Genomic DNA, 54,590 nt, shown 5'->3' with positions numbered 1-54,590 from the left:
ATCTGGGACCGACATGGAGGAAAGGAGCCCTCTAGTCTCTCTCAATAATTCTTATCGACATCGTCATTGTCTCATATTGAAAAACGAAACTCTAACGCTACATTCTGAATCTAAATATGTTAAATATTTCATCTTCAAATTAATTTCAACTTAAGCACATGCTAAGGACCTCTTGTGTAATCAAGAAATAGCGGATGTACATCCCACTTCTATCTGTCTGTGGTGTCAAACCGTTATTGTGCTACCAATGCCATCGTTCAACCTATGTCTACAGTCTCAGGTCTTCTGTTCTACCTTCTAGATGTAAGTCTTTTATTCACAAGGTCTTGCTACACAAGGAAACTATTTCCGTGGAGTGATAGCTCCTTGGTAACTCTTACCTGCAAATATTGAGATGGTATATTCCTCAGAGCTGAAAACACCCAAAACAGACTTGTGTCCAAACTGGCTGCATAGGGTATACGTTCTTGTCGCATTCAAACCGCTCTGGCTACTACTGACATGTTAAGACTGAAGATCATAGTGTCGAAACAGTGCAATGAGTATAAGATTTGTTCCATGATTATCTGGTTGATCATTAACTGCAGTTAGCTGGGTTTTTTTTTCTTTCATCGCATGTACTGCAAACGGAGCATTGCGAACGACGGCATGTGATATCTTTCGTCGATCTTAATCACTTTAATCAGTGGAATTGTCAATATCCTGTTAGAAAACTCATCTCTTATCAAATCACCAGCTCTGATTACGATAGCCATTGATATAATGTATTTATTACAATCTTGCACAAAAAGTGCGAGTGTGACAGTATGTGCGGACAGGACATTAGAAATTTTGTCACATTTTACTCGTGCTATCCTCAAGAGTATAGTGTCCTATCCGGGCAAGAAACAAACATACAAACAGAGAAAACAGAATGCCTAGAGCAGCACATTATTCATAACATACTTCACAAGATAATAATAATCATCACAACTACCATCATCATCATCATAATCACATGAAAGTTTCTTATTATTATCGTTATCATCGTTGCTATCATTGTCGTCACAACTGTCATTATCATAACCAGTATAAGAGCAATATTATATAAGAATTACACTTCAATATACCTTATACAAATCTTGCAAGAATGAATGTAGAAAATCACATAGGAAGTGAAAAAGGAGTGTAATAGTGGGAGTGATCTACATCAGTTACTCTCAACTCAAACATATCAGCCATAATGCAAAACCATTCGCACGCATTCACACCGTGTATAATCACTAATTATATCAGTGAGAACTGCGCATCGAGTTCTTGTTCACAGCAATGACAAGAGCTGAGGTATACTCTGATACATTAGCAATGACGTAACATCAGAGTACAACATCACCACATCCAAAGCTCACCTAATATAGGGAACGACTTAGTCAATATGGAAATGTTTGTTTTGTTACGTGAGTTTAAGTCCAAAAGGCGACACGCCTGTGAAAGCTATGCACAGGACGAAACAGCCCTTATTAATCGTATTATCGCGTTCGCCTTTATACGGCGGATCTCACGTTATGTTTATTAGCATTATCATCATTATGATCAATAATGTAATTACGGTTTTATAACAATAATAATATTAATATTAATAATAACAATAATAATAATAATAATAATAATAATAATAATAATAATTATTATTATTATTATTATTATTATTATTATTATTATTTATTTATTCATTTATCTATTTATTTATTCATTCTTTATTATCATTATCTTGATCATCATCATGACCATAATCAATTCTCTCAACTGTCGGAAATCCTATGTGAAGGAGGTATGACTTTAATAATGTAGGGTTGGAATACCTTTAATAGTTCTCTTATACATGTACTCCCGTTCCTGGCTATAGCAAACCAATACAACACTCTCAAAACGTACACACACGAGCTCATGCACGTTTACTGACAATTCTTGTATTAGTTGCTGGGTAAAAAATGCATTCTAAAATGTTTATGCTGTCTTCTATACACTCTAACCTTGGTTTCAGTTCATCGTGGTTATGAGGCATATTATTGCATTGCTGAGAAAAGACAAGATAGGCAGACAAATTTTATAGTGAAAGGAGTCGTTTTATTGAAACGCTGAAACAGTAACTGCACCTGGCCTACGGGGGGGGGGGGGGGGGGGTTGAAGGTCTCCTCACAGCTGTAAATATTCACATTGAATGGTTTACAAACAAAACAAAACAAAACAAAACATGCATCAGATTTAAAGCATTATGTGTTCGGCAACCAAGTACCCCTATTGGTATCATCTGTATCCTAAAACGTGGATGCTGCTCACACTTCTAAAAGAGCACCGTAAGGGCAGACTATTACGGTCATGCAACTCAATAAAAAGTTGCACATGTTTTGTGAATCTACGCTGAAACAAAAATAGGGCCTCGTTATTTCAAGTAAAACATGTCCAGCCTCAAAATGGGTAGATTTGTAGTAGAGTTCTCAATCATCAACCACAACCGCCCAGTTGTCATCACGCCGGAAGCCGAATGCCTAGGTTTGGGGTAATATTCTCGATTATTTTAGATTTTTACAACAAAGTGACAAAGATTATTATGGTACCTACAGCGAATGAGAAACCCTCTCTACCATGGATTCATTACAACCTGCGCAATGATGCACAATTCAAAGGTTTAAAAAACATCAAAAAACTTGCAGTCGCTTGTCCTTTGTTAGCGTTATGAAGAGCTAAACAGAACCAATACACCACGGACATACCTTGCTGGTTATAGACAGCATCGTGGTTCATGACGTTACAATACGCTGTTCATGTCAACTACACTATAGCCTAGTAGAGACTGTATACACACACAAACACAAGCTCTGACCTAAATTGTTATTGGTGTTGTGAATCAAAGATCAGTGCAAAAATATAACTATTACAAAAGTAATTACGATAATCATTTTCGATAAAATTTATATCAATATTGTTACATGACGTATTCCTTTGAATAGGCACTTAACATGTGTGTGTTCTTGGACGATTATGCTGCAAAAGACGGTATTGTTTGTATATTACTATACATGTTGCTTACTTTATGATATAGAATATACACATGACATAATAAACTAAGTGACACAGTAATCGAAGTACCTTCCTAAAATCAAGTTCGTAAGTTACAATAAAGAGTAGTACCGACCCCGAACCAAAGTGATCCAACTTAGCATAGATTGTACACCCTGCAGTAAGCAATAAAGACAGCTATACGATTATATAGTATTTACAATAATGATTACATGTTTGGCATATAATATACATTTAGCGTATTATATGTGGAGGCTAGGAAGCTTTTTTTTTTCTTTGGTTTTTACTTCGACCTTCGCTACAACTCGAGAACCAATGTTTATATTTGCAGCTGAGGTTCTAACAGAAGGCTATAGGTGCATCAATGTAGAGTATTGGTACATGTATCACGAATTAATCTTGGGCTTAAACTTTTGCTTCAATGCTTTTACTTGTTCGGCTTTCGTAATTCTACGATTAGAGACTATCAACAGAAAGACGATAGCAAAGTGCAAAAATGCAGGGAAATATCGACACACGTACAGGCAAAAATGCCAAACATGAGCGATTGGTTGCTACTCGAGCAACTTACTCAATACGTTGTATGTTTTTGTTTTCTTACTTTACGTACAAATCCTGTTTTCTATACCGAGGAACGCTTGGCACAGGGTAATATCGTACGGAGAGGACTCTCATGTTTTAGCAATGAGGTATAGATAGCGTTATGTGCTTCCTTGATTTTAACCAGAATTCTTTGGTCCCGGTCTGTATTCTTATTCTATTTCACCCTTCCTCCTTTTGAAGTCAGTAGGGTTCATTAATATACAAGCACAGCAATCGAGGAAAAATATCAAGGGGACCAATACTGATGAATACAAGTTATGTACACTCTAAAGCAGGTTCATCTTCTATAGCGCTACTCCAAACACAAATGCATATGCTTAGCAAAATCAATGTATACTGCATCTACTTCTATATGTCCCTTCAGAAATTCATCTATGTGATACTGTTTCTTTGGATTTTTGGTTATGTACTAGTAGATAATGACATGATATTGACTGGCCTTGAGGGGAATACGACATGTATTGCCTGAAGTAGAATCGTATTGACCGAGTCAAAGACAAGGGCAATACAACTCTAATGAGGGCAATAATGTCGTATCTCCCGAAAGAAGCCAGTCCATATCATCATGAACAAAATCAGACATCCGGAGCAATTTATTTACAATGTAATCATATGTTAATATTATCATCTATGTTAGATCATTGTCTAGAGAAGACATCAACAGCTGTAAAAAAGTTATGAGAATTTTCAAGTAGGCGCTACGTTGTGACTAGCACTTGTAGCAAGAGTTCGCAAACGTAGCAAGCGATTTATTTCTGCGAGAATAATTGTGCAACACAAATTTACTCCAATTTATTGCCCGCTAATTTACACACAAAAGATCATTGACTTTCATCAGCGGGCAATAACATTTTCTTTTAATTTTTACCCGGAGAGTTTGTTTGCTGGTCAAAGTGGGGTAATAATGTAAACATTATATTGTCCCGATATCTGATATGATCAATAATACTGATTCTCTGCAATGGTATATACCCTGACGATTGTACCAGTTCTTTATACAAACTACATGTATACACCATCATTACATTATCAATATAACACTTTTGAAGAAAATCTCCATACATGTATATACATATATTCATGAACGCTATATAAGTGGTATCGTTTATTCCTCATACAATACTACGACATAGGTGCGTAAAATTATATGATCGGCTTCATGGTCCCGCCCTAAAACGTAGGGATCCACCATCAGAGTTAGTCTACGTACTTTTTGATCTCTTTATCATACAATCTGACACTGAAATTAGTTAAAGCCTCATAGTATCTGAAAGAACACGTTGATGTGCAATCAGCCTTTTTACATTCAGCAGGTAGAAATGATTATTTTAGACATAAATGAATGTGTATATTTACAAATGATAGATACAGAAGTGAAAATAAGACAATATTGTTAGCATGCATGAAAGACGTGAATAAGTGGTTCTTCACCTTGAAAACTAGTTGCACTTGCTCATTGCTATGTCTTTAGAAAAGCTTCAAAATAAGAAATTTGATACCCTTAAAATGATTGCAATGTAACCGTGTATGCACAAGTTTGAAATATTCTGTTGTTGTCGTTGTTGTTTACGAGTGAAAAATGTTATCCAAATATGATTTCTTCTGTACCATTAGGTAGTACAAAGTTGTTTCAAGGAAGTCTCGAAATCTGTACAAAGAGAATGCTAGATTGTCGAGTAACCATGAGATTGTGTGCAATAATCAGAATTCGCGGTGAAGCGTGTGTACGTTATGCAGCTCTCTTGTCTGTTCCCATGGTGTCCCAACGGATGACGTCAGAGCTACGTTGTCGATTGAAAAGCCGCGATGGTTGTTGTTGTGGTCTTATTTATATTTGTCACTCGAAGAAGATGATAGTGTTCCGGATGCAAAGAGGCCAGACGAATCTAGTTGTCGTTGTTCTTTTCCTGCTCGTAGATCATGAATTCCTGGACATTGAGAAATAGAAGAAATGTTTCCGCAAGTTATTGAAAAAGGGAACTGCAACAAGAGCAATTGGAGCATCTCTAGTATACACAATAACGGATACCCTCAAATTAGCAAGAACTTCGCAGAAGAGTAAAATGTTGAATATCTATTCTGGATATAAAGCCACACTGCATGTTGGAAAAGAAATTTAAAGAGAAGAAAAGGGGAAGAAGAGAAACATCCGTATAATTGGTGCAGCTCTCAGTGCCTTTCTTTGCCCGTTGAACGGGAAAGGGACATTGTATTAGTTAGTGGTAAATCTACCCGCTATAAACAGCCTTTCACCACTGATAATTTCTAATGAATCTTCTTACAATAAGAATCGTGGTGATTACGTCTACTTACAATTAGAATCGTTGTGACTAGGGTCCCGTTTTATCAAAAGATATAATTGATTTTAAATTTCCTTAGCACACAGGCTGCCATACTTATGATACAAATCAACTATATATTATCAATTATAACTCTTCATAAAACATGGTCTAGGTCTACTTACAATTAGAATGATAGTAACTAATATTGTCTACTATAACGAGAATGAAGGCGACTTGTTTGTACTCACAATGAGAATCATGGTGCCAATCAGACTCGCTTTGGCTCGGACATCCAGATCTTGAGGGACTGTACGGACAAAGAGAGATGATACCAACATATTATGACATCACAATTGGTATGGTGACACGTGGTATCTCCATCTATATTACATACAAAGTGTTTACTCTGTATGAAAAGACATTAACAATCTCCCGATCATGAAATTCAACCTTGAGGACAAATATTTTCTTCTGCTTGATGGACTCTCAACTTTGTAATGAATGAAATAAATGGCAATTAAATAGAATTGAAATACTGTCAAAAAAGTTGCCTTCGTGCAGGGGTTTCGCTCAGAGCAAGCATTTATTACAATATACAAACAATCTTTTCAACAGCCATCAAATCATTCGTGACGGAAAAGATATTGTTCGAATGAAACTCCTAACAGTGCAGCACGTGTAACGGTGGTATGAACTGAACGCACATGGTGTTCAAGTTGGTTTACACTAAGATACTAAAAGTGGCAACCGGGAGAATTGCAGCGTACATTCTTCAGTCAGTAAACTGGTTAAAAAGACACACAAAAAGATCAGTGAATAAAAAAAGGAAATCTTTCTACACTGTTTTAAAACTATGCTAAAACCAAGATTGTAGTTGATTTTGATTTAGAGACTCTTAAGGGCGTACGTTTTACTATATACGGAAACAATAGTTCAGTGGATTTTCTCCGTACGTGTTGACCATGATACTGTCAAAGAATTGGCGGCAGGGCAGAAGGGGGGGGGGGGGTGAGGAGGACAAGGAGGTCAGGGTGATGGAGAAGGTAGAGGAATGTGGAGGAGGAATACGAGAAAGAAGTAAGGCAGGAAGATGATAATGAGGAAGATGAAGGAAGAGAGAGCAGTAAGAGGAAAGTGGGGACGGGGAGAGAATTCCCTCCTGGAATCTCAAGGATTGGTATACTCACAAGTGATGCCGAAGTTATCAGCCCTCGTGATGCATTCACGGAAGAATCCTCCCCACTGCTTGGAGATCTTCCCAACATCGGTACTCAGATCAGGACTCTTCACCTGTAAAATACACACAGAGGAGGTTTGGTAACCTACAATGTTAAGTGGTACCTTTCCAAGAGCTCACACAGTAATCAATCTTGAAAGCACGCACGAAGAAACAACAAACAAACAAACAAATACACACACACATACACACACACACACGCGCGCGCGCGCAATTAAAAAAAATCCACAATTCTCTTCCTACCTACCGACAGTTGATAAAATCTTGAAAATCTACCTACCGGCAGTTGATAAAATCTTGAAAATTTGTATCTATACTGTGCATCAAGCACATTGCTGACCGTAATCATGGTAATTTGTTGTGAGAGGCCCAGTCGGAACACCAACCCGACCATCAAACGAAAACAACCTGCAGTTTATGCTATATCACAACACTAATTACATTGTACAGCAACAGTTGCTTGCTAAGCTTTAGGGGCCAAGCTGTACAAGGCGAGTACTCGGGTATATGCATACTTACCACGAAGTCGATGTCATCTTGGCAGCAGATGGTCTGACACAACCAGCATGGTCCCCGGATCTTGAGGATACACTGACGGTTAGCGTCCATCACATCCAGGTTAGGCTTCCAACAGTATTTACTGGTGGGACGAGATTTGATCCGATTCGATTTAGTTCATGTCATTGAGTTCAATGCCATTTGATTCTATTCGATTTAATTCAATTTGGTTTAAGTAATTCATCTGAAATCAACGTGTGCACAGATTCGTCTTTACGCAATACTTAATTCTTAACCCTAAAAAGGCCGGGGGGGGGGGGGGTTGAATCAACCCCCCCCCCCCTCGACATTTTTCGCGACTACTCCGCCGCGCGAAATTTTTTGACCGCGCCGTTCGCTGACTTTTTACTTTCAAGTCTCGCGCATCTTTTGACACCATTTTCGCGAAAATCGCGCATACCGTTACGACGCTGCATGACATTTTATACATGCCTGTCAGGCCAAAAATGGCTCAAAAACGTGATTTTGTGTATAAAGTCTATGCAAATGGAGTTTTCTCTTCTTATTCATAAAGATATGATTATTTTCACTTTCATAGGCTGAAACTGATTAATTTTAGCATAATTATGCTTGAAATAGGTTCTGTCATAAATTTTGAGGAAAAAAATGATAAAACAAAAGGTCAAAAAACAAATAAATACATAAGAAATTCATAAAACAATAAAATATATAAGAAATTGAATTTGATACCACTTTTTTTTTCAAGTACATTGTTAGGAATGCTACAAAGAATGTTTTCACCAAAAATTAGGATTCTAGGAGCTTTAATTTCTGATTTAGAGCAAAATATATGATTTTATGCATATATTAGCATAATTAATTATTATGACAAAAGTTTCCATTTCTTTTTGTATGGCGTGGTAGAATACGCCACAGGCAATGCACGTGCCAAATTTCATGGCTATTGCGCGATCGATGGCCGAGATCTCAGAGGGGGGGGGGGGGGGGGGGTGGGGGGGGTTGAATCAACCCCTCCCCGGCCACAGAACACCCAAAAAAGCCCGGCCTGGTTAGGGTTAAGGCAATCTAAATGTAGTGATCGCGTGCGTTAGAAATTGTTAAGTAGCTCCGTGTTTTGTTTCAGACGAATAGTAGAATCCCAAGAAAAATTTCTCACCCTTGCAATATGTTTAATCATTCAAAACAACAACAACAACAACAACAACAAAATAAAAATCGAACGCCGACTAAATCAAAAGAAGACGAAGCTACAATAACTTATTGGAGACAATCTACTCCAAAAGGGTCCTAGCAAAATCAGTCGTTGGTAGGAAAGCAATATGAGAGAACTCCTAATTTGAATTTATCTAACATGTTTATTCACAATCTGAAGTTTGGAGCCAATTTTGTAGAAACAGTAAGGTTCTACCGTCACCTGCGTCTATTGAAATAGCTAGTATTACGTTATGACATGTCTTAATCAAGAGGTTATGTTTGTCAAGACTACTTACAGACATGTTGATCGGCCTATTGCAGGGGCGGATCCAGGAATTCCGTAAAGAGGGGGCGCGTTTACAAAATTAAAGGGGGGGGCGCACGCACCCCTCCCCATTTTTTTCTTTTTATTTCTTTTGTTTCAACAAAAAATAAAGGGAGGCGTGCGCCTGTTGCGGTCCTCCCTGGATCCGCCCCTGTATTGCAATTTTTTATGGAGAGTTGTCCTGAACCATTAAAGGGATCATTATCATAGAGGTGGAAACATGCGCCCTCTTACGTCTGTTTGGCATAGCCGACGATCTGTCCTGGTGGTGCCTCAATCTGAATCTCGTAGCCACATTCTCCCTTGTCGGCACACCAGCAGCAGCCAGCACAACAGACGAACGGACGCACGATACGCATCACTTCCTGTTTAAGACAATGTACCAGGACCAAACCATAGTCATCTGTCCAACCTTACATGACGTCATGGATGACGTGATAGAATTCACTCATAACTGTGATACACAGCTTTAAGATTGACGAGAAGTGGATGTATGAGAAAAGTTTGAATGCAAAAACCTACTCAGTATAAGCCCCATTTTCATTCCTTTTTGAAGTGAGGTCATCAACACAGAAAATTTTAGTGGAATAATCATATGGTGATCTTTCCAGATCTTATCAGATCTTGAGGTGAGTCGTAGCAATCACATTGATCGTAGAGACATTTTGGACGATTCAAAACTTTTCAACGATCAACGTGATTGCCCCAACTGACCTCAAGATCTAAATTAATTGAGATGTGATAAGCTCTGATAAGATTACAAGAGTAAGACAATTTATAATTTCAATCGTGATGCAAATTGTGAAAGACATGAATGAAAATTCCACGATCAGCTACCAATGCCAATCATGGCGTGCGTAGCGGATCGCACGACAGAGGGAACCAAGCATTTAGCTTTCAGGTGATATTTGATCAACCCACCTGATTCATGTTGTCAACCACGTGGAGAGTGAAGCCGCGATGTTCTCTACACCAAACCCGATGACAGCATTCCGACTCTAAGATTTCAATCAGCATCGATTAAAAGCATTACAATCATGAAGATGTTTATGATGATGATGATCGTAACTATTACAATTACCAACGATCGCACTGATAAAAAACATACTAAATACAATATACATGATTTCAAAAACAAAATGTGAAAAGAGAAGGAAAAGAAGCAGAATTTTGTTTCGTACTTCATGTTTAAATACCCAGTTACAGGCCCTTCCACGAACTTCATCACTTCTTCACCCACATTCATGTTTTCGCATGAACCGAGCAGCTGTAGAATTTAGTAGAATCAAATTCGGTCACTGCAATGAAATATATGACGTATTTGAACAATTGCTCGTGCATTTCTGCGGTAATACAGTTCACGAAAAGCACGATTACTGCATAAGTGGATCATAAAAATGGAGATATACTGAGTGTTTTGAAATCCATTTAAAATGCACTCTGCCAAGATACCATCGATGGTCTCAAACAGCAAACAAACACAAAATAATAGTAAAACATAAAATTATGAAGCCCTTGTCTGGCTTTTAAGGTCAACCCATGTAACAGCAAACCGCTCATAAAGTTACATCCGTGGTTAAAAACTGTGAACAGCAACAATAATATCAAAATCCTTCTATCCCAAGGCGATCAAAAAAAGCTCTTCCAGTTTTTTATCCAAATAAAAGATCCCATCACGAACTGTTTTGATGAACTGAGAAGTCTCATCTCGTTTCATAACGCACCTCACCGTCTACTATGGAAGCGGCTTAATCTGAGCAATTCTACTGAGGGTGTTAACAGTAATTGTGTATTTATGGAAATTAAAAGCAGAAGACATTCTACCAAGTATTGGAATGTTATCTTAACTCAAAAACAGGATAGTGTTCTCAAAGTATTTCGATGTGAATGGTGACAATATTTTTAAAGTTGCAGTTCCCGTAGCAAAAGCCGGCAAAAGTCGCTGTAAATCAGCGGCTACCATGGCTATGTAATTGGTACGAGCCGAGATTGTAAACAGTGAGTGCCTGAGGAACCCAGACGGCATGAGGGCTGACTTCAGCCACAGAGCATTATAGCAGACGAGCGGTCTAAATAATGTATGACTCTGTTTATACCACAACCGCCATGGAAGAAAATCAATGGCCAGGTGTTCGGTATCAAAGGAATGAATTGATCTTTCTGTCGTGGACTATTTCCGAAAGGGGCTCTCTTTGTCACCCACACAACTCTATATTCAAATGTGACCCGATTAATAGTACCGCTCAAGGATCTAAAAGCTCTCCTTGCGTGGAAAATCCCGAAAGAATATTTCGCTGTTTAGCAGATTTTGTGTCGATCTCTGTCTCTCTATTACAAAGAGCACACTGATCAACGCCAGCCTTTAGTAGGTCGTTTAATTGCGCTAACTGTGACGAATTGATTATCACAACGTTTCTTTTCCTTTTGTATACTATATACACCCTGCAAATGAATGGTCTTAAATCAAGTGCATAGGCCTATAGGTTTGGCCTGATTGATAGTGTGATTAATATTTGTCGATTGATATGGGTACCTAATTGTTCTGAGGAAGACAAAAGACAACGACATGCAGAGGTTTCGGTGAATACAAACTTACCCTCGTAAGCAAAGTAGATCTGTTGGCCAAGGGAGTTCTTGATTTCGTATTTATTTTTCATTTCAATGTTGGTAAGAACTGAAAGAAAGAAAACATGATTTAAAAAAAAATAAAGACACATGTAAAATGTATAATTTCATAGGATTTTGTCAACTCTTCTAAAACAACTTGTAATCACACTAGAGCCATGTGTATGATTCTTTTAACATGCTTTACTTTTTCTTTCTTTTTTTTTTTGGGGGGGGGATAATATACCACAACGGCATCATTACAGAGGATGCTAATTATCTGGCAACTTAAAGAGTTGAACAACCCAACACAACGCGCACCGCTACAGTTACATAATAAAATAAATATTATTCAACATGTAAAAATACATCAGACTCTACATATTTACATGAAAATCTGATAAGCTGTTTACCTTTCCTCAACCACCCCCCCCCCCCTTCACTGCAGACTTATCAATACAAAGTAGCACATCCATATTCCTTCTAAACTATTGACAGATTGGATCCAAAACATTGCAACTGACAGAGTCTGGAAATTTAAAGCATCTCCGTTGCCGTCTGGTGCGTATGATTTTCAGGTTACACAAGTTTGATTCTAGAATTCTTCCGTCATGAGAAAGTTGCACTCCTTTTCTAATGTTGTATTACTACGTGATCATCCATTAATATTACATCTTATGAAGTTTACACAATATGCGAAAAAATATGAGCAGATACAGTGAGAAAGTCAGAAAAAAAGAAGCTCATAGTCACCACGGTCACTTTACAATTTCTATGTGATACTATGTTGCATGAACTAATATGTATTTTTACATTTGCAATATTCATCATTTGTAAATGAACATACTGAAAAAGGAACGAATGAATGATTTTCTTTTTTTTAATGAAATCTGTGTGGCAAGAAAGCTCTAAGTCTTTCGGACAATAAACCAACTACAAGTCTCTAAAATCGCACTCCAGTCTTCGTACCCTCAAGGATCTCAATCTGCTGGTGTACCAGGACCTGGTCGATCTGGGCTAGGTACTCCAGTCCTGGGGGTACTCCAGGAACATTCAGCTGGGGCATTGGCATCCAGTTACCGGGCAGCTGGCCGGGCATCGCTGCGCCCATCTGCATGGACTTCGGCTGGTTCTGAATGGGTAGCAAAGAATATCCGAGACGACATAACTTGCTGGTGAATATACTTGATATTTCTCACTTGTGAAAAAAAGACAAAATAAAACAAAACAAAAGCAACCTCCTGTCGCTCGCAATAAAGATAACACAATATAGAGTCTAACCTATGTGGAAAATTACACACTATCGCTTGGTAGTGCATGAAAACAAGAATCTTGAACAATTATTAACACTTACAAATTACAGCATGGAAAACGGAGTTGAAAACTACTTGGTATAGATAAAGAAGATCGATCCCAGGAGAACAAGTTATCGATGACCCGGGTACGCTCAGGCCTACTGGGTAAGGAACTGGCTCTTTGGGGATTGCGACCATAAATAGTTTTGGTGTTAAAGCCTATCCGTAAAGGGCTTACACGAGTGATCAACTCTCTTTTTTGTCCTTGTGTGCATAACACTCAACGGGTGCTTATTGACAATATTCTCGACCTTTCTTCAGGGCGGAACGTGAAATTCGTTTCAAAAGAGCACAAGTTTTTGTCAGTAAAACTCCAAATGAAGACCCGGGGACCGTTTCATGAAACTTTTTGTCAGTGATTTACACTGACAACTGTTAAAAGCTACTGAAATCCTTGCGTCTGATTGGCTGATGATAGCAAATTTGTCGGTGAAAACCTCCGACGAACTTGTTGATGAAACGCCCCCCTGACGTCGATGATTAAGTGGCGTGCCGATTAAAGTGCTAGACGTCTCAGTAGATGTGGATAACCGAACACCTAGTTCCCGATGGCTATGGCCATGCTTCGACGTTCTACCAACATTCGAATGGGGGTACGTCATCAGTAGGTAGAAGAAGGCTGATAAGCACACTCGACCAACAAGGGGCTGAGCAAAAAGCCAAAAGGAACTAAGAAGCGTTGCAAAATTGCTTCATATAATGACACCATCCACACGCCGGGTTACTTACTGAGACATTCATGGTACTTGATTTCTCCTCTTGACTTCAAGAAAATCTGTTCCTGGTCAGCTTCGGATGCTTGTCCTCAGCTAAGGTTGCAGTAGATGCCGCCTAAATCATAATGCACAAAGAAGGGAAGTGAGAGCGATAGTAGCAGATGGAGCTTGACGTGAATAAAAATAAAACTACGGACATACGGTCCAATGAGGCATGGTTTCCAAAATGATGAGCAAACCGCACCTTGTTTATTCAGACCTGGTGGGTAGAAATGCTAAATATCAAGTTGTCATCTTATGATCATTACCTTTCTCACTAGCTGTGATAGTGAGCACCTACCAGTGGTCAGACCCACCCGTATGAACGATAGCAATTTCTACGCCTCCGTCCAGCGCAGCTAGCTAGCTAGCGTGGAACTCCATGCACATAATCCTCGGTACACTGTACTATACTGCATAAACACAGTTACATACACTTCGATGATCTAGCGCAGCACGCGCATAGATGCGCGCTGCGCACATTGTGACAACACAATACTAGTACAAATGTAGTTGTACTTGATGCTGACGTAATTCTTTACATCACAATAGTTACGCGCACTAAGCACACATACATGCCATGTACTACACTACGACTTTGTACTTAGTACTCTGTTTGGGGGTACAGTGCACTTCCGTTATAACGAAATGCTCGGGACCGGCAGTTTCTTTCGTTATAACGAAATTTCGTTATAACCGAACAAATGCAATATATAACAAAAACAAGAAAACCACGCATATATCATATTCAAGTTTGTTGAATACTCATCTTACACTGTGCAGCTATGTGAAACAGGATGACACACTGTACCTTTTAAATTTCGTTTGAATATTACATTAAAGAGAGCATAAAACTGACGGAAACTGCGTGACACACGGATCGAACACACCGTGATGTGAAGCGTTCGCCTATGCTTGTTCCGCTACGTATTTTCAAAAGCGATCCGCATTTCGTTATAACGGAGCACATTTCTTTTGTTTTTCTTTGTCCGTGGGGCTCGGAAAAGACTTCGTTAAAACGAAAATTTCGCTATAACCGTGTTCGTTATAAGCGAATTTTGTACCATAGACAATAATGGCGATAATTTTGGGACCAGAAGTTTTACTTCGTTATAACGAAATTTCGTTATAACCGTGTTCGTTGTAATGGGAGTGCACTGTACCTACAAACAACAGCAGGGCCTATACCAGTACAAGAATACTTTTAGCACACAATAGAATATCCTTGAGAGCTTATAAGTCAATGCTATTGTTGGTGCTCTAGCTGTCGATTACTGAGTATTCAAGCGGAATAGTCCTTTCAGGTATTAGTGACTTCAAACTCTCACAAATTCGCGAGTAGGAACTACTCTTATTCACTTAATTGGCGACGTGTAAGAATGCGGCTATGCTGTTGGAGGATTGTCGTCCATCAGTTGAGTAAATGATTAATCCAAAAGAGATCTTACAGGGGTGTAGGACCCTATAAAAAATTGTAAATCCATGCACATGAGTCGCTAGTCGAAGCGATATCACAGTCATGTGAGCTGCATCGTAGCGTACACTTGCTAGTTATTACCAAAGAACAAAACAAAACGAAAGGGTACGGAGTATTACGTAACCCACAGAACCTGACCTCTAACGTCACGCTACTCACAAACGAGAATAAGGGGAGACATACAAACAGTATGAGACATTTGTTTCCTCCCTTTTCCCCCCGAGAGGTATCTGCAAACAAGCAATGTTTAAAGAGGTGCAAATGTAGGAACTGATAGCAAACATCTACAGCAGACAGGCGAGGTCAAGTGATCGAATTATACCTTCCTGCCCCCCCCCCCAATACACACACTAGCAAACACTCAAAAGAGGGAAATACGTGTAGGCCTGTAGATTATACGAAGTATACCATCTACTATACGAAGTGACTGACATCTATCTCAACTAATTTAAAAATGCATACAATTGATTAAACATCGCGGAATATCATTAAATTCATGTCTACTAACGAAGATCTTCTTTATACTTCCGCTTGAATAAGATTCTGAATGTGATAAATGCTTGAGACATAGATTCTGAACACAGCAAAATGTATTCTCTAGCGATATTTTATGCGTAAACTCGGTCCGACAGAACTTTTATCGTACGTGCACCTATTCTCAGATCCAACTCCTTTATTAGCCATTAATAATTGTTCTCAAATTGAAATTTCACATACTCTGGATGATAATCACATCTTCTCAAGATCTGCACGGGCTGTACCTCTGTCGCTTCCCTGTATTCATACCACATTATCTCTTCAAGTGTGTGACTGTGAGTGTAGCAAAGCGACACTTTTGGTCATGTAAATTTGATAAGGAACCCTCATTTTTATACATGTTTTACAATATGGTATGTTATCTATATTCTACATTAATGTTGTTTCACAAGAACGGAACATAGGGTGATTGCATAGTGTGGTATATGAGTAAAACACAAAATGTCGAGTAACAGCCTTTTCGACAATAATTATTTACTAATCTCTCGATGCAATTTCATCGCGTTCAGGTAACTTTCGAGTGTTCAACTAAAGACTTAACATTATTGTGAAAAAAATAAAATACATAGGCCCTATACTTCTCGTTGAACCTTTTGTTGTATATCAAATTATCCTTGCATTCGAATATCATATCAAAGAAAAATTAAAAACTAAACCGATGTTGTCTTATAAAAGCATATTTGAATTCGCGCTATAGCCAATAATAATGCCTACACTGGTTGTGACGATCTCGCCGTTTATGTCCAAAGATTGAACACATCACACAACCCGATACGTCGAGAAAAGAGTAAAAATAAATTTTCAATTGATTGTGTGGTCTTCGATTGCATAATAAATCATTTTAGGGCCTTTCTCTTTTCCTGCGTCACGCTTTTTATCTCTGAAGTGTCCTTCGCACGACAGCATTCATCAGCAGAACTGGCAGACAGCGCATCATTACGAATTCAACATAATCCACAGAATATAATATAAGCCTATTATACCTCAAGTAAATTGATGTAATCAATCACATTCTATATAAACGCGCCTTAACATGGAAACCGGACCCAGCATGCAGAGCAATATGCAGTATACCGTCCGTCTTGATATAAGGAGAATGGCTTAATCATCGCCACGATCGATATTCACACTGACCACACTCAAATTAATTATAGGCAGCGCACTTGCAGGGTGACTGGACGGAGCTGTCGACATTATCATACGAATTTCTCTGCATTTAAAGGTCATTCAGTCATTTTTGAAATGAAGAGCGAGCCTTTCATGAAAGCAAAGTGGCTAGAACAAGATGGATGCATGCAGTAGCTTCAACATCGCGATATCGGCTAACCGATTATATTAATGTCCATGCACATTGGTTGTACAATATATTTCGATGAGAAAGTATAATGCGTTAAACGATTTCGCACTGAAGAAAGACGCATTCTATAGACTACTAGTATACAGAAAACGTATAACTAAACTGCTAATATGACATTTGCAATTATTAACTCGTGCATATCAATAATAACCACACCTAATATAGGCCTACTGTATAGAATACATGCCAAATCTACTCGTCAACGATAGGCACCGTCCACTACTATGTACACTTGTACGTCTTTTCACTTCTTTCCCTGATCGACCCCGACAACATTAGGCCTATAGATACATCACTGCTTGTCACCGCTGCTATTGTATGGGTGAGTGTATGCGAAGCTTGGCAGCTAACAAAAGAAACGACGTATTTTATGTTTACCCCTCTAGTCATTGACAGTAATATAAAGAATTGCATTTTTGGATCTTTTGTATAGTGATTCAACATGACCTTTTGACATGCGAAGCATAGACTTGCTGCCAGGAGTTTGAGTCACATTAATTGTATGTGTGTTATTTTTATATGTTCACTTGTTTATTCATTAATTCTTTTTATCTACTTTTTTTTTGGGGGGGGGGAGGGGGGGGGGGTCACACCTGCTAGCACTTGAAATTTGTTAAGGCATTACGGGAAAACCAGGCAAATGTATCATGCTATCATCGAATTGAAATTGTTAATCTTCGTAAATTTTCATTATCGTCTTTCCCATTTTTTCCCAGCTGGTGCAACCAGGCTATAACATAATTATGCAAATGTATTCATTTTGCCGTTTGTTGGATGCTTTTTTTAATTTGCAAATTATCATTTCGATGTATCTCAAGATCTATATATAGTAATTCAGAACAAAGCGGGAAGATGAATATTGTCAACTATAGTGCTAAGAGAGAAAACAAATCTGAAATCATATCAAGTTGGATCATAAAATAGGATGAAATCGTTTTCTGTGACAAGGTTGATGATTAAGGCCTATCCCACCTCATGATTGCATGTAGGTCTAATAATAAGCATATTTCCCGTATATAAGAGCTCAACACTCAGCTTCATGTCGTGCAACCATCGAAGCACACTATACAGGCCCGTAACTGGAGGGTTCAGAATTAGAAAAAAGGTGGATCTTTCAGTTCAAGTTTATATGTTTCACATTGGGGATGCATATATTTCTGGTGCCACTTCTGGGCTTAATCAGCTGACAAGCAAAAGAGAAGAAAAAAAAAGAAGTCCCCCGTGCATTTTTTATTCGTTTCTCGTGCCACTAGCCTGGTTTCATCTGCTGACACAGTGGATCTTTTCAATTTCTCTCAGTCACAACGTTTTGTTTTGGTTTCTTTAACAAAAATTATGCGGGGTGCACCTTCCTTTCTATTTCTTGTTGTTGTTGTTGCTGCTGCTAGCAAACGGGTGCCGGGGAGGGGTGGTCCGCGGAACCTCTAAGTTTTGGGCCTGCATTCCATTCTAAAGAGGCTTTGATACCTCTACGTTCATATGACAAAAAGAGATTCTAAACAGAAAACAGAATTTCATTGTACCTTGATAGTTGGCAGTCAAATAATACTTGTTTGTTTTAAAGGCATAATAATCATAGGTGACATTTGAGACTATACACGCACTTAAGTTATAGCAAATGTCAGACATTCGAAAACGCGCTATATATAGGAGGTAAAATATGAATAACAAAGTGCAATAGTCTAGTTGCTATAGGGGGAAGTAAGGAAGTAAGCAAACAAACACGGTTAAAGAGATCATAAATACTTGTATCTATACCGTTTTATGATGGAATCGACCGTATATCTACCCATAAAAACCATGCTAGAAATGTTTGCCTAAATAGAAAAAGGTCATGCCATTTATTAGATAATGAGTGCTACGTGATTCTCAATATGGTATCACGTATTCCACCTTGTACCCTGACTTACATCTGTAAGTGGTATAAATATCTACATACTCATGAAAGAAAGAAATATGAGAAAATTATGTCTTGATCGATGAATAAAATATGACAACTTACTGTAGAGCAGAAGAAACATTCCATACATGTTTTTAGGACAGAGCTGCTTTGCTAGATAATTCTGCGACAAACAATGATGGACAAACTTGGTTGTCCACTGTACTCGCGAATCATGGTTACATGAAGTTAGAAAGAAGGAAAAAGAATTAATTAGTCATGAATAGAAGCAACTGCAATGGGACTTAATACATGTATCATCATTAGTCACATATCGTGGCATTAATGCAACTTAAAATCAGACGGGTGACATTTTTGTAAGACTTTATAGTTTAATTTTTAGACAAAAGTACACATTGCACCTTCCGAGAGTACATAGCGAATTTACAATTCATCAAGATTCAAATAATATTGCTTTCGAGCAAATTAATGGAAAACAGCATCCCCCACTCGCGCTAACGAAGATTCTATCGGAAATTCAGACGCAACAGAGTTGCGTAACTTAAACGAACTAATCTTTCTCTGTATACATCAACTTCCTGCTAAATCCGCTGAGGTCAGCCATTGGAAAATTAAGCCATCATTAGTTTGAGCAGGGAGGTCACCTCCCTGGTGTGAGGTTATACCCCTCGCAAATAATTGATAAATAATATTATATACATCTAACAAACAAATAAATCCTATAAGTAAAATTAATCAAATAGATAAATGAATGAATGAATGAGTGAGTGAATGAATGAATGAATGAGTGAATGAATGAATAAATAAATAAATAAATGAATAAATGAAGGAAGGAAGGAAGGAATCCATGAACTGATTAACTGATCAATGATTGCCAAAATACAAAAGGTAAACTATTCCATACAGGGCGAGAATATAAAATTATAAGGGGGAGTGGAATTTATTTCAACTTGGAATATACATTATCACCATCACTTTGCAGTAGCATGTGTACACATGCAGTTGGAATTCATGTGTTTGCTGAATAAAGCGAGCTGCTAAATGAATTCACTCATATTTCAATGGATATGATGCCTAAAGCAAGTGTGAAAAGGAGATGACAATCCAGGTATAACCTTCAATCCTGCAATATGCCCCCCCCCCCATTATACTCACACCTTTTATCAGGGAAATCGTTTCTGAAAAACGCCGCGTGATAAGTATAACATACGTTCATAACAGGCTAAATATAATCCCATTACATAGATCACACAACATAAATCACACGCCTGTATAATATAGTTGCTAAGCAATCGTGATGCTCATTCCATCGCAAACAGGACAGAAAAACTTAAAGCTCACTTTGCTTTTGCAGAAATTGATATCTGCATTGGATCAACGATGAAGTAATTTTTGGATTAGCCATGATGAAAGCGGTTCAATTTTCTGCAAACTACAAGCAGGCTTTATGCCAAAAATAATTGTGTTTTGGCTTCAGGGTTTTGATCATATTATAGTGCTGCGTTGGAGCTCATTATGGTTTGACGGCTGGTAGATTTAATTCCGAACGGCCCAGAAAATAATGTAAGGCATGTGATCTAAACCCGTTTATTAAATATGAAATTTACAGGCCATAATTTATGCAGGGAGGTGCTTTCTGTTTTTATCGCGGGTTCCACCATGCCCGTGTCAAAGTATCGATTCTGCATGCTTTTCAAGTGCCATTGTCGATATAAACACTATGACAGAATGTCATCAATATACTCTCCTGCCTCATCATTTTGTGACGAATTCTCGATTCTGATTGGGTAAAATTGGGTGCATAATATTCTATTTGTACACAACTGCCTTTGCGTGTTTGATATAGCCCGCCCCATATTACCAAAATTGACCCGTAGTACCAAAATTGCCCCATGTACTAAACCACCCTCATCTGGTTCATATTAGCTGTACGTATATAATTATTATGTCTGTATGTAGGTCTGACACCTGTAGATAAAAAAATTGAATACATTAAAACAGATCAGATAAATGCCATTCTTACCAGATGTGTGTGTTTTATTCTTAAAGTGAAAATGTCATCAAGTAGAGAAAAAATTAAATCTTTCCACCCATAGTCGCATACATTGCACATGTTCTTCGTCACACACAAACAACGCACAAAAACAAACGCACTTGCCCACTTCGCTATACGTAGTGCAATAGGCGAAAGGCGCGGCACCATGAACTTCTTTTCATGCCGACGTGTTGCCTTCACATCCAAAAATAGAACTGGATGTTTCATGGCATTCCTTTACCACGACAAGCAACCATCTATCCCTTCTATCATTACGTCTTCGTTTAATATGGGAATTCGCTCATCTATATAGCTATTACTTTTGATACAACTGCATTGTATATCATTAGCCATCCACTAGTCTTGTGCTATAATCCATCTATCTATCCATATCTGTATGTTCAGCATGTCAAAATTGATCGCACCGTTATCTGTACTTATGTAATATTTCCTGGAAATAAATGTCATTGAACTGAACTGAACTTCAACTCGTGAACTGAACATTCAGTTATATCCGTCCATCTAACATCCGACCTCTTGTACCATATATCCACACTTCTATGTACATCCCTGGGATCATGTTATTTCAACAAGACACTTTAGTGACTTATAAGTCATATAGTCATTATAGCGCTTGAAGAGAAATCCTGATCACCATCCTCCAAGAGAGTTATGTCGTTGGATAGTCATTTTATGAGGCCTCCATCCATTTCAAGCTTAATCGCTTATGATGGTGGTCTCCTGCATTCAATTATCTCTGTTGTTTACTGAAAAATACTGTATATTCTATTTTATGTTTCTGTGTATCTACGTTGCTCAATGCAATCACCTATGTGAATCTATTTATGTACTGTTATCGATTTATTTCACTGCACTTGTTATTCTTTGTCTTTGTACTTTTTGAAGTTTGCATTCAAATTGCATCTGATTGAATGCAGAAATAAAAGCAAACAAACAAACAAACAAACAAGAGAAATCCAATGAAACAGTCTTATTCCTATATGAATGATTTGCAACATTTTTCAAAAGGTTTATCACGCCGAAGTACAGGCGATTCAGATGTGAAGGTGTCGACCTTAAAATAATGTATGATATCTGCAGTGTTATCCGCAAGAGAGACGGTATAGCCATAGGTCAACATTAGTTCTTGTTTTATATAAATTGCACGCACAAAGAAGAGAAAAAGAGAACACATCTGAGGAACGGCTTATAAGACAGTGGAAGAAAAACATCTGCTACTTGAAAAGGAATTTCAGGCTTAGAGTTGTGAAAGTTGGGCAGTCCACAGTAAATTCATCCTAATCTACTTATCACTTATGCTATTATCACTTACGGTCCAGATGCATAGATCACATCACTATGGTTCCATGCACATTCATTGAACATAATATACTAGTAAGTTGTATTGGCTTGTAATAATATATTGGCATTACCATCACCATTACGTAATCGTTACGACACTCAACTGCAGCTGCATATGAGCGATGAATTAATGCGGGGCCATGCAAGGAATACGCTCATTCGATTGATGCATAAGTTATGCGATGGCCGAAAAAATCAAGGTGTGGCATTCGCACCTCAATTCCCATAATTTTTTATACCAGGTGCATGTGAAAACGGAAATATCACACGGGCATATCCAGCGCCTGCTGATACCACTGATCGAACTACTCATTGACATGATTGAAGAGATACTTCAGCTTCCCAGACAGACTTTAGAGTAGAAAAATATGATATCATTTCGTCGTGGAAAGTGATTCTAAAGAACCTCACTTGGACAGGATATGTGCGATTACATAATTAATGTTGCTAATTCTGTTCGCACCTCATTCCACCCCAAGGCCAAGCTGTTGGTATTAAATAAAAGACTACACTGTAACATCATCACATCGCGGTGCTCTACATTACTATTTTTTTTTAGGTGAGCATTTGCTTGTTTGCTTGTTGCAATAATCCCAAACTGCAGCTCCGTAGAACAATCCTTGTTGTGTGTCAACTAGGGTGCAGAGGTGCCATAATCATAACCCACATATTTACAATAAATATAGCTATATGGAATTAGAACTGATTGAAACAACGGTAAAAATGATAATGATGAAAGTGATATCATATCAGTAACAATTATGATTAGCATGATAACAGTAACGATATGAATATTAGAATCATGACATAGCAACAATAATAACTATACTAATATTAATGATAATAGTAACAATAATAATAATAACAATAATAACAATGATAATAATAATATATTACCATTATCATTATTTTTTTTAAGTTACAATGACAATGAAAAAAAAAAAACTTCCTAATAATGAAAACAACTAGGGCCATGTTAAAGTATGAACTCCTTGGGAAGGCTTCTACTTGACCAGGTCCAGAAAATGACACCTCCCAACTCCGAACTATGGTCGCCGTAATATGACCGTCACATGATCATTGATGATAGTGAACTCGGGCAAAGAAAAGAGGCAAGTGATAAGTCAGTGCTACGCAGTTGTGCATACAATACAAAGGAACTGTAATTGTTTACCCGAGGATGAGCAGTCAGTATACGAAATATGCAAAGTTATATGAGCAAGCGATCGCACTGCTTTCACACGACATCTGTTATGTCCTCTTCTAAGCTTCCCCAGCCAGAAGCGACAAGTACTTAGTACAAGCAGAGAGGTGAAATTCTCTCTTCCACCTGTACAAGCTGCGATGGGCACAGGAATTTAGACCGCGCGAGATTCCCGGTGACCGACAAGAAACCTCTCGCTCGCTCGGCTGAATGCTGCACACATTGCTCGCTCTCCTAATATATTCACAATTACACAAGTTTTCCTCTTTCAAAATGACACCTATTAATGGTCTTACCCTTATTTCACATTATGCAGTGCGTAAAATGAAAAATGTGGCCCGAGACTTACAGTTACTTTCCAGTGATATATTCCTTGGGTCTTATGTATCCGTCCTCTTGTAGTTGTACTCGAACGACCTCAATATGAAAGGCTGGAGCCAATGTTTACAATACGAAGCCAGTGAAAATATGCCTGGTTGCCAGCACAGTACCAGTGTGTGCTCGCTCCTATTGCTTTCACACACAATCGAACACGCCCTAACGATTTTACACTCAATACTGTACACACTCTTCTCCCTCAGATCCCCAATACTATGTATTACAGTAGTCTCCGCATAGTGAGGCATATCATTTCTTACGCAACAGTGGTGTTCGGTAGACAGGCAGAGATGAACGTGTATTTCGTGTATCCGATTTACTATAGAGAGTTTGAACTATGTGGTGTAATAAGGCACTGCCCACGATGTGCATGTTATGCATTTCTACTTTAGTAGTGACAAACGGTGAATCGACCACACAATGTACATTACAATTTATAAGCGCTCTCTCACCCCCTCATCAAAGTTTCTTCTAAATTCACACCGTTAGATTTTCTGTTGGTTTAATCAGTGTGAATTAAAGCAGATCAGGTAATTGTCTCAGAAATGCATCGCCGATTACTGAAAGCACCAGGCAATCATAACATGCATGGAGGTATAGTTCAGCTTGTACGAATAGGTGTGGACTTATTTTCCTTTATATAGTTTGGAATCCAAATAAGCTTGTTGCTTGCTTTCCTGCTGAAATTAGTTTCTGTTTTGTTAATCATGTAAAAAGTTTTCTATTCATCCGTTCAGTGCAAGATCCAGAATTCCCGGTGTTTACATAGTCCACAGCCAGAATAAACCGTGTTTCTTTCGAGTACGTTAACAGAAGGTTTTAAAACATAATAAACAAACGAAGCCAGAAATCCCAGCCCTAGTTTCGAGGAAGTGACATCGGATCAAAAATAAACACACACACACAAATCTTGAGGCGTTCACTGACAATGAACACGGATGTCATATCACAACATTCGAAATTCGTCATTGATGACATAGTGATAGACATTTTATCTTGCATTAGAGATTCGAGGCTCAAGAATAGAAATTGCTATATAAACGATATGAAATTATAATATTTATAGGCCCTATTGTTCCTCATGATGAGATTAGGTTATTACCTGTTTTCCGGCCATAATACACCACTTCAACCAGCTAAGTCTCATTTTTACTAATGGTGGAGGGGGAGACCTTAGTGTACAACTTCCTGTGAAAGGATATACACAGAAAGCGAAATCAACACTGAAATCCATCTCTAATATTACGTCAGTCCTCAAAAGAAACGGCAAGAAATCTTTTGTTTCTTTGACTGAGTAGTTCATACGTTTGTACCAATAAAGGTACAATTAAAATGAACGTATTATGGACATGGGAAATTTGCTGCACTAATCACTTCAGGTTTCAAGCATCAGTACTTAATATAGTCGAACGCACTTTTATTTAAATCTATATCTTCCTAATTACACTGATCTTGGATCACCTTAAAGGGGATGGCTAGTAACTGATCAGTGGGAATCAGTGGAAATGCTGGGGATGATTGTTACAATTCTTGTGGGATTCATTTAAGAGTACATTATGTATCTATTCTTGTGGGAAAATTATTTGCTTCAGAACAGTCTCATTAGTAATGTGCAGTTTAATGCCCCGTCACTGTACAGGCATGCTATCCTGGAAACATTAAACTGCACATTACTTGAACATGAGACCATTCTGAAGCAAATAATTTTCACACAACAATATATATATAATGTACTCTTAAATAAATCCCACAAGGATTGGAATAATCATCCCCCAGCATTTCCACTGATTCCCACTGAACAGTTACTATAAATAGCCATCCCCTTTAAAGGCATAATTTACCATTTGCAGAAGAAAACTAAAACCCAGCATTAGTGCTTTAAAATAGTTCTAAAATGTGAGTTAGGGATAAAAACAACCACTGTGAAAATTTTGATTTGTATAATCTATGTTAAGTATTGTTAGATACACAAAATGTGAACAATAGTTATAATAAAAAATATTTCCAGACTAAACCGTATACAGTTACGGTTTAATGAGAAATATACTGATATCTCCTAATATTTTAGGCTTTATTGCAAAAATGTTATATGATAGGATGTTTTGTGGTACAACAAACCTACATAACGGTCATATGCATTAAATGTCATATCTTGAAAAAATGTTAAGTCACTGTTCCCAAAGGTAAACAGGACCTTCAAGAATCATTCCTCCCATGCGAGAAAGAGTTTTAAATAGATGTACCTTTAACAGCATCAGAAGTGAAATATCGAGAGTAAGTGGTAAAGGGCAGTGTGTTGGCTTCTCAAAATTCCACGTATCTTGATAAAGAATATCAATTCGACAAGAAACACGAGAGAGAGAGAGAGAGAGAGAGAGAGAGGTTAAATGTAATTACATGCACTACATCAAGATTAGATATAATGTATCAGGGTCTGCAAAGTAAAGACTATCTGTTACTATGAGACGAGCCGTAGCTTTCCCTTATTTTGTTGACATTGTACATGACAGCAGAGTAGACAATACTACCTTTGGTGATCCAAGGAAAGAGGTTTTCATTTAACAATGGATACTTATTACGTAATAATGTCAACCTTTGCTTAGCTTGCAAGAAGCCAGTGCCAGTTTGAGCAGCACAGTCAGGATGCCTCTTGAAATCGTATTCACTAAATGACCAAAGAGTTATTTTTGACTACCATTGTACTAATGTTTTAAGACGAGAATTCCTACGAATTCATGTTACCATAAAAGTGTGGCCACTCCAAACCCATTTGGCCGGGCCCATTTTGGCTAAGCCAGGTTACAGTATAGCGCTCTTAGTCAATCCGCACTGACCTTATGAGAACCACAAACTTGACAAAACATAGAATAATCTCTCGGAAAAGCGGTTACAACCAAGCAAAAAAGAGATAATTTAATTGAAAGTGCTGTATGAATTAAAATCTATGTTTAATTTGGTTTAAAGTAATACACATTGACATGTACATTCTGATAATATTGTTTATGTACCTGGTTCGTTTATACATAGAACTAATATGTTTATAGTATTGTTGTCATGAATCTCCCGCCATTTTTTCAGTGTACTCATTTGCAAATCAATTTCAAGAGAAGGTCAACATGCCCTTATCTACACATGCTCAGATTGTATGTGAAATGGTTTGTAATATATAATGTGTATGGGTTCCACTCACGCAATAATAAGCGTGAACAATATAAAAGCGTCTACTCACATACTGCATACTCGATGAGACAAGGGGATAAAAACATGTTCATCGTAGGGCAGGTATAAGATTAAAGTCTTCCAATGATTTTAATTCGTGACAGCACATCACCAAATTTCAAGAAGCTGATCGTTGAAAATCACATGCTTTTTAATACTTATTAAGTTATGTTATGTTATTTTTCTTGTATGAAGTATAGTTTTGGGCAGTTGTTACCTTTTATTTAACGGAAAACATCTCAGGGTATATTTCATTTGTCACTAATGTTATGATAAACCGATTATACGCCCAATATTCATGTTCGTATGTGAATAACTCTTCTTTTTTTACAGAACTTTCGAATGAATGCTCAGTGTTTGTCAAGGGGCATTCATGATGTTTCTCAAAACCAGTCTCGAATATTTTCCTACTAAAGTATGCAAAACGTTGAATCATCTTTATTCATAGCTCAATCATATTATTTTCCCCAAGTTAATGGTGTGTGGGGCACAGATGCTGGGGCAAAGTAATATAAGACTCTTGACTTTCGAGCGAAGGTCCCAGTTAGAGTCCTGCTAAGTACTTACGTCATTGGATAAGATGTTATTGCTCACGATGTTTTCTTGACCCTGAAGAGGTTATACTATACCCTGGGTAAATAAAGACAATCACTATCATCATTTATTGATTCTATGGGATTCAGATCAATTTCATTGCATACTTATCAGCTAGGTTACATTCAATATAATAATATACGTACAAAATAGGTTAATCATTTTACTTTGAAACTCTGTCTTGTCCTTTAAAATCTCATATTATATATACGTAATTATGCCTTTTTTCCCCGAACAAAATCTCATATCAAACAGTACTGCCTCACCCCATCATACCCAGCTAACACAAGGACGTTTTCTGAACGTTCTTGAAACGTTCCAAGTTCATTATTTGGACGTTTTGTCAACACGTTATCAGAACGTCTTTTTGTGCAAGGTTTTCGACGTATTTAAAACGTTTCAAATGGACGTAATAAAAGCTTTTTTTTAACGTTTAGAAAACCAATAAAAAAACCTTTCGGAATTTTTAAGGACCTGCAGAACACCTTTTGAACGTTATAGAAGTCAGCAAAACCTTTTAAGAATATTCAGAACGTTCTGTGGACGTTCTGCGGACGTCCACAAAACCTTTGAAAAGCGTCTCTAGAAAGTTCAAAAAACGTTTTAAGAACGTCTAAAAAGTCTTATGACCCGTTCGAGAACGTTTAGAGAACTTTTCATATCCGTCTAGAACGTCCAGAAAACCTTTTCAGAATGTCTAATATTTATTTATATAGGGTATTAAAAAAAAAGATATGTAGTTATGAGATTGTAGACATACAATCTGAGATTAATGTATCCTAATCCTACATATTCCTATCCTAACCTGTTCCTAATGTCCTATAATACACCCTCTTCCCAATGGATGAATGTTGTTGTTGTTGTTTTAGATTGTGGAGCTCTCTGCCGGGTGGGCAATTTGCTCCAAAAAATATAATTATTCAGATATGCCTAAAATTTAATTATAAAAACCTAAAATACTTTAAATTATTTACAAAAAACCAAATTACATTTATTTTTATATTTACAATGCTATACAATGGATGAATCTCTATCACATTCTTTTATATACCATCAAATTGTTGTAATGCATGAAGACATGGTTACTGAAATTAGATCACACACACCTTAATTTGAATATTCATAATATTGCATGAATATTCATGATAAAGAAACTAATGACGAACATGCAGCGGACCAAATAAAAACGTTTTTTAAACGTTCATTAAAGACGAAGTCGACGTAGCAGACCTGATAAAAACATTTTGTGGACGTTTATAAAGGACGAAGACGTTGCAGACATAATAAAAACATTTTGTAAGTAAACGTCCATTCACGTTTTTAAAACATTATTTTTCCAAAAAACCTGTGCTTTGCGGTAAATGCTAAGTCCCCACTTTGACGTTGTATGTATGTTTTAAAAACGTCCATTTTATGCGAAAAAGTACGGAACCTAAAAAAAAAAAAAAAAAACGTTTAGGAAACGTTCTTCAAACGTTCTGTGTTTGCTGGGTACACTCAGGAGGAGTGCGCTTTTGTGTTTCTATCTAAAATCATTGTAAGTTCCTCATGGTATACATTCCTAACACATCACATTATTAGAGTGAATGATGCTTTGCCTTGAGAATTTTAGTGAAAACTATAAACTTATGCTAGAGAAGGGGAATGTAGGTAGGAAGTTGTGAATTCGATGTTGTGGAGGGATCCTACAGTGACGGTACGAAGCAGTGCGCGATGTCAGAATTGCTTTGTGATGCCACAGCTGCTTTGTTACATTTTACACAGTAATGGTGCGAAGCAGTGCGCGATGTCAGAATTGTTTTGTGATGTCATAATTGCTTTGTTACATTTTCACAGAGTCGTGACAGTACGAAGCAGCGCTCGATGTCAGAATTGTTTTGTGATGTCACAAATCAATTGTTTGTTACATTTTCAGAGAGTAGTGCAGTGACAGTATGAAGCAGCGCGCGATGTCAAATTTGCTTTTTGATGTCACAGTTGCTTTGTTACATTTTATTATAAAATGGGTTCAAGAATGTAGCCAATTAGAAGCGCTGAAATGAGTCACGTGAGCGTGCATTAATTTCTTAGTAAATGCACGGCCGGGGCCTGACGTACGTCACAATGTTTACACTAGCAGTGCGCACTCAATCGGTTGTTACAAGTGCGTCACGCGCTACTATACGCGCTGTCAATCCTGTAAACAACTTCTAGTTCGGGCTGCCACAACAGCCGGCGGCCTTTCTTGTGCATAACACGTGGCGTACGTATACTCTTATACGCACGTACAGTACTAATGTGCGGGATATCCAAAGAGATTATACCACAAGAGGGCGTAGTCCAGTGAGGAGGCAGCCGCGCGAGGGAGCTGCCATTTCGCGTTGTGGGAGCCGCCATTGCACGGATCCTGTACAATTATTAATCAGTTAGATGGCAGCGCACTGTTTTATGCGCTCGAATTGAATATTCGGCGCAGTGACCGTGCGTTGTTTTATTGTGACGTCACAATGGTCATATTTAAGCGTCATAGCGGTGCTGATGTTGTTTGATTTTATGGCATGACTGGGAATGTACGCGAAACAAACGTCATAATGCTCAAGTACTGTCTAGTCTACACCCAAGTTTCCACTATTTATTTTGCGAACAACAAGAAGGTCTGGACTCTACCAAATGGTTCAAATGATATGATATCATCGTAGAAATTAATATTTAAACAATTAACCACATTGTGATTCTGAAAATGAAAATATGTAACGAAGAATAACATATCATTCCAGATATGATATGAGAAGATATGACTTGAACGTAGACTTAGATCCAGTGCCAGGAGCTGAGTGTGCGCTCCCTCTTCAATTTTGGACGCACTATTTGTACGCACGCGTATGGCGACTACTTACTCTATAGGTATAATCTCTTTGGGGATATCCGAGTGCGACGTGCGTAAATGTTTGGGACGAACATCTTCGGACATCTTGACTTTTGAGCGAGTGCTACATGTAGCTGACTGGTATTGACCCACAAAGGTACGTGAATAATGCTGTTAGTTTTCGACCCATTTTATAAAACAAATGATGCACAGGATTATTTCGTGGCGTTAGTGAAATGCGCCTCGTGCATGTCGCACCATTGTCAATACTCTCGAGCGCGCCGCACCTTCACTAACACACTCTATCCTGTGCATCATTTGTATACTAGTACACAGTAACGGTGCAAAGCAGCGCGCGATGTCAGGATTGTTTTGTGATGTCACAATTGCTCAGTTACATTTCACAGAGTCATATGGTTGCTTTGTTACATTTTCCAGCCTAACCGCGCGAAGCAGCGCGCGATGTCAGAATTGTTTTGTGATGTCACAAAATAATGCTGTGTACCAGTAACGATGATGACAGTACGAAGCAGCGCGCTATGGCTATATGTCACAATTACTTCGTGACGTTATTTCAGTAACAATGCACGAATGTTTTGAAGAATATCATCATAAACAGTGACGTCATTTTCCAAATAGGAGGACCTACCAGGGGCGTCAAACGGGCTAGCATTCAGAAATAGTTGAAAATATATAAATCATCACGTGAAGCTCTTTCAACTAATCATTAGAGGATTAACATTTGGTCAAAAAATATAAAATGAATGCTTCATGAAGTATCTATCACTCGATGATCATGGAATTTCAGCTTGTACAGTCTTCACGCTATGGTAAAAACACGGCTCTGGACAAAAATTTACTATATCGCCCTCTCTAGTACACAGCGGCTTACCAGTTCCGCGGCGTGCCGAACCCTCGAAGCTAACGCAGTTAGAGCCAATAGCAGGCCTTGAAAAGGTCACCGCCTCCTGCACACCCATATCGGGTCATTCATCCCCCTCTGTCCTAGCCGCATAGCGTGAGCCTACTGGGCTCGGCCATCAAATACTCGGCCATATTTTCATCACGGCCCTCCCATAAGAACTGCTTCACTTTGCTGCGTGTGAACTCATGGGAAGCAACACTGTTCACGACAGAGCTCATTGAGGGCATCAGAATCTACACAAAACGCACAAAGGCTTTTGAAACCGACTAAGCAATCGGAAGCAGAAGGAAGAAAACAGAGGTTCACTTCTAGGGAGTCCTTTCCTTGCAGCATCTGTGTCCAATTGTGTATGTAACGATTCAAGGTGTTTGACCTATGAGTATATTTCTCGACACCCTCTCCTTTTTAGATTGTAATGTTTAAACATAAACATTGTATCAGAGACGTAACGATCACAATCCATATAAGAAGATTCAGGCCAGTTCTGTTGCAGTTGTTGATTTTATATTTTGTTTCTATCCGGTTTGTATGATTTTCTTGCTTTTTGTTTATTTCGCATGGGAAAAAAAGATCCACGGTGCAAAGTACTCTGGAACTGCCTAATTTTACTCGATATGTGTATATTATATATGTATAGGGAGAACAAATGTGTTATGCCTTCGGAAGTGTGTTATGACTTTCAAAGGGAAGGTTGTCAAAAGAATGAATGTTAACAAATAAACGATGATAAAATGAAATGATCGATCATGCAGGAAAAGTCAGTGTGTGAGAATTAGGACAGTCTCAAATTCCCATCTGTCAACTGACACTCTTGTCCCATTATACCGTGGCTTGTGTGAATGTTGTTCCCTATATGTGTCTTTTCAGCAGAAACATTGATTATGATAACGACGATGATAATGATAACAATGATGATGATAATAATGATAATGATAACAATGATGATGATAATAATGATAATGATGATGATACTACTACTAATAATAATAATAATAATAATAACAATAATAATAACTTTTTATGACAGTCCTTGTATAGAGTGCAAAACACTACTGTTCACAGTGGCGGATCCAGAGGGGGGCGCAACCGGCGCACGCCCTCTTTATTTTTCGTTAAAAACAAAAGAAATAAAAAGAAAAAAATGAAATGAAGCCCGGAAGTGGCACCAGAAATATTAGTCACGCCCCCCCCCCCCCCCCTTTACAGAATTCCTGGATCCGCCCCTGGTTCATAGCTTCTCTACGTGATGAAGAAAACAATGATACAACACTGTTTTTTTCTCGAATTATTATACAGTGAATCAATTTTCTATGAAAACACCATTCGTGATACATACAGGGCGGCGCTATACGTTTTTCAAAGTGAGGGGCCGACTTTATGGAAACCAGGCGCCGACGTCGATTCGTTTCTAGTTCAGAATGGGGGTGGGGGGGGGGGGGGGGGAGGGGTGGTCATTTTGCTGCGCTTCTCTAGCAAAATCGGCTGAAAAGCAAAAAAATACAAAACAAAACAAAACAAAACAAAAAACCCCACATAAAACAAAACAAAACAACATAAGCAAAACAAACAAACAATGGTAATTAAGTATGAATAAATACTATGTACCAGATCCTATATTTCCTGCCAAAAAAAAAAAAAAAAATGGGGACCCAAAATGTCAGACCCTAGATTTTCACACACACAAAAAAAATGTGTGTGTGCGGGGCCGGGGGGGGGGGGGAGCCTAGCCTCTCCCAGTTGCGGCCGGTCATGACATATTTGTAAAAACAACAACAACAAAATAAACAAACATATTAGGGCCAAAATGTTTATACATATAGGCCTTCTGTATTTCGAGGAAATCGGAAATACCAAATGATTTAGCGATATCAAGCATGATACACCCAGCGACTTTAAAGCTCATGACCCATTGGTATACATCTACCGTGTTTACAAATTCTCTGAGGTTAAACATCATCCCATATCCAATATGTTCCTACTATGGATAAATTACTCAAAATAATGATTATAAATTTCTTTATATTGTGTTCAATTCCCACGAATCGTTCTGTGAACAAGGGCCGCAATATAGTCCCCTTCCCCCCTCACACACAGTTTCACACACATTTTTTGGTCCATGAAAAAAAAAAGATGGGAACCGTTAAATCGGGGGAGAGGAACTAGAAAAAAGTGACCCTTCTTAAAATTGCAATCATGGATTTTCCTTCCTGAATGAGGCCACTGACCTCCAGCATTTAATCAGACTCGGAAACCTGGGGAAATCGCCTTCCATCACTGTAAAAACTTGACCGACAAGTATGTCTAATTCCGCGAAAAACTTCTCATTTATAGTAATGACATTGGCTGGGTCAGTTTGAAAACTGACCCAGCCAATGTCATCGCTAAAAAATGAGAAGTTAACTCACCCAGCCAATGTCATTACTATAAATGAGAAGTTTTTCGCGGAATTAGACATACTTGTCGGTCAATGTAAAAACGTGCTACTAGTACATTATTCGAATGAATTTTACAAGTTCCTGTGCAATCTGAACAGGTAGGGGCGTAGAATCGGGCGAGTATTCTATGGCCGATCTTTCCCATGTGGTCTATTACATTATGGCGCAAACCCGACTGCTCGTGTATGTATCGCAGGCATGTAGTTCGTTCCGTGTACATAACGTAGGCGTACACATACGGCAGGTATTGATCGAGAAAGAGGCTCTACAGCACTGAGAGGAGGGAGTTCATGGTGGCTTTGACGAGCACAGTTGTCTGAAAATCTTGCGAAAAGCCTGTCCACTTGTTTGGTAGGCGTGAGCTACACTAAAAAGGCCGAAAATGCTACCAGCCGGAAAATCTGTAGCTTCATTTACGAAGCTGGGTCACAGAATTCTCTCATGGTGAGTCGTCAACAATCCCATCCATAGATCTGCGCAATCTACTAGATCTAGCTACTTAGGATAGTCTATATCTAGCTAGTCTACGCGTATGCGTAGACTACGGTGCAATGTTTCACGTTCACTAACTGAATCACTCTTTGAAACGTTTTCATTTATTATACTATTTTTTCATTTATTCCATTGTTTTGTTGTTGATCACATGACCTTTCTTTTAGCATGTAGAATTTGGATTCCACCCGAGTTGTATCACATGTTAAAGGGTGTGTACAGAGCAGTTCTGGTCGAGGTGTAGATTTAGCTTTTAACATTTTGCGAGAAATTCAGAAACCACTCTATGAGATGTCAAAGAGCATGCAGTTCTAAGGGGTATCAAAAGTTTATTCGATGAAAATCGGTTTTGAAGTGGCTGAGATATCCAAAAACAATGTGAAACAAAGAGATCCTAATAAAGTTGGGGCATGTCGCCTTTTATTATTAGCACTTTTTTGGATATCTCAGCCGTTTGAAAACCAATTTTCATCGAATAAACGTTGAATCCATCTTAAAATTACATGCTCTTTCATATTTCATAAAAGGATTTTCATTATCTCACTTAGGAATGTTCAAAACATGAATCCCTACCTCAACCAGTACTGTACAGTACGTCCCTTTGAAAGGGACATTCCAGACGATTTTCATAATTTCACATCATGTAGTACCAGTGCCACCAGGTACCAGTACATTGGGTAGAATTCTAACCCATAATTGGACAACTCCATGTATAGATTTGTGGAATTTGTTGTGGTTCTTGAGCAGAGGAACAATAATTTGTACAACTTTAAACAAATTACACTGAACAAGGATGATGACATAGGAGGTTCACATATTTCAGAAATGTAGCAGTGTAATTCCATTGCAATACCGCTTGCTTGTGAGTTCACCTGGGTATAATCTATGCATGTCTTCTTCTTTTTTTCTGCTTCCTTGCTTGAGCCCCAACTCATACATTCTTATGGTGACTCTGCTATGTCATCATCCTTGTTCATTGCAATTGGTTCTAAATTTTGAAAATATTCTTATTCTTCAACCCAATACAATCACAAATTCTGAAACTCTGTCCTCAGTATAACTAATTTACAGTTGTTCACATGTGAAAATCTGGAAATCATCCGGAGGTCTCCTTTAAGTCCTTTCTGTAGAGATTCTAATCTTACACATGGCTGAGCAGTCAGTCTGCACTGATGTGCAGCAAACCATGTAGTGAGTCAAATGTCCCACTATAGGAAATCCATTTTAGTGAAACTAGCCAAGACTACAATTTAAGCTAATGTGCAACTGTATTACTATTCACCAGTATCTGTCTGTTTGGATTGATTTGAATGTTTGTGTTGTTTATGGGAAGAGGTGATTATGAAAGTACTACCAGGGGTAGTCACCTTTGAAAACTACAGTTTTTTAATTCACTTAATTTAAAAATGCAAAAAGGAAACTGTGAAATTTAAATCATTGAAGTGGATCATATCTCAGTTTACAGTAAGAAGTGAAACCACATTCCCTAATTTTTGTTTTACTCAAGATTGTATTTCTGTTGTTTTGTTTCATTCTCCTAATCACAAAAGTATGTATTGATCTTACTTCTGCATTTTATGTACAAGTTGAAGGATATTTACATACATTGCTACCATTTGAGAAGTATTCTTCCATCCAATGCTAAATCCAGTGCACTTACTTTGTAAGAAATCTTTCCTGCTTTGTATTAAAGTAAGGGCTACTTTGACTTTGTCTATCACATCCAGTCTTACCCATGATTTTCTTCTCTTTTGTTTGCTTCCCACCCCCCCCCCCCCCAAGCTGCAAGACGAGACCAGTATTATCCAATCAAGCAGCCAAGGCTAGTACTGTGAGTGTGGTCAATGAACCTATTCTAGACTATGCACCAGGCAGCCAGGAGAGACAAAAGGTCAAAGAGGTCAGTCTCTCTTCTTTCATAATGATCTACATTGTGAGTGCAGTGATGCAAACCTTTACTTTATTGCTGTATTTTGTACCATTTTGGGTTTTTTTCCCATAAATTATGTGCACATGTTTCATGGGAAATTCTGTTTTTCCAATATTGCGTTGCCACACACAGTATGACTTTTGCAGGAAGGAAAAATAATGTTTTTCCACCAAAAATATGCCTTTTTCAGCCTTCAGAATACTGCAGTGTTGTTTACAAGATTGATATTTTCATCGAGTGTTTCTTACGTAACCATCGATGAAACAATAAAGTCAGATGTCATTTAGAGTAAAGAGCATCTATCCATAGTTTTCCTATACTGATACTAATTATCCTCAAGTACTCATTTTTACCAGAACAGATTGTATATTAGGATGAATTCAGAGACACTGCACATGGCCAGAATGTTCACCTGTCTGAGACTTGATCTGTCATCACATTCAATCCAATTCATTCATTCATTTATTTTGGCAAAATGTAAAACAATATACAACTTACAAGTCATGACAAAGAAACAAATACATGCCAGGATTTCTAGGAAGCAATTATATGCTTGTAGCTGGAGCCCTCAAACAAAAAAGGTAAAATACAATCAACCCACACTAGTTGTGACATGGACCAATATGTACAGAAGATCAGTCCAAATTGAAATAACACATGTGTACATTGTCTGTTAACAAACACAGAGATATACCTTGGCTTAATTTATTGGCAGACACATACTACACACTCACACATCCATCCTAAGTGTACAGAGAATAAGAAATGAGAGAAAGAAAGACAGAGGAAGAAAGGAAGTCTAGTCAGTCATGGATCCCATCTGTCTAAATACACTCTGTTTATAAAGAATTGACATTGACACGTATTAACATTCAATCCTGCAGGCCCTGAAGAAGAGATGGTCACAGCAAGAAGATATTCCATGTGTGATAGGAGGGAAGGAGATCTTCACTGGTAACACAGAGAAAGAAGTCGCTGTAAGTATTAACCCTTTGAAGACTACTAGTTCTTAGTATATTACTAGGGCAGGTGTCTGTGGGAAGTTTGTGCTACAGCAAAATCAGCTTGTCCTCAATGGGTTAACAATGTACCGACAGGTTTGATCGCTCTGATGCTTTAGGGAAACATTGTTAAAAGGTTGAAAGAAAAATGGAAGAGTTAGATGGGAAGAATTTTGTGTCATCATGGATTGGCAGCATGACAGCTTTGCTTTGTCTTGCTCCCTCCCTACTACACAAAAGAGCTGCTTCAATGGTTGGTAATACAATGTATTTCTCATTCTCCTCTCTCTTCCCTCAAAATCACTTTTTTTTTTAGAGGAATGATATAGTTTTTTGTAGAGATGGGGTTTCAAGTTGTAACTTATAACGAGATGATTAGAAACTTCCTATATGAAATATTATTATTAAAGAGCATACATTTTTAAGAGGAATTCAATATTTTATTTGATGAAAATTGGTTTTGAAATGGCTGAGAAATCAAACAACAAAGAAAAACAAAGTGTTCCTAATGAAAGGTGGGACCCACCTTTTATTAGGACCTATTCGTTTCTGGATATCTCAGCCATTTCAAAACTGATTTGTCAAATAAACTTTGAAATCTTCATAGAATTGTGTACTCTTTGATTCTTATAGAGTATATCTTATTATCTAGTAAACTGTTAAGACCTTTAAAGTGTACACATGAATTGAATTTTCTGACATTGTACTTTATTGTATCGGTAGTACCTCTGAGAAATCTGAGTGTGAGGTTGCTCCTATACAGAGATATAAAATTGTAAAGATCAGTCTCCAAAAACCTAAAATTTCAGGTGCCTTGGTATAAAACAAGTCGTTTAATACAAATGTAGCATTATCGATTGCGTTTGGTTGTGTACTTGTAGTTCAAAAACATTTCCTGCAAACTTTGATGTTCGCCATCGCTTTTTGAACTCACAGGGCATGCACATACATGTACATGTACAATGTAGGCATATATTAATATACAATAGTAATATTGTAAACAAGGCAATGCCAGTATAAAGTATTCGATAAAGATATTGGCAGACAGAGGCAAGCAAAGGAAACGTGCACACGCCAAAGTGCCACACTACCATTGAGTGAACATGTCAAAGGGAAATTATCTACATTAATTTGCATATTCTTGCACACTAAGTGAACCATGCTTTGATTGGGTAAATTGATTTGAGACTAACATTACAGCTTGTGATCTATATATCATGGAAGTACAGAAATAACTTTAATTTGTGTGTGTTGGTACACAAGTACCACATGTATGAATAGTGTTGCATGGAAGAATTGTTTCTTCAGTTTTATGCAATTTCATCAGTAATGCTCTAGTTGTGCTGATGTTATGGCATTGTACGGCACTGATGATTTTATTGTAAGCCAGTTCTTGACAGAAATATTTACATGCTGTGTGTTTATTTTTGTTTGTGTGAGTGTTAACTTGTGCACATCAGTGTGTTAAAATTTAAAGGCTGTTTGTGCTCCTTCACTAATCATGTTGAACGTCATGAGTGTGCAATTGTGCAGACTTTCTGTCTACACTATAAGTTCTGGTTGTTAAAAATGTGGGGATTGTATGACCGCCAGGCCACCCACACATAATGAACATGAAAGCCTCACTCTATGAAGGCTACAAACATGTTTGTATGTTACAGGGATTGAATTTAATAGTATCACATGACCAGCATTGAATTATTCATTATGGAGAAATAATGTGCCAAGTATGAAGTACTTTACAAACTTCTCATGATTCCATTGTGTTATCAAGAATTGAAAAAAAAAATATTAACAAAAAATACATATTAATAGAACTGCAGACATTTGTCTTTCAGAGTTTTTTCTTCAAAAGGAAGGAAACAGCATATTTGGGATGTGATAATATGTTTTCAGTTTGTGTTCATTGTGAGCTATATGCTGGCATCATATTACATACAATGTACAGGTGTATAACAGATTCAATGTGGTCATATGCCACACTGGTGTGATGTCAACCTTTGATATCTAATGCTAATTAGTCTGTTTTAATAGTGGACTAGATTTTTGTTAGAAATGTGCATGTACACAATGTATATGTGTTGCAACTTCATATTTCCCTCACACATGCACTGATTAATAACTTTAATAATGTGAAATCAGGAGTCATCATATGAAACAAAATGATTTTATTTAAACCAGATGGCCTACTGAATCATTCATCTCAACAGTGTACGAATAGATTTCTTTCAACTGTTTGTGTCTGACAATGAAAATGCATGTATGGCCATATGTAGTATTGAGAATCATTTTCAAGTAGAACTCATCCCAGACTATTGACTGCATGTACACTGACTCGATTAGAATTTCGACTAGAATGTATGGAAAGGGATGTTATTGCGTAAGTATTAGATTCTTTAGCAGTATTTTTCATATGACTTTTTGATGAAAAATTAACACTTGTAACGACAAAGACTATAGTAGCCCAGAAAAACGACCAAGAGATATTGTAAATCAAAATTTCAGAATAAACATGTCATGTGGTAGATATTGCAGAATTTTAAAAATTTGTAGAATGTAACAAGTACCAGTATTGTATACAGTATCCTGTGCCATACTACATGTAGGTCTTGTGGGAGTTTATTTAATAGATTGCAAAGAATAAGAAATGCATGTTGTTTGATGCACAAATCCTGCCACACTCTGAACTTTTCCCAATAGCCCACCTCTACACATTTAACCAGATTGCCATTAAACTGTGGCTTTACTTATAACAGTTCATTAGAAGGATTGCCGCTGGCGTAGCAACAGGTAGTTTTATCAAGTCTTCATTAGTGCACCCTCTGTACATTAAAGCCTAGAGATGGCACAGCCAAAGAATAATAATTCATTAGTGTGTATCGCATGTAGGACTCTGAGAGACAGAGAATCAAGCGACTGTCACAGTTTAAGTCTAAAATTCCTGTTCTTTTGTCATATCACATGATCTACCTTGTGACTCGTATCTTACTGGAGAGTTAATCCTTCCTTCTTAACAAACATCACTGCTTGTCAACCGTACCATAAAGCACTACTGATTACTTAATTGTATACATTTGATAATTGAGTTTCCCAGTCTGAGCGCTAACATCAGTTTTCAGCCAGTTATTGTTTGTCTGTTTCAACCCCCCCCCCCCTTCAAAAGAAAAAGAAAAAGAAAAGAAGAAGAAAAAGAAAGTTTTGCTCTATTCTGCCTGCATAAGATATGACCATAATGACTCTTATGAAAATATGAGTATTTGGTGAACATACTAAGAACACCTTTGACTGAAGTTAAAGATTCTATTTCTCATAAGAAGAAATGCTGGTAGCTAACCTCAAGGCAAATTGCCACTTATGGTTTGTTTTGTTTTGTTTTGCTTTGTTTTTACCAACCCGTGGTGTTACAAAGTGGCAACTCCACATCTGAATCTGCTTCAGAGTGTGTAAAGTTTCTTGAGTGAATCTAGTATAACTTTGATACAAATGTACTTGTATCTGTACATGTGACAAGTTTTAACAAACCTGTCAGTGACCAAGTTAGTATAACATTTTGATTCACTGTCTTGTCAATGAATACAATTGTACAGTTCAAATATCAAAGTTTTCAATCCTGTCTATTTAGATTCAAATCTGCAAGGAAAGCTGTACTGCCCTTGAAGAACAAATCTTGTGTTGATGTAAATACAGTCTTCTTATCTCTCTCTCTCTCTCTTTCTCTCTTTCCACAGCCTTTTGACCACCAGCATGTTCTGGCCAATGTCCACTATGCTGACAAGGTATGGTCCACTTTGGCACAAAACATTTTGAATTTTTCAAAATCATGAAATTGTCAATCAGTTACAACATTTTGAATTTTGTTTCTACAATGCTACAACATAAAGATGAAGCAGATACCAAGTAGAGACGATTTGCTGAAGATGTACTTTTATTCTATTATGGTAGCTCATTCCATCATTGCCAATTGATAACAGTATTTGATTACAAAAACTGTTGTATAAATCAGTGAGCTATATTATGAATGCAAGACATTTTGCTATAATGTGTGATTTTCTAGATTTACACAGGAAGATGAATCTGTGTGTGTAGGCAGTACATGTACAGGTAGCTGATTTGTGTACAGATTTGTTCTTCTTTTTTTTCAGGAAAATAGTTTGTTGTCCATTTTTTATGGTCCGTAATGTTGTTTCACATTTAGCAAGTTTGCAGAATGTAATTATTGTTCACTCTGTGACCAATTTTTTGTTTTTGTTTTTGTAACTAGCATTAACTGAGGAAGCTTACATGTTATACAACAACGTTAAAAAGGATAAGGTAACTATACAACCAGCCTGCTGTCTGCTGATATTTCATGCAAACCTTTGACTTGGCACTTTGCATTATCTTTTATACAGACTTCTATTGTTTTAACCCAGGATGGCAGACAGATTGTAGCAAACAGGAAATTCTGAATTCGGTCAAACTTGGGTGTTCTTTTTTTTTTTTTTTTTTTTTTTGGGGGGGGGGGGGGATTGATTCTCCAAACTAGAGTACATAGTGAACAATGGCAATGGAGGAGAACATATGTAGCTGTACTTTACTGTGGTCTGTAGAAGTACATTTCATAGGATACAAATGTGATTTGGTCCACCTTTTTCTTTAGTGACAAGAGTACAATAGCAGTCACTTGTAAAACCTGTATTCCCAGATCATCTCATACAAGAAGCATTATGGTATCTGTCATTTTCACAATGTCTCTTTCAATTGTAAAAGGGGAATTACACTGTAACTCGGGCTGTGAAGTTTAGGAGATTTCAGCAGTAAAACATGGACCAGTACTGTAGAGCATTCTCGTCAAAGGGACTTTGGTTTCTTCAGCCATGTAAAAGATTGTTACACTAAATGTCTCCCTCTGTAGACCGTAGTAGAGACAGCCATCAAGACAGCCCTAGAAGTGAGAGAAGAATGGGACCGAAGACCTCTGAAAGAGAGGGTAGACATTCTGATGAAAGCAGCTGATCTCATCTCAGGGAAGTATCGGGCTGATCTCGTCGCCAGCTGCATGCTGGGACAGGTAAGGTACCTTACAGCAGAATGCTTGGGACTGCCTTGTTGGCAAGCACACAGCCAGTAAAAATCATCCATTTGGCCAGTGATATTTCATTTTTTTACACATATTCGCTGAAAGAAATTTGTAGACAAAATTGTTAACACTTGTTGAGGGGGGGGGGGGTGGGGCAGTACATTAGAATAGGGTTATCTTTCATCAACCCTCATTTTGGTACTAGGGAGGGAGAAATGGGGACCGTACTTCACCCCTCCCATATAAAGTTTACATTTTACCTACTGAATACATTGTAGGGCGTATTTTATGAATACGTAAAGTAAGTGCATTGATATTTGCCAAATAAACCATGCTATATGAATATTGACTTCTGTAACTCTAGGGTGTTGTATATTGTACACAAGCTGTGGAATTGATATTATTAGTCTTTAAAAGGGATGGCACATTTTTAATCGCTCTTTCAGTAGTTCTCAATTGCAAATTCAACCACGTGTGACATTGTCTTAAAAGTCTAAATTTGTGATAAATGCTCACATATGTGACATATAATATTCCCTTTTGGGTTCTGCACTTAATACTGCTTGCTATTAAACTAGGCAATGAAATTTCTCAGTCTATATAGATATATGGCAATTTGGCCACAATAGTTGATCTTCTTAAAATCATCCCTTTGGACTTATCAGTAATCAAAAGGCAGACTAAGTCTTCTTGGCTGTGGACTTAAAAGACTACTGAAACATTCTGATTATACAATAGTGCATTTGGAATGCTTATTTAAAATTTCATTAACACTTTTTCATAAAGAACAGATGCTCTGGAGCCAAATGTTGTTTCTTATGTAGATTTGATAATTCCACATAAGTAGGGATCACACATCTGGATTTGTAATTTACAGGTAATGTTCTATAAATTACACATTGATTATAGAGTAAAAGTGGATGATCTCAAAATAGACTGTGTCTTCAGGTTGTAGTGTGATATGTTTTAAACTCATCAATTTTACAAGCAACATTTGTAGACATGGGATATATTATCTGCTTAAATTATCAGCAGGCCTTTATGTGAGCATGTTCGTTCTTCCATGTGAGCGAGTTATGATGACTATCTGTGTTCATTAAAGCACAAACAGAATGAAGAAAAGCATGATGGCACTTATTGAATGGTTGGACAGAGTGTAATGCACTCTCCATTGCTTTGATGGGTTTGTTAGCAGCCAATGTTCCCATAGATCAAGGTCATTGTAGTATGCTGGTAAGGCCAGACGTCAAAGCACTTTTGTGTGAAAGTACATACTCCGCAGAGCCCCCCCCCCCCCCACCCCCCCCCCCCCCCGAACCATAAAGCTGTTTGAATTTGTCATCAAATGTTAATGTTAATTGTAATTGAAGTACATGTAATAGTAATATGTAGCAGTCACTGTGCGTCATCATAGTGTAGTAATATTGTATTAATGTTGCAGAAGGAATATAGGAGGAATAGAAGCAGTCACATAAGGATGTACTATAGGATAGGAGTAATGAAATCAAGCAGTTTGCAGGTGAAAACAAGACTAAGTTAGAGTCATTTGTCGTGTTTCATGAGCCTTTGATATGGTGGCCTCTAGAGGGAAAGCATTCCATAGGTAAAGGCAAGATGGGAGCTAGATTATTTCATGCAGTGGAGTTTCAAATCAAAGTCATTTCATGTAGATGGATAATCTGCTTGTTATTTTTTTTTTTTTGTGGGGAAAAGGGGAATGGTTGCAATCTAAATTCATTGGTAGTTCTGCTTGCTGTGACTTTGTTGATTCTTCTCCTCCCTTTCTGGTGTGATCAGGCCAAGACTGTCTTTCAGGCAGAGATTGATATTGTATGTGAGTTGGCCGACTTCTACCGCTTTCATGGCATGTATGCCCTTGACTGGCTTGAGAACTCACAACCAATCAGCACGTCGGAGTCAACGAACACCGTTCACTGCCGTGGATTGGAGGGATTTGTGGCAGCCATTGCACCATTCAACTTCACAGCCATTGGAGGCAACCTTGCGGGCACACCAGCAATGATGGTGAGTGTATAAATCACCACATCACCTCAACACTGTTGAATCTAAATTAGCCTTTTAATGGATCTCAAATCTTATATCCGGGCAATTGCCCCGTGGGTGCAATTACCCCTCGGCTAAATACTGGTTAGTGATAAGGTTAGATTAAAGATTAGGGTTAGGTTTAGGGTTAGAGTTTGGGTTTGGGTTAGGATTAGGTTCAGGATTATTGTTAGGGGTAGGGACAGGGGAAGGGTCAGGCATAATTGCCCAGGGGGTAATTGCCCTAGACTCCTCAAATCTACATATCAGCAGCTTGGTTATCAGGGCATATATTATTATCATCTATAATGTTTTCTTCATTGAGACTATATCATTGGATTTTTTTTTTTCTTATTTTTAGAGGAGAGGGGTATTGAGTAATTGGTATCACATTGTAGAGTTTTATCTCCTCTACAGTGTGGTGCCAGTTTTAAGTTATTTTCATTTCCAGTAATCTGCTAAAAATCAAAACCACAAAGGCACTATTTTACTTGATATTTGGAAGAATGCCTACAAATCTACCCATTTTCAGTTAAGTAGACTTTGAACTTCCTGAAAATTGATTGTTTTGCTTTTATTTACGCTCAAATCTAAGAATGTGATAGCGCCCTTCTGGTTCTTAGCTGTAGCTGACGATATGTTGTTTCTTCTAACAATTTAATGTTACACCAAAAGAAACGTTCTGTGAGCTGATCATGAATGCAAAGGGATATAAAAGGAACAAATTCTTGTGGATCTATTTGATAAGAAAGCAGGCAGTGTGTCACATGAAAGCTAACATAAAATGGAACAAGTGCCATCTGTTTGTTTAACCTCATGGGTTCAGTCCATTTGATCTATTATCCAATTTCATCCACTCATCAGGGAAATGCCGTCCTGTGGAAACCAAGCCCCTCTGCCGTCTATTCTTCATTCCTTGTCTTCAACATCCTGCGTGAGGCTGGGATCCCTGATGGTGTCATCAACTTTGTTCCTGCCGATGGTCCAACGTTTGGTGACACAGTGACCAGCAGCCCTGATCTCGCCTGTGTGGCTTTCACTGGCAGCACTGGGTAAGCTGGGATGATGGTGATGATGATGATGGTGATGATGGTGATGGTGATGATGATGGTGATGATGATGATGATGATGGTGATGGTGATGATGATAATGATAGTGGTGATGATGATGATGATGATGTTGGTGGTGATGATGGTAATGATGATGATGATGATGATGACGATGATGATGATGGTGATGATGGTAATGATGATGGTGATGATGGTAATGATGATGATGATGATGATGATGATGGTGATATTGTGATTGATAATCCATGGTCCTATCCACTGAGCTACACCAGCTCCTCATTTTATGCAATCAAAATTTGCATAATCCATGAACTAGATTTAAACTAGTAATGTAAAGTGCCAAATAGAGTGATAAACATGCTTTGCAAGTATGCCAGAGTTTTGTAGGCAGGAGATATAGCTCAAGCGGGATAGCAAGAGATTTTGAGAAAGTCGTCGGGTGAGAATGAGAAGAGCGTTAAGTTGCCCCTAAACCCCTAGGCCCGTATTCTACTGTAGACCAAGGTTTAAACCCATTTTAGACTCACCTATGGTTTAGCTAGACCCGAGGTTTAATTTTGTATTCTGCTAGCGAGGTTTAGTTAAACCCAAGTCTATTTCGGGTTTAAATTAAACCCGAAATAGTCTTGGGTCAAGCCACCATGGTGCCCTCTATGGAAGAAGAAATTCTCCCTCTCTGAGTACTTTTCTCTCCACAAATCCACTTAAATTTATTATTGGCAGTGTATCATTCACATGAGCGTGACTTTCTTGGATTTTGAATAGTTTTTACGGGTATTTATGTCGAATAAGGGCATGCTGTATTTTTGCTTGCGACGACTCGTGAAGCACTGTACATTACTGTACAGTTTGTGTACGTGTGCGACGCACATCACAGGATACATAGAGCGGAGCGCTATTATATTCCTGACTAGCTAGCTTTGAATGCTCAGTTACCAGTAGAGTCATCGCGCCGCGCCGGCCGGCGGCACGGTTGCTGTGTGCGCTATGGGACATGGCTTTTTAGGTCCATTGAATCGTGAATAATTCGGAATGGATTGGCGATTGATCAAACCAGGACTTTGAGGTAGGAAATCGAATAAGAGCTTTTCTCTTAAGATTGTCAATTAATAAAAATGGAAACCATTCTAAAATTTAGAAATAGATCTAACGTTTGGCCTATATCAATCAACCCTGTCTCGATATTAGAAGTAACATTGTTAGATTTTACCTACCGTACCACACTAACCTAACTTTTCAATAATAGATCTCACGTTTTTAGTCCTAACGTTACAATAATGTACTCTAGCTATTCGAATAGGTTCTACTAACGTTAGTAATAGCTAGAACCCTACTCCTAGTCCTAACGTTAGTCCTACGAATACGATCTAGGTTCTCGATCTAGTCTATCTATGCCAACTCGACCTCATCTGCAGGCTCTACCCTCTACTCTAACACTTGTTAGTCCTGCGTTGAGTTCTTGGTCTAGTCTTCAGGTTATTTTCATCGTAAAGTCTAGACTAACGTATTGGTTAGTACATGTAATACTAGGTAGTAGTAGTATTTCTAACATTTAGATCTCGAGTCTCTTCTAAGTGTAACCAGTGTTACAATATAAACCGTGGATCTAGTACGTAGTAGGCGTATCTTGTGTGTACACGCGTGTGGCCGGCAAGCTAGCTGCTGTATCCAGCCAGCCACTCGTTTTGTGCCATTGGCATTGATCTGTGTGCTGGTACCCTTACCAGTCATCGTTAGACTCGATTTAAACTCGAAATAAACCTCCTCCTGGGTAGGTTTAATTTAAACCCAATTTAGACCACAGCTGGACTTAGTAGAATACAAATTAAACTTGGGTTTAAACCTGGGTCTAAACTGGTGGTTTAAACCCAGGTTTAAACCTCAAAAACCCACTTTAGACCCAGGCGTGGGTTTAAACTCGGGTCTAAGTTTTTAGCAGAATACGGGCCCTAGTGTTCAAGACAACTTAGCACCCTTCTCATTCTCAGCTAACAAAGTGGTCTCAAAGTGGGAGAGTTGGAGTCTCTGCCTTCTACCATTCTACAAAAGTGTATAGACTTCGGCAATGTGTGGAATTCTATGAAATTATGTGTGCATGTCTACCTATTTGTTTAATGCATTGTACAGAACATTCAAGAGGCTATGGCAACAGGTTGGTGAGAACCTCAACATCTACAAAACATTTCCAAAGATTACTGGAGGTGAGATTGCAATGAAGGCATCCTCTTATTTAGTCCTTACTCTAGGTTCTGTTACTTAAGGTAAAACTTCTTTTCCTGTTGTGAGATTGTTTTCCTCCATTCTCTGTTTTTCTTTGTAGTCACATGTAGACTATCTACTAGTATCTAAGAGTACTCAGAATTCTCAGTCAAACATATTAAATGTGAATGTAGTTCAAGCAGGTATCACTTATCTTGCTTCTCAACAGATGGTGCAGATGAAATTCACAATCACTTGGTTTTGTCTGTTGTATCAAAACCACAGTTGTCCTAGCAGTACAAGTTTAGACAAAATAAAGATTTTTACCTTGTTAATTAGTATCTAAGAATACAAACATGATACAACAAACCAGTCATAGATAAAAATGAAAACTTTTCTGAGGAAATATAAGTTTCCAGAAAATGCCTCAAGCACTCAAAAAAAAAGTATTCAAATGCAACATGTCTCTCTTTATTCTATGATAAATGAGAAGGCTTTTAAAAAGAGCCCCAGTATCTCCACGTTGTTTTATTTTCATTTTTTATTGTTTATATTTTGCAGAAGAGAGCATTAAATGATAATTATTTGATTCATACAGAATGTGGAGGCAAGAATTTCCACTTGATCCACCCCACTGCGGATGTAGAATCGTCCATCATCGGCACGCTGCGTTCAGCCTACGAGTTTGGCGGCCAGAAGTGTTCAGCTTGCTCCCGACTCTATGTACCAGAGAGCATGTGGCCCGCTTTCAAGGAAAGCCTTATTGAAAAGCAGAAACAGATCAAGTTAGGCTCGGTAAGTCCCATCTCTCTTACTTAGTACAGATGATCCTTTAATTCTGTAGCAACCAGAAGTTTCTTGTAACATCAAACTCTCTTAAGTGGAGGAAGCAGTACGTTGGATGTTATGATTGGAGATAAGATTGGAGAATAGGGTGAGACAAGGACATTATATTTCACACAATTTTACAACCACACATCTACACACACTCTTGCATACATACATTCAGCCAGAGCATCTTGCTGGGGTATTTTTTTCTAAAGGGACCGTCACAGGCTTTTCAGGTGTGAAAGGGTTAAAAGGATTTAAAGGGTCAAATGGATTTTATTAATGCCTGGTTCAGGTACCAAGATACAATCTTCATATGATGAGAAATATGCAAATATTTGTCTTTGTTTTTACTTGTCCTTCTTTGCCATTATTTACAGTGCCGAAGGAATGGAAGGAATAAGAAAATATGTGGCTTTGTGTCTTCTTTAAATTAGGTTAGATTTATGTAGAGTCAATAACTGTTTCTGGTCTTTGTTCATTGTCCTGCAAATGCAGATGTCTATTTAAAAGAGAAGAGCACTTGTGATGCCAAGATTAAATCCTTTTTTGGAGTGATATCTTCATTTTATTTCTTGCAACTGATTGACAAATTGCCCTTCATCGACATACAAGCACCAATTTATTCTGTGTTTTAGTAGTAGCCATAATAAAAATTCATGGGCATACATACTTGGGTTGGACACAAACTAACAATCTCCTGATTTATAGACAGATGTTGTGTCCGCTAGACTACCAACCTTCCGCCTGACACCCAGTGATGGTTCCAAGCCTTAAGCAGCAGGTACTGCGTATTTATTCAATTAGTGAATTCTTGCATCATGTTTATTTTGTTGCAACTGATTCTGACTAATTGCCCTTCATCGACATAAATACTATTTCTTGTCTGCTTTACTCCCCAGCCTCTGGATTTCACCTCATTCTTATCAGCTGTCATCAATGAACCTGTGAGTTATCTTTTTATTCACAGCATCAATTGATGATAATGATTATGATGAAACAGCATTAATACAGCATCATTTATTTGTAGAAAACATTCAAGGCATGCAGCTCCCACAATGTGTCACACATCATTCAAAAAGTTGCTGGAAAAAATAGGTCTTCAGTTCAGATTTGAAGGTATTGAGATTGATACAATTCTAAAGAGGTACCAGGTATTGGTAAAGAGTTCCACAGATGTGGCACAATAGAAGAGAAGACTGTGATTGAATGTCGTCAAAAATGTCCATATTTTGTGTGGTAATCGCACCATGCACCCAAAATGTTGTAACAACAGCAACCAAAGCTATTAAGCATTTTAAATTTTGTATTTCCCCTTTTATCTCTCTGAAGTAAAATGGACTTTTAGATAAATGTTATTTGAAGATTTTTGTGTACTTGATTGTCTTGAGAAATACAGTATGGTATGAATGATGCAATTGTAAAATAAATAATGCTCAAATCATGTAACAATTGTTTGGAATATTGAGGATGTACTGGTATGTTGTTTATTTTACAGGCATACAAGAAAGTCAAGAGCTATGTGGATTATGCCAAAGAGTCACCCAACTTGAAGGTTTTAGCTGGAGGGACATGTGATGACAGGTAATTCATTTGTTATTGTTTGAAATATGCGACTGATGTCTTTATGTAGCTAACTATTATTTCAGATTTACTATGACTACTATAAAAGCAGAAATGCTTGTGTCCATGAAACTTTTGTGATTTTAGCCAAGATTCACAAAAATAAAGTGCAAGTAAACGTCTTTATCTGCACTGTTGTGGAAGCGAGGTTTGCACTGGATTAAAGTGCATAACATATCATTTACAGTTACTGTACATATTTAAGATGCAGGCCTACTCAGGAGAAATAAACAGTTTACCCCTTCCAAGCAATGTAATTTATCCAGTTCTTACACACTAGTATGCATGCATGTGTGCACAGTACAACTCAGGTCAGGCTGAGTGCCTTCAAAATCAACTACTAGTAGTGTACATTTTTTCTTGTTCTTTTTTTCTTCAAACTATGTGCGTTTGGTAGTGCGCATTCAGTTTTGTTATGTGGTTTATATCAACCGGCAGTGTGTGTTCAATTAACAAATCCCCTTTTCACTGTTACATGCAGCATGCTTATTCTTTTTTCGTGGTCTTCAATTTGCAAAAATTCCTGCTGAGAAAATGGTTGTTGGCTCCAATTTGAGAAAGTTTCACGCCTGCCTATGCTTCCGGTTTTACAGTACTTAGTGTATATCGTCGCTGGGGTGACAAGACCATGTATCTGCAATGTTGGTGAAAATGACTTTTTTGGATTAATGGTCAGATAATCAATTAAGTGATGTCCTGTCCAAATCCTAGCTGTCTTACCCCAAAAAATGAAGCCACCATGGCATGTCAAAGGAATGTCTATCCCATTGGATACAGTGCTTTGGCTGCCATGTTTTTTTGCTCTCCAGAACATTTGACATTTTGTAAATACGAGGTCTTGTCGCCCCAGCGACAATATGTGTTTGTGCATGTTCTGAAAGTCAATGTTTCATCTGTGTATCAAACAAGGGTACATCAAATGATTTTTGTTGGCATATTTCTATCACAAAATATCACAGAGACTTGCCTGTTAAGTGAGTATTTTCTGTTCAAGTGGAAGATATACAAATTATGTTTTATCCAATTTGTCTCTCTCCAGAGTTGGATATTTTGTGGAGCCCACGCTAGTAGAAGTGTCTGATCCAAATGACCGTATCATGAAGGAAGAGATATTTGGACCAGTCATTTCAGCCTACGTCTACCCTGACAACAAGTTTGATGAAGTTGTGAATTTCATTGACAACACGTCAAACTATTCTCTGACCGGAGCCTTGTTTGCTGGAAACAGGTTTGAACAATTTCTGGATTCTTCTATCTGTTTTGACGCTGAAAAGGGGAAATTCAACAATTTGCATTTTGGAAGTAAAATTTCACTTCACATTAACATATTTTTTGTTTAGTGTATGTTTGAATGCAGTACATTTGATATATACTATCTTTCAATCACTTTTCATAGAAGTTGAGAACTTCTGTCAATCAATTAAAGACAATCTGGCAAGAGTTTCAAGTAATTGCAAGCTAGTTAATGTTCAGAAAGCTTTTGATCAGTACTTGACATCAATATTGAATTTAATTTGAAGTCTTGATGCTTGGCCTGTATGTGATATGAAGCCTTTACTTCAGCAGCCATAGCTCCTTTCCCATGACAATAAAATTCAAACCAAATTTCCTAAGTGGACAATAAAAAAATAGAACTTAACAATAGACTTAACTGAACAACACTTTTGACTACACCTCAAAGTTGATGGGATCTCTTTAGATCAGGAATATCTTGTATAACTCACCGAGCCAGTAGTTGACGATTAAAACTGTGAACTCCCTTGCAATGTAACTTTTAATGTGCTGCTTGATGTTATTGGCATATGGGTGATCAAAACAAGATTTATCTAAATATGCATGCGGCAAACTGACTCAGATGTAATAATTTCTTGTAGGATGTGTTGTGCTTGGCAGAGAGATAAGTCGATGGTTGCTGACTTGACAATGAACTGTCAACCACTTCTGAATGGGACACACTATCCCTCTCACTCTTGCCATAACTGGCCATGATTAGTCTGTACTGCCCTCATCTGTTGAACTATTTCTCCTCGTCCATCCTCACAATTCTCTTTGATGCTGCTTGCCAAACCCTCTACTGCCCTCTTGTGTCACCCATATTCTCTCATACTTCTCCTCACTTCGACCTTTTTCAGAAATAACTGGTTTTCAGAATTTCACATGGTACACAGACCTCAGGCTTCAATTAGATGAAATGATCTCACTTGGCAGTTTCTGCATCTGACGCAAAAATATGAAGAGGAATATGCAATCCTCATTCACTGATAGTTTGTTTCTCAGTACCTGGGCTGATTAGCAAGAAAAGTAATCCAATTGATTTGTTGATTGGCAAAACCAAGCAAAGTTAAGTAAAGTTAGGATTGGAACATGGTATGATTATTGTTGTCACAGGTTGCGATGAAGACTTAATTTGTTATCACCATTGTTTTCTGCTTACAGTGATGTGATTGACAGTGCCTGCTCAGTCCTACGTGACACAGCTGGAAATTTCTATGTGAATGATAAGAGCACTGGATCAGTCGTAGGACAGCAGCCCTTTGGAGGTGCAAGGAATTCAGGTATAATTGACAGTGGTCACCATTTTACTTTCTTTACACTCATTTCTTCCATTCCATGGGCACTGTCATGGACTTGAGTCAAGGACGGGTGTTAGTTAGGAATACAAATCAATTCTTCTGGTGCATGAGATGGCTTTTGTTTATGTTTTAATGAGTGGCTGTTCAGCATAACAAATGAAAGGTGGTTGCAAGTGGTAATTGTCTTCTTAATAGACATTAAAAGAATACTGCAAGATTATTTTTGATCTCTAAGAAATTTTATCAAAAAGATAACATTTTGTGTATTTCTTTTTCTTGACTCCATTCTGTTTTTATCGTCTTTTCCTTGAATTTGTCCTCTATCTTAAAAAAGCACCGACAAAGTGGGTCTCATTTTACAAAGATGTTAAGATAGTAATTCTTACAAAAATAGTATCTTCTTGTCACAACAGCCAATTAGAAAGTGGGATTCTTGTCATTACCATGACACTTGACATTGCAGCAAAGAATTGCTATCATCATGGAAACTTTTCTATGAAATAGAGCCTGTGTTTCAGAAAATTTGGATTAGTTTTAGAGTTTGTCTTGAGTGTGCTTTACTCTTGAAAGAAAAATTCTGCTCATTGTTCAGACATATATATATTTAGTACAATATCTGTGTGATTATGTAATAAAAGTAATATTTACCAATCGTGACAGCGTTCATGTAGATACAAGATACGCATACACGTACTTGCTTTATCTCTTTCCTTTCAGGTACAAATGACAAACCTGGTAGCGCCCTCTACCCACTTCGCTTCGTGTCTCCACTGACAGTGAAGACGACACACAGCCCACTGAGGGAATGGCGTTACGCACACATGGCAGAATAACGTCCTTCTCTCTGAGAGAGAGATAGGGAGCTACTCCATAATGCTGCCATCTGTGACGTGTTGCTACCATCTGTGGTTCGTCTGCTGCCCTCTGTGGCCTGTTGCTGCACATGTTGTCATATGACCTGGTGTAACCTACCTTCCCCTCCTTGTTCACAGACCAGCAGAAAACATATTATATCCGGAATTACAACTCTCAGTTTATGGTATGCCAGTAGTATGCTTGTACTTTTTAAAAGTCATTTCATTCTTTATTTTTGTTGTTGTTGGGGGTTGGGGTTTTAGAATACATGTAGGTGAAGGATGGACTCATTAAATCTAAAGGAGAAAGCTGATTTGATAGACAGTTGATGGCAGAGTGCACTCAAATTGATTATTACATAATAGGGGGATAGATGTGTTACCTCTGGGATAGATTGTAGTTGTCATTATAGAGGTCAAACCAACATTAACAGTAGCAATGCAATTGTTTGTTTCTGGTATGTGTTTTCTTTTTAGCATCTATTTAATTTGAAATTAGTGTTTGTGTCTTGTACATTTTTTTTTATATGTATTTGATTTGAAATGGTCAAATCTTTGGTCTTCCTTGCCTGAATATTTGTGTCATATTAATCACCGGTTGAATAACTGGAAAATGTTGAGATAACTTGAAATGTAACTGAGGCCAGAGTATGATCAAGCATGAATTCAAGACTTCTGATTTATGTAATAGTGATTGGACAATGCTGTTGATATCC

General features: G+C 37.8%; 2 protein-coding genes across 2 annotated transcripts; one reads left to right on the top strand and one right to left on the bottom strand.

Annotated features, from left to right (window-relative positions):
• Positions 1-2,160: 2,160 nt before the first annotated feature.
• Positions 2,161-24,243, bottom strand: LOC139712361 (phospholipid scramblase 1-like). The gene is made up of 10 exons (XM_071624190.1): positions 24,156-24,243; positions 13,909-14,010; positions 12,794-12,956; positions 11,817-11,894; positions 10,142-10,218; positions 9,455-9,585; positions 7,702-7,822; positions 7,133-7,235; positions 6,194-6,252; positions 2,161-5,591 (listed from the first exon to the last, which is right to left on the bottom strand). The coding sequence occupies exons 2-10, from the start codon at positions 13,918-13,920 to the stop codon at positions 5,550-5,552; spliced, it is 786 nt and encodes a 261-aa protein (XP_071480291.1). The 5' UTR covers positions 13,921-14,010; positions 24,156-24,243; the 3' UTR covers positions 2,161-5,549.
• An 11,598-nt stretch (positions 24,244-35,841) lies between these two features.
• On the top strand, positions 35,842-54,237 carry LOC139712340 (delta-1-pyrroline-5-carboxylate dehydrogenase, mitochondrial-like). Its single transcript, XM_071624173.1, has 14 exons — positions 35,842-35,885; positions 36,477-36,594; positions 37,509-37,601; positions 41,354-41,401; positions 42,520-42,675; positions 44,482-44,709; positions 45,592-45,779; positions 47,925-47,998; positions 48,595-48,791; positions 49,727-49,771; positions 50,323-50,408; positions 51,487-51,675; positions 52,884-53,002; positions 53,738-54,237. Exons 1-14 carry the CDS (start codon positions 35,842-35,844, stop codon positions 53,851-53,853), a joined length of 1,701 nt encoding a protein of 566 aa, XP_071480274.1. The 3' UTR covers positions 53,854-54,237.
• The last annotated feature ends 353 nt before the right edge of the window (positions 54,238-54,590 follow it).

This window comes from Diadema antillarum, unplaced genomic scaffold (genome assembly GCF_040938485.1).
Source record: "Diadema antillarum isolate AM-2024a unplaced genomic scaffold, OU_Dant_1.0 seq00001794_RagTag, whole genome shotgun sequence".
Taxonomy (NCBI): domain Eukaryota; kingdom Metazoa; phylum Echinodermata; class Echinoidea; order Diadematoida; family Diadematidae; genus Diadema; species Diadema antillarum.
This window is presented reverse-complemented; position numbering and strand designations above follow the sequence as displayed.

Excerpts from the sequence above, each read along its gene's own strand:
- LOC139712361 (XM_071624190.1), bottom strand. Across the intron at positions 11,895-12,793 it reads GCAGATTGAGATCCTTGAGG|TTCTTACCAACATTGAAATG; the intron begins GTACGAAGACTG and ends TCTTTCTTTCAG. Across the intron at positions 7,823-9,454 it reads GTCGGCTATGCCAAACAGAC|TAAATACTGTTGGAAGCCTA; the intron begins GTAAGAGGGCGC and ends TCGTCCCACCAG.
- LOC139712340 (XM_071624173.1), top strand. The coding sequence starts at position 35,842 with ATGGCTGAGCAGTCAGTCTGCACTGATGTGCAGCAAACCATGTA. Across the intron at positions 35,886-36,476 it reads GATGTGCAGCAAACCATGTA|CTGCAAGACGAGACCAGTAT; the intron begins GTGAGTCAAATG and ends CCCCCCCCCAAG. Across the intron at positions 44,710-45,591 it reads CGGGCACACCAGCAATGATG|GGAAATGCCGTCCTGTGGAA; the intron begins GTGAGTGTATAA and ends TCCACTCATCAG.